General features: G+C 42.4%; 1 protein-coding gene across 1 annotated transcript; it reads left to right on the forward strand.

Moving 5' to 3' along the window:
- Positions 1–12,762: 12,762 nt before the first annotated feature.
- On the forward strand, positions 12,763–30,036 carry GDF6 (growth differentiation factor 6). Its single transcript, XM_090282790.1, has 2 exons — positions 12,763–13,183; positions 27,557–30,036. The coding sequence occupies exons 1-2, from the start codon at positions 12,763–12,765 to the stop codon at positions 28,498–28,500; spliced, it is 1,365 nt and encodes a 454-aa protein (XP_090138916.1). The 3' UTR covers positions 28,501–30,036.
- The last annotated feature ends 42,053 nt before the right edge of the window (positions 30,037–72,089 follow it).

Raw genomic sequence — 72,089 nt, forward strand, 5'->3', positions numbered from 1 at the left:
CGGAAGAGTATTTTTCCTTTTTCAGAGATTCTCTTGTTTCATTTCCATTTGAACTTTCTTTTGGGTGTGTTTATTTGTTAATTATGTTTTATATTTATACATTCTCCCCCATACGAACAATGATTTCCGTTTCTGAAGAGATATTTAGACCAACTCCCTGCCATAAGACCAGGTTTTTATCTGAGTCCACTTCTGCTCTGAGACAGAAGAATGGACTAAATAACTTTCTTTTTCTAAAACTAATGTCAGCAAGATGCTTCTGACAAAGACAGATTTCCATCAATGTCTCACACATAGCCCCTCACCTTTCATGCCTCACATTCATCTCAACTGCTTTGCATGATTAACAGTAAGCTTGCTTTTTAGGTCCCTGAAGCTGCACCTGGAGTTGGAGAGAGAAGAGCCAGACATAGGGCTAGACCCTCAAGAGGGAAGAGGAAGTGAACATTTTGCAGAAGAGCAGAGAAGAAACCAGCAAATGAAAAGGTGGGAAAATAGGGACATCCCTTCCATTCAAGGGCTTTGTGCCTTTGGCCTTCATCCATGAAGAACATAAGAGGGCTGGTTTCCTCAGGGGAAATCGGGGAAGCCTGACTGGGATCCCAGCTCTCTCTTGAGGCACAGGATCTGAGGCTACTTACTTAACCTCTCTAGCTTTTCCTTATCTGTAAAATAAGAACAATAATGTGTTATGAGTGTTTATAAGGATTCATGGGATAAAATCCTTCTGTTTCTCAGACATGCAAAGTTTCTTCTCACCTCGGGGCCTTTGTATATGCTGTCCCTTCTGCCTAACGAGCTCTTCCACCAGACTTGTGTGGCTAGTTTCTTTTCAACATTTAGGCCTCAGCAAATACCCCATTGTCAAAGAGGTCTTTTTATACTACCCCATCAAAAAAGTTCACCCCTGACACTTTTACTGTACTACCTAATTTTATTGTTTCTTAAATATATTTATATATATATATATGTTTTTAATTGTTCTATTACAGTTGTCCCAGTTTTCCCCCTGTTGCTCTCCACTGCCCCCCACTCCCACAGCCAGTCCCCACCCTGTTGTCCATGTCCAAGGGTCATTTATACTTGTCCCTTGATTAGACCCTTCCCCTTCTTACCTCTCTCCTCCTCCTCCCACCCCCTGGTCACTCTCAGTCTGTTCCCTGTTTCCGTGCCTCTGGTTCTATTTTGCTCATTTGTTTGTTTTGTTCATTAGGTTTTTGTATTAAGTCAGATCATATCATATTTGTCTTTCGCTGCCTAGTTTATTTCACTAAGCAAAATACTCTCCAGTTTCATCTATGTTGTCACAAAAGGTAGAAATTCCTTCTTTCTTTCTGCTGCGTAGTATTGCATTGTGTAAATGTACCACAGTTTTTGGTCTACTCATCCACTGATGGGCAACACTCAGCACTATTTGACATGATCCTCCTTTGTTTGTTTACTTGGTTATGGTTTACTTGGTTATTGTTTGATTAGTCGGTTATTGTCTGTCACCCCTGATTGGAGTGTAAGTTCCTCAAGGGCAGATTCTCTGTAGTACGCACCAAGCTTGGCACATTTGAAGACGGAATAATGTATTAAAAGCACCTATATATTCAGCACTTAAACTTCAATTCTATTATTATTATCATTATTTTCCCAGGAAAGAATGTCAGTTTTATTATTGTCTTGTATTATTTCTAACAATTCAGAATTCCCCAGGCTTTTATCATAGATAATAACGTCAAACAATGTCCTGTTAAACTCATAAAAACACAACTTGGTGAGAAATACCTAAAGAAGCATGTCATTCCCTCACTTTTCTAAATGTTTCAGAAAATGATAAATCTTGCCCCTAACAAAGAGTGGCTTAAGCTGAGTTAAACTATGTGCTGTGACTTGGGCTTTCACTGTAGAATTCTATGAGAAACCACCTTAAGATTCATTTGCTGTATGAATAATATAAAAGAGATGGTACATTATAATCCCAAGAGTCACTATGAGAAACTCCAGTATGAGAAATTCCTTTCAAAGTTCAACTCTTAGAAAAATTTTTACTTTCTTTGGGGCAGTTAATATGCATTTTTGTCTTCAAGAATTAAGTGACAATCCATGTTGCTCCTTTCACTTCAGCTTCCAGGAAGCTCAGGGCCAAATATTTAACTCATATATAGCATCTACAGAGGCTTGAATGGTCTGTGTATTTGCATTTTTCTTCTTCTTAAGTCTATACTTGATACGCTATATTTATCTTCACTATGACTAATCTCTAGGAAAATAAAAGTTTGGTTTAGGAAAGGGCAGGTCCATTGGAGGCTGGATAGTCAAAATCATAGCCTAATACTCTCACAGGGACAACGTGGAGAGGACTGTGCTGCCGCGGCCCGCACGCCAGCCTCTGTCCCTGCAGATACAGGTCTGAGCGGGAGCGTCCTTCTGGGCAGAGCTGTCACATGCACAGACCTGCACAGCCAGGGGAGCAGTACAAAGTGAGGGTTTGACCTTCTGGGCATATGTGGGAGAGGTCGCCCTGCCTCCCACCCGGGCTCAAATGGTAGGAAATTCCTCAAACATGGGAAAAGGGCTCAGATAATAGACAACACCCCTGCCTCCAAGTAACCATTCATTAGTTTAATTTTACTCGGGTAGTTTTTTCTTATATACCTCAAAGCCTTTGTGGAATGAAGTGGGAAATCAATAAATACATTTAGCAGATGTGAAGTGTTCCGTGCCACAAAGAGAAAAATAAAAACCTTTCATTTCCTCACTTTTCTAAATAAAAACCTGCTCTGGGCTCCATTCTCCTGTGTTCGAGAGACTTTCACTGTAAGTTAATTACTGCAGTTCCTTCCCCATTCCTTGGATCATCAACGCTCAGAAAAATCGGAGGGGGCAGGCTTCGTTCTCTGGTGAGCACGCCTCCGTGGTTGCCATGGAGACACCCGTTTTCTAGACACCTGGGTCCACCCTGTGGCGAGCAATTCCCCTGGGCAGCATTGCTGCTCCGCGGCCACTCTGAAGAGAAGGTCGAAGTGCTTTAGATACCTCTGGTAGGTCGAATCACTTCTGGGTGGGAGAAAGTCACGCTGTGCAGGTGCAGACCCGTGGAAGGAAAGCAGTGGGCCACATGCTCTGTGCGTTCTTCTCTGCGCAGTCCCCCACCCCCACCCCCTCCCCCGCCATCGCAGACCCAGTGTCGGCCCGTGTAACCACCTTGTACCCGGTGGAGTGGCACACAATACACACATTCCCTTCAGCTTCGTCTCAGTTGGAATATGAGCCAGACGCTGAGTGTGGGATCTTGGGACATTGTTCTCCCCAGTGGGTGGAGGACAACGATGTTCTATATTTTTAAACATAAAAGGAGGCTGGTTTGGCCAAACTCCTCACAGCCAGCATATCCTCAGGATAATTTTGGGCTACCAGGATGAGTTTCCAGGGCAGCACTGTTGGGCCTTCCTCACCCCAGACAAAAACAGGGCAAATCAAGTCACGTATGTAGACTACTCCGTCCTGGCGGCATTAGAAAGGCTCAGTTGCCATCTGAACACCAGAGGGCGCCATTAGCCTGTTTTCTGGACTCCTGCAGCTGCTCTTATCAAAAAGAGCCTCACAGAAGTGACACTGTGAAATAAAACCCAATTTTTTAGAACCATTTTAGAGCCAGTAGCTGGCTCTTGGCTGTACATTAAGTTCACCAACAGTAAAACAGGGCAGACTCTCCTTGATTTCTTTCTCCCCATTATCAAGATGAGTAAGTATGCGTAAGTGGTTTAACTGGTTTCTAAGGAACTGATAATTCCAGGCCCAAGGACAAATAACAGTGATTATGAGCATGAGAAGCACATAACCTTCTATGGAGAATGAGGAAGTCCCTTAAATAATTTCAGTGAGAAGCTTATCTGGGCTCTGCCACTTCTCTCATCTCAAAATCAAGTGGCAAATCCTCTTCCTTGCTCTGTAAGAGCCACAGTTCCTATCAGGCCACCTCCATCTAGTAGTGTTTCCAGAGTGTCCTTTTACAAGTAGCCCACCATAGGGACTGATAGCAGCCAGCAGGGTCCTTCCATTGAGAATTTATCATCTTTTTGAATCTGGCCTGATCCAGGACAGGTTTATAGAGGAAACACTGGTTTAAGCAAATGAAAACTGCAAAGGTTTCTGGGGTGTCATCAAAGCTTTTTGGCCCATGAATTTTTGTTGCTGTTGTGAATAAATAGAGCAACCTTATAAGTGAGTCTCACAAGGCCACAAAAGCTGGTCTCAGCATGACATTTACTTGGAAACACTGGTAGCGGTTATGTTTTTGAAAATAACAAAAACACACTTAAAAATCCATAATTCAGACTCTGTTCATTCATTCACTGTCCAATTAATAACTTATTAAACAATGGCTTTGCCACTGTGTCCCATAGGTGCCCCATAGGGACATGAACCATACCTGGCCCTTTGTCTTGGGGCTGTTCACTATCTTGTGGGAGATAAATACATGTGAAAAGGAATCACTGTACAGAGGGTAAGGACCAGAATGTAAACAGCACTCCTGAAACATAGGAAGAGAACAACTCAATATGGATGGTTAAAGGTGAGGTCCTCCTTCAATAATGCTATATACATAATCGTGCACTCACTTGTTCTGCACATATTTACTGCATGGCCTCTGCTATCAGGCAGGGAGCCGCCTCTAAGAGCCCTAGGCAAGTGCAGAGGAATCTGTTATGAAGTCAGAATAGCTTGGAGCAATCAGGGCTTGAGAAACTCTCAAAACTAACTAGCAAAGGTTCGCTTGTAGAACAAGTCCCCCTGAGGAGAAACCTCTGGGAGACTCTTCCTGCCCCACGGAGCAGATACTCCCTTTCTTCTTTTTTCTCTCCTTTACCACATTCATGAAACCAAATGTGCTGTATGTCTCCAGAGGAGGAGCAGAAAAATATTTTCTTCCTAAAGATCGCTGAGAAATTGAGGAAAAGAGGAAATGAATCTAGAAAAATCAAATGCAAGTTTCAGAAATCCGGTTTAAATAACCTTAAACTGAAATTGGGATTTATTGGAATGATACTTGACATGGCTTGCAGAATTGAAAGAGCATCGGGTCACACTAGCTTTAGGATTAGATCTGGGGACATCAGTGACTGTCCCTCCTGGCTTTTATAATGTTTGACTGCTCTTTCTGGTGGCCAGCTGCCCCCAGCCACTGCGTTGCTGCCACCAATGCCACTGCCACTGCCACAGCCCCCACACCACATCCTCTCCACCCTGGTTCCACCCCTCCTACCTGTCTGGATGAGTATTGCTTCTTTATATCTTTGTTTGTTGGACTACCATGAAGTTTGACTTTCTGGTAGTTCTGAATGTTTTTTGTTTTGTGGTAGTTGTATTCCTTCTTATGGTTGTGGAAGGAGGCAAAGCATATGTACCTATGCCTCCATCTTGACTGGAAGTCACATTCACCGCTATTGGTGGATAGTTAATTGTTCTTTGTGTTTTCTTTTACAAGTATTGGGTTGAACAAAATGTTTGTTTAGTTTTCTCTGTATGATGGCTGTAGTAGTGCTTTGTGTTTAACTTCATTTGAAACAATTTTCTTAGATTGTATTGTGACAGCTCTTATACCAGTGCGCATTTACAAAAACTTATCAAAATTGGTGTATTTTTGTGCAGCCATTTTAATATTGAAGATGCAAGATGCACAACATTTTTGGCATATTATGCTTTATTATTTCAAGAAAGGTAAAAACGCAACTGAACTGCCAAAAAAAAAGAAAAAATTGGGCAGTGTATGGAGGAGGTGTTATCACTGATCAAATGTGTCAAACGTGGTTTGCGAAGTTTCTTGGTACAATTGACATTTTAGTCAAGTAATTCTCTGCTGTGGGGCTGTCTTACGCACCTCTGGCTTCTACCCACTAGAAGCCAATAGCAGGAGACAGCTGACATACTCAAAATATCCAAATCAATAAAGTTATTGGTGAAAATAAAAACAATCTGTTTTTTATTTCACAGAAAAAAACTAAACTAACTTTTTGGCCAACCCAATAAAACCTGGCATATTACCAAATAGAGAAGAGAGCAATAAACAGATATTACAATCACTTAGTTAATACTATCTGGAGTTCTGAAACAAAAAGATATTATGATAAATTGATAGTAAATGTGACATTCTCAGTACATGTAAATAAACCGTAAATTTGAGAACCTCTGTTTTCCCAGAGCCCTAGTAAATACAATTTTAACAGCGATCTCATGTAAAGTAGCCATATGCTTATAATTATCCAAATATTGTAGATCCCCTGTGTGAAATTTCACATCTTTATTGCTTCTATTTTAATGTTTACAAAGTTGGTGTAATTTTTAAAACCAAATCTGATCCTAAACAGGAAAGATAATTTCCTATGTAATTGTAATTCTCTATGCAAGATTTGGCAAGGATCAAATCATTCCTAGAACTTAATCATCTTTACTCTCATAAGCATCCTACATGCTCATTTGAGAAGGCACTTTGCTCAATTTAAGTATCGCAATACCTATTAGTGAACGGCAATCTGTTTTTAATCTAGAATGTTTGGACAAGCATAACACATGTCAAATCATTACAGAAGAAAAGTGTTGCCACAAATTCATGGTGAAATACAGTGAAAGCTCATTATGACAAACAAATTTAGTCTTTTTAGAGAAATTACTTAACAAAAACAAGTTCTTTAGATGATATGAAAGTTAGTTAAATTGAACTTCTACAATATAAGTCTAGAGTAAAAGTGTAAAGATTGAGAACTACTAAAATTAACAGAGAATTATTTGATATTTTGAAAGTCCACATAGTTGAGTAACTAATAATCACCATGCTTGCAATTATCTGTAATAAGAATTTACATATGCTGATGTATATAATCAGCATTAAAAAAACCTAGAGGGACATATTTTCACCACCATCTAAGGTGACAAAACGGAAGTTAGAAGGTTTTGAGTTTGTATAGCTAGGGCATGACAGAGCGGGGATCCTAACCGTCAGCTCCAAGGCCCTCCTCTTTCCTTTACATCCATAGTTTATAAGAAGATGTCTACAATCAGCTTCATTCCGATGCAGTTTCTGTCTCCCTTTCAGGTTCTAAACAGGCCCAACTTTACTGATTTTTAGAAATCTGGCCAGATTAGCCACATTTAACCTGGTGTGACTGTAAGCAATTAAATTCAGCTGGTTTGCATAAGGAATGACAATTATTTGCTCATTAGAAATGAAAATTAACTTGATAATAAAGTTACATACTATGTATTTCCTTTATATCTTTATCTTAAACTCAAAGCATTTCTTAACGTTCTTAGCAGGTAAGTTGTCCCTATATAATGTTGTGGACCAATGGCTGGAAAACCTTAGCATGCATCTGAACCACATTCCTCCTCCCCCAGCTTATTAAAGTAGAGATAACTGGGCCCAGGCCCAGAGTCCTGGGAAGGACCTAAGAATGTGCATTTCTAACAAGTTTCCAGGTGATGTTGATGCTGCTAGTCCTGGGGCCATCCTTTGAGAACCACTAATGGTGGTGGCAAATGACAACATGATTAGACATCTATGTGCCTTGTGTGGAACCAAACAAAGGAGAGTAGTGATTGGATGGATTTGATACCCCCAGTGGGTCTTCACGCTTCTTTCAATATCCAGAACTTGATCCAATTACCTTCCCATCTCAGGGCTCTCATATTGGTTGCAGGCACTGGACTGGCTTCATCTCTGGGTCATGCCAAATTCAGCTGATAGAGTGGGGGAACTGAGGCCCAGAGAGGTTATGACTATTGTATCATTGGGCACAACTCTTCATTCTGTTTCACTTAACTTGCCTGTAAATCATCCTGTTCAAAGGAATGGGAGGATCCAAACAAGAGAAATAAAAAAATAAGTCTCAAAATAAATTGGGGAAGTAAAAGGAATTGCAGGGCTGGTAGCTCCCAGTATATGTTGTGAAGGAGACGTTTTATCTTATGTGTATCTTTCCCTAAGAAACTTAATTTTTCCCCCCCTGCCTTTCCAAAGCAAACAGAGTCCTCACCTTGCTGTCTGAAGCTTGAGACTCTGTACATTTTTCACTCTTGACCCCCTTCTTTGAGGGACGTAGCTCAGGACTCTAAGCCAATGGCTTTCATTTATTCTTTGTTACGGGACCTTTTCTGAAAACAAAATTTTATGGAAATGCTGAAAACATGAAAGTAGGGCTGCTCAAGTTGGAGCAAATGTGGGCAACGTGAGCCCCTCCTGGTTAGTGCCCTCATTCCTCTTGCTGAAAGCTCTAGAAGTGTAAGGAACCAGATTTTAAACCCACTGCCCCAATCATTTTTGTCATTTCCCTCTTTTTAAATAAAAAATCCACAAGTCTTAAGCCAGCTATCTAATCCTATCAAATTATCAGTTTATCATTGTATTCAAAACAGTATAATAGTGATAGTAAAATATAAATGGGGATCCTACTGATCTTTGTATTTTAACTGGGATCTTATAAAGATATGACCTCAAACTAAAAAAAATGACCTTATTGGTTCAAATTTCAGGTGCTAGAATATCTTCCTAGAATATATTTCCAGAGCTTTTAAAAAAATGCTTACTTCAACTGTGAATAGAGACAGTACTAAAAGTAAAATCTTCTTAGTCACTTTTATAAAAGTTGCTTTTCAAGTGACACTTAAATAAGAATTACATAATAGAAGAATTAAAGTTATTTATTTAGTTAAGAGAATCTTCTCTTCTTGGGTTAATATAAAATAATAATTTAAAGATCAAAGAGCAGGGATTTCAGATAGTAACAGGGAAATTCTATTTGCTTTTGGTTCTATGTTTCTGGGCAGGCGGATCTTCCATTTATAGATGTTTTGTTGCCAAATGCTGCACACACTTCTGTATGACTCTAATTTCTTAAAATCATGTTAATAGATGTCACTATTTCTTGCCCCTCTTGCAACCTCCTATAAATAAACGTTCCCATGTCCGGCATGACTTTGGTTTTCTATGAGTAATCCCATCAGTTTCCACAAGGGGGCAGGACATACCCGACTGTACAGTTGTCTGTATTTCCTTCTATTTTGGGGAAAAAAAATCTAACCAGGAAAAGAATACCCTGGTTAAGGTGCTCACTTCAGCTCAAGAATCTCTTGCCTTCTTTCATGTTCTTCATAAATGAACTTGCTGAAGAAATTATGAAAGAAATTAAGACTGGACTGAAAACTTAAATTCTATAGTATTATTTCAAATATCCAAATGTGAGATCTAAAGGCAGATTTTGACTTGTAGTGTGCTCTTTATATCTTTATTTTTACAACACACACACACACACATACACACACACAGAGCAAAGGCCTTGGCATGGTCTGTTAACAATGAGGTGAATTCCCATTTGAAAAGGAGGAAGAGAAAAGGCTTTATGTGGTACTGTGGGTCATTATTACAACAATTAGAAATGAAATATTTTTTTATATAGGAGAAGAGTTGAATTAGGAGTCAGAAAGACTTGCATCCTAGTTCTGGCTAGATTTCTGCCAGCTTGTGACCTTGAGCCCCTCTACTACGTGTGTCTGTCTTTCTCTTTGCTCACCTGTGAAATCAATGCTGCAGCCCTTCCTGAAAAGGGTAGCCACCACGTGCCTTGCATAGACCAGAAGCTGGTAGCAATGAAGGAGGGTATCTGCTCCAGGGGAATCCTGAAGCGCAGAAGACAGACCACCATGACCTTTATGGTCACTGTCTTAGTATTTACTCTTAAATGTGACTCCATTGAATGTGCTGAGAGATCCTAAGCCAGAGCAAACTGGCCTATCACCCTATTTCCTGTTTACAGATAACTTGAAACAGGTAATAGCTGCTGCGGGCAAAACGAAAGAGAATGCACAGTGCTGCAGTTTGGGGCGGGAAACATTTTATTGAATAGAGGGTCTGAAACTATGAATCATCATTAACCAGCCTCATCCTGAGAGAAACTGAAATCTGATCATACAAATCACAAGTGCTCATTGCCCTGAGGGAAGAGTTACAGGGAAGGGTTAGGGGTAGAGAGAGACCACAAGGAAAAGGCTTCTCTGGGATGACACTCAGGCCTGATGGACATAACAAGACCCAGAGCAGGCTAGGCAAGACACATGCAGGCATCCCAGGGCTGACAAGTAGGTGAAAGGGGAAATGCTGCATCTGCAAGCGAGAAATGAGAGGTGGTGTGGGCAGGCCATAGCAGGGTGATAAAGGCCTGCGGAGAGAGGCAGAGGGCACAGAGGAGAGCTGTTGAAGGAAATGGGCTTGGCAGTAATACAAAACTACACCACTCTTCCCCTTATGCCCCTCCCCCCCAAAAAAAAATCAAGAAGAAGAGAAGACCAGCAGACATGCTTGGGCCATAATGTCATTGGCCATAATGTTAAGTTTTAAAGGAAGAATACAACATTGCCTCTATTCTTGGGTTACAATAATATGAAAATAATGTGTGCATAAAAAATTAAGGAGGAATGGAAGGGAACCCTTTAAAGCAAAAACATTTGATTTGTTGTAGTAGCAAAATTCTTGGAAGCAATTTTTTCATTCAGTTCCAATTCCTCTTATACTGCTAATTTAGTAAATAATAAACTACTTAAAAGCACAAAGAAAGGAAGGAAGAAAAGGTTATGGTGAAGTGTCATGGAGTCTTAAATTTAGAAGTAAAAACTCATGAAACCAAAACCAGGACTGGGCCACAGGGAGCATCCACAGAGGAGATCAAGAGGAGAGCTCAAGAGCCCAGTGCTCAAGGGCCCAGACATTGGTACAGTGTCAGCTTGGACCTCAGTTTCCTTATCTGTAAAATAGAAGTAATACCTCAAAAGATTGTTTTGAAGATTAAGTGAAATAATATAGATGTAAAGGGCTTACAACCCTGCCCAAGTTACACATTCTCTTTTTTGCTGTTCCCTGCAGGAAGGCAGTGGCCAGTGCTAAGGATGGAGTGCACAGCAGACCTGAAGGAAGGCAAGCAGGGAAGGGAGCAAAGAAACAAAGCTCCCTCCCTCAGCAGTCAGGTGAATGGTCCCTGCAGGGACAGTAAAAGAAATAAAAAAGCAAAAGAAAGGAAAAAGAAGAAAGTGAGACAGAGTAGGGGAGAGAGGATGGGAACACACATGCACACAGCAATGTGGGAAGAAATTGTCTGAGATCAAATAAAACCATGAGGAGGGGGGCGGCAGGGGGGGGGCAAGAATGAAATGACACTGAGCAAGTGATGGATTCTTCTATACTGGAATGGGAAGAACATTGGGTTTGGGGTCTGAGCCCTGAGTTCTGTCCCTGGCTGCACGTTCTCTTGGCTAAGTGCCCTTGGAAAAGTCATTTAGCCTCTCTTAATCCTGTTTTTTAAATCTATGAAAGTGAAAATAGGCGAACCTCACAGAGCTGTTGTGACATTAATGGAGAGCAGTTTCTGGTTGGGGGCTGAGCACCCAATCAATGCACAGGGAAACTCCCGTGCTTAGCGTTCCACGGCACAGAGCGCTCACTGTGGGAGGGAAGCAATCCTGCGACCCGACTTTCGGTATCAGGCCCAGGGAGGGGTTGGGTAGTGGGCGAGAAGACAGGCCCAGAGAATCTGGGGACAGATAAAGGAAACTCGTGATGGGGAGAGGCTGGGCTGAAGAGAAACAGATTGAGGGAGGGCTGCAAAGGGAAGGTCCGCTGACGGGGGTGGGAGAGAGTGGAAAGGCGGAGAGCGATGTGAGGGCAGAGTGAGAATAGAAGCAGGCTGGGGAAAGAGGGGTTGGAGTGCAGAAAGCACTCGGGAAAGGAGAAATATTGAAGGCAGAGAAAAAGAAGACAGGAAAAATAGGGATTCAGTGGAGACGGGGGACAGGCTGTGAAAGGGAAGAGGGTCCCGGGAGCAGGAAGAGAAAAGAAGCATCTAAAGCCAGCGTCAGAAGAGGTTGAGGACTTCGAGAAGAGGGCCTGCAGCCTGGAGGAGAGCGCAGCAGCTTTTAGCATCCATCCAGACTCTGAAGAGTGGCCTTTGCCTGACTTTGAGGGTCGGAACCAGAAGCCCTGTCTTTGTGGAGAGCTGTACCCCACTGAGAGAATGCTGCTGTTCTGGCCTGGGCCCTGTGCCTGGTGCCCCGAGAGGCTTCTCTGGCCGTGGGCAGGGCTCTAATGGGAGCGCACGGTCGGCCTGCAGGTTGGGACAGAGGAAGGAAGGTACCACGGACTGTAGCCAGAACGCGGTGAACTGCAGGGGTGCCCGCACCAGGCTGTCTCTTAGGGGCACCTCCGCTGCTTCCCTCCTACTGGGCCGCACGCCCCCAGGAAAGTGGAGGAGGCTGGAGAGAGCCCAGACCTCACGCGGCTGTGGAGGAAACTAGCTTCGAATTTGCTCGAGGGACCGTGGCGCTGCGGATGCCCCTGGATGCCTCACTGTGGGGCGGCCGCGCCCGCCTTCCCCTGCCCAGTGCGCTGGGCCGGCTCTGCGCGCACTGCCCCGGCAACCCCGAGCGCGTCCCGCGGGGGGCGCTGCATCTCACTCCCACAGCTGCACACCGTGGACCCTCTCCCCCACACCTCCTGCCCGCACCACCCGGTCTCTCCTCCTACCCTCCGCCCCCCTCCCGTCCCTCCCTTCTTCTCCCCTCCCGGCTAGGGGCGGGAGGGGGCGTGGCAGGGCCGAGATTTCTGTGGCTGGGACCGGGCTCCGCGTACTCCAAGTCTGCCCCAGGAGCCCGGCCCAGGCCGCTGTCCAGCCGCTCTGTGCCCATTGCGCGCTGTGCCGCGGTCTCTTGGGGAGACGCGGCCGCTTGCTCGCCATGAGTGCTTCCAGGGTCCTGCTCTTGGCCGTCTTCCTCATCAGTTTCCTGTGGGATTTGCCCCGTTTCCAGCAGGCTTCCATCTCATCCTCCTCGTCCTCCACGGAGCTGGGCTCCGCCAAGGGAATGAGAAGCGGAAAGGAAGGGAAGATCCTGCAAGCGCTGCAAGAGAGTGACACAGAACGGGCGCCCCCGGAGCTCCAGGAGCTACAGTTGCGGGCGCAGGATGAGCCCCAGAGCCCGCCCCAGCAGCCCCAGGCATGGGAGCCTCCGGCCCAGAGCCCGCGCGTCGTTCCCCACGAATACATGCTGTCGATCTACAGGACTTACTCCATCGCGGAGAAACTGGGCATCAATGCCAGCTTCTTCCAGTCCTCCAAGTCGGCTAATACGATCACTAGCTTTGTTGACAAAGGACTAGGTAAGTGGCAAAAAAGACGCCCGACTCCTTTCCCTGGGAGCTCCGCAACCAGGGCGCTACTCCGGCTCAGGCAGAAGGCTGCATTTGTGAATTCTCTACCGCACCCCTTTCTTTTCTTAAATTGTTTTCTCAAAAGTCCGAGTAAGTTTCTTGATGCGACTGCAGATTTCATTCCAGTTTTCGATCTTCCTTTCCTCCTTGCGTCCTCTCTCCCTTCCTACCTTCTTCCTCTCGTCTTTTCAAAAAGCAGCTTAGTGGCCGCTCCTCTTGTGGCTGGTAAAGGAAGCGTGAAGGGCGGGAGATGGCGGGCAAATGACCTGGGCGGGAGAGGGGTCGCAGCAGGTCCCGACGGAACCGTGACACGGGGTGCAGGGTTTTGTGAGGTGCGTGGTCCGAGGTCTGAGATGCCGTCAGGACCGAGCGGGTCCTGGGGCAATGCCAGGAGTTCCCGTCAGCTCCGGGGGGAAAAACCGGCAAAAGTGAGTCCTGCGGTCGCAGGAGCCAGTCAGCGAACCAGGTCTGGTCGTGTCCTCTCCCCGGCTGCACCGGTTCTGGGTTCGTCCCCGTACAGGGGGTGGGGATCGTCAGCCGAGCGGGAGCCCCGCGCCTTCGGGCTTATTTACTACCGCAAGGCTCTTTCCTCGGCTCAGAGGCCGCAACCGAGTGGTTTCAGCAGAGACAGCAGTTGGCGGGGAGAGTCTGGGACAGGGGCAGGACAGCTAAGTTTAGGGTTTGTTGGTACAGGACTTAGTCCACATGCGTGCATGGATGTGCTTATCCATCTTTCTCAGCCAGCCAACGGCCAACGCTCCTCTCTCCGCGTTGCTAAGGCCGCAGTCACTGGTCCCCTTTTCGGGCGTCTGCCTGGGTTTCTTCGGGAATCCCTGCCGCCTCCCTACTTGCTGAGGTTATTGAACAGCAGGGTGAGGGTTGCCTTCGAGAGAACCTCCAGGTTCCCCTGGTCCCAGAAATTGGAGAGGGATCTACAGGCGCCAGAACTCAGCTCCTAAAGAGGAGAGACATTAACGTGGATGGAAACTGGAAAGGAAGGGAGAAGAGGGAAAGAAAGGGGAAAGGGGGAGAAAGAGGATGAGAAGAAAGGAAGGAGGACATAAAAAAAGTTATACGCTCTGCCATCCTGCCCAGATTGAGCTCCACGTTGACCCCCGCCTCCGACTGCTGGTCAGTAAGAGTAGGATCGTCCAGGAACCTACGAACACCGCGGGGTTTGGGCTGAGAGGGCTACCTGGGTACCCGCATGTCCTCGAAACCCTTCAGAGCCGCCTGATGGGCCCGGGGCTTTCTGGGCTCCAGACACCATACTCCTCCTCCCTCGCAGCTGGCTTCATTTCGGGCAAGGGTCCTGCCGATCGATGCTAGATTCACCGCTGCAGCCAGAGGTCAGAGAGGTTCATGAGCTGCTGAAAAGCTCTATGCAGCAAATTAATGCTAGGTATTATATGGTGATTTTAGGACCACTAAACTCACCTTGAAAATACACGCGGTTTCTTTGTAGCGCTGGAACTCGGTCCCTGGTCACTATGCTTCCAGCGCAGCTAGCCAACTTCTTCCTCTACCCGCACCTATGCTTCTGTCTCCCTCCCTCCTAATCTTCTGTTTATTGTCCGTTTTTCCTACCACCCTAGTCGAAGGAGAGACTAAGGAAGCTCAGAGAAAATTGCTCAAGAGGCCTTTACCCAGGGGAAGAAATCCTGGAGGCCCAAGCTGGGCAGGCTGTTGGGCGCGCATTTTCTTTTCCTTAAGGGAAGTTCCAAGAATCTCTGCCCCTCCCCCAGGCAGGCACCCCTCGCTCCTTCGCTGAGTCCTAAAAGTCTGGCAAGAGACCAAGGGACTCTGCAGGCGGTTTGGAGGTGTCTACCGAAGTCTGTGGCGTTCAGGCAAGTGTAGGGGGTCTTTGGGGGCTTCAGGTCGAAGTCAGACATGGGCTCGCTTCACCCTTGCTTACGCTGCAGCCTCTCCCTAGGCACCGCGCTGGACGCCCCTGGGCTCCGGAGATAGGGAAGGGTCTGGCTGCGCGCCCAGGCTGGGGGTGGGGCACTCTCTGTTTCCGAGCCAAGGTCTCCAGGCTAGCCGGACCGAGATCCAGACGTCCCGCTTCAGCTCCGGAATGCCATAGAGAGCTTAAGCTGTGCGCAATCCCCAGCCGGAGCGGCGTGACCACCTGGACCACAGCTTCAAATGCTCGGTCTCCGCCACGCCCTCGGGTTCCCAGAAAACGCGAAGAAAGGCAGTTAGTTGACTGGGAAGGCTACGCAGCTAGTCGCACCCCAAGCGGAGTCAAAGGAGTGAAGGAGTGCGGAGCCGAGGGCTGGAGGGGACGCGCAGAGGAGGGGTACCTTGTAGGCTACAGCCCCACTTGATAAAGGGAAGGCCTCACTTTCCTTCTCACTGATTTTGATTTGATGTGTCACCGGCGGTGACCTCAGGCTGGACCTTCCGGGGCTTGCTTAGCATTGGGCCCCCTGATTGGAGTGTTTCAATTCAGTGATCTAATTGAGGGTTCATGTCATAACACATCAAACGGTGTCTAGTCTCCCGTGATGGAAGGGACCCGCCAGCCACGCATCCCCAGCCCCCGGCGAGGACTTCCGCCCCTCTCACGTGGGGACTCTCAGCCGCGCCAAACCTTTCAACATCCCCTCCCCCAACCCGTGGACCGTGAGGCTAGAAGGAAAGAACTGCGGCCAGCCAAGAGCTGGGCCAGCCACGCTGACTTGGCGCCGTGCCCCGAGGATGTTTAAATCGCCATCGAATGTGGCAGGCTTGGCTTCCAGGAGCAGGGGTCCCTCAGGAGGGGAGGAGCAAAGAAAATGGCAGGCATCCCAAAGCCGGCTCACAAGGCATGAACTACATATTCTTGTGCAGTATTGGTAAAAAGCTTTCCTCGCCTGAAAGTCCGGAACCCCAAAAGTTTCACCTGAAGCTTTCAATTACGAGTGGAAGTACAGGGATAAACTCTTCCCAGAGAGAATGAAGAGCATTTTAGGTCTATTAAGACAGCACGTTCCCCGGCACCCCTATCCTCCCCCCATCCCATAATACGTCTCTCCTTTTGATTTGATTTGTTATCCAAACGTCTAGGGCTAATAACAGTGACAAAGACATACCGAATATTTACTGTGTACCAAGTACTATGCTAAAATCTGTTATATGTTTAATTTTAACAACAACCTTCAGGAAAGTGCTACAATGACTTTTTATAGATGAATTAAGAAAGACAGAGAGGTTGAACAAGTTGCTCCAAGTTGCACAGCTAGTGAGAGGTGAAGCTCATATCTGCTTCCCTCTGGCACTATATAGGTACGGAGTGGGTGACAGGTTTCTAAAGGATTGTGGCAAGAAGTAAAAACAATGGACAGCTTTCCTACCCCATCTAACAGTCCTCTGTAGTCTCTTAAGACTCCGTTAGTAGTTGGAGGGGAACTTTAGATTTAAGGGTCTGCCTTGCTTCCTCTTTATACAGCTTGTAAAGGGCACAAACTATGCTATTCCTGATCTTTTAAACATGCCTACATATTGTTCTTTTAAATGATTTTGGATCCATAGAGATGAGAAAGTGTGTGCATGCGTGTGTTAGTACTGTCATAGGACCAGAATGGATTGGGCTGGATATAGAGAACTTACAGTTAGTACAAGATATAACTCATTAAAAGACTGGACCCTGGGGCCTGGGGAAGTCAGACAATTAGAACATCTATGAATTCAACATGGCTGAGAGATAGAAGGGGAGGGAGAGAGAAAAACAAAACCAGGAATTTCAGTTTATGTAGTGAGAAGGGCCACAAAATTCCAACAAGGGGGACAAAAAAACCTCCCAAGGATGAGGGAACCAAAATGAGTCTAAGAATATTGCTGTGACTTAAGTTTCCAGATGATTTTGAAATAAGAATACTCTTTTAAAAAGTATTTTTTGGTTGTTTTCACAATAGCGCTCTCAGAAAGGAGGCAGGAGGGAACAGATAAAAACCAAAACGAGATCGGAACATCCTTGAAGAACTTGACACCCTAGAAATGCATGTCCGGAGAGTTTGTGGCTGATTGTTTGTTGGCTTCTTGGTTTACCTTCTGGGTCGCGATTATCAGGGGGCAGGGCAGGACAGTTGTGGGGGTAGCGGGGCTGCTAAGAGGGCATTCTAAGAGCAGCAGAGTTCCCTCACGATTGAAGTTAGTCTGGTATAGCATGTTTAAGCAAAACAGCGAATTTCTGGATGGACCTGGGCTGCAGTGCGCTTTTGTAATCAACGCAGAAGCACTTTTGCCCGGACCCTGTTGTCGTTGGCAAACGGAAAATGAAATATAAGCGGGGAAGTATTTTAATGGGGACGGAGGGAATTCACAACTGTTAATTATTTGGTGACCTTGTATTCGATTTGTTTGAGTCCCTTATAAAAACACTAATGCAGACCAGACGGCCAAGCAAGGAAGCCGGCAGAAGGTTCCAATCTAGGCTTTATTTCCCCGGAAAGAGGGAACAGCCTTGGAAAAGGATGGCTGAGCCTCCAAGTGTGAGTGTGTGCCCGCGCTCCCCCATGAGCGCTGGTGCTGGGTTTGCATTGCCCAGCAGGTTCTGGATCCTCCTCCAGCCAGGTGAACTGAAAGGTCCTGGAAAAACCCCTAGGCTAAGGGAAGGATGCCTTAAACCACAAGTTTGTTCTGCACTTTTGGTAGGAATGATTAAAATACCAAGGCCACAAATCAGCCCCTTAGCCATTGGCTTGTTAAATATCAGTTATTGTCATACTGCCTTACAGGACCCTTACAAGGGCCGCCTTAGCAAGAAGCTGAAAACATCTAGAGTCATCTGTAGCAAGAATGCAGGTTGGCGCCGGAATTCTGGGCGAGATTCCTGGGCAGGAGAGGCTAATCTGAGGACACCGAGCGTTTTCCCCACCGCGGGAGGCTCTCTGGCTCTGGGAGGTTGCGCCTCGGAGTTGCTGGTGGGGGAAGGGATCGAAAAACGTGCTCAAACATCTTGTCATTTGTGCTCATTAAAAAAAACAACTTTTTTTTTTTTTTTTTTTTTACCTAAGCCACAGCCCACCACAGGCCTTGTGAATCCTTTTCTCAGAAAACCGAACCAAGACACGGAAGCTCCCCTTTCCCACCAGAGAGGATGAGTGTTGTCAAGCCTCGTAGGGCACGTGGGGCGTTGCATGGGCAGAGGCCCTAGCGCACCTTGTTTTTCTTCAGCTGGAGTTCTCAGGGTTCTGGCAGTGGCACACTTCCTTGAAATTGGTGAGGTCATTCATGCTGGAGCGGCTTGGGGAGAGGGAGGAGGGAACCTGACGGACAGATAGAGGAAACCTAGTGTGGTAGCAATAGGGCAGAATAAGAACTTTTGTTTCCCTCCAGGACTGCTGCGTGCATCAAAGGATGAGCAAATCAACAATAATCCTGGGGCTTTAAGGAAAGTGAAGGGCATTAGTTCAATAACCCCTCGCGTGCCGAATAACCCTGCTCAAACGATCCTCTGTTACACGGAGAAGGGATCTGAGCCGAGGCCATGAGGTGTGGAAAGACGGAGTGTGGATCCACCAGGCCATTTCGTTGCTTGGCGTCCACTGCCTCTCTCCCCTCCTTATAAAAAGCCCTGGTTGTTTATTTTTTAAATTCAATGTTGGTTCAATGGTATCTCCTGTTTACAGGAATTAAATAGGTTCTCTTCAGCCTAATGGGTTCCAGGGTCGCAGTTTCCTGCCTTCCAGGACAGTCCATTAGCGCTGCTGGGGGCGGAGGGTTGGGTGCGCTTGGGGTGAGGGGCTGTAGGAGCTGGAGTACGCAGACCGCATGGGGCACTGTGCGCTTCCCGGAGAGGTGAAGGCTGCGCAGCTAACTAGTGGCCTGGGTACATGGGGGGTGGGGCATGGTTTAGGAATCCGATAGTGGGCGTGCCTCTGGCCCTAACTGGCTGGGTTTAGCTTCAAGAGCCCGGCAGAAAGCGGGAGCCCGAGCAGCGCAGAGTGCTGGCTTTGGGGTAGTGGTGGTGGTGGTGATGGTTTACACACCCCTCCCTAAAGTAGAAACCAAAGAGAATTGGTGCGTCTGTTTTGCAAATCTGGCTTCAAGGCAGGTCCACTTCCCAGTAGACTGCCACTCCTACACACCGGAGGGGACTATATTGAACGATGCTAGGCTCTGGCCCATCTCATTTTGCCAAGACTTGTTTCGGAAGTCCTCCCAGGTGGAGCATAGTTGGGCGATTTCTTCTTCACAAGCTGCTCCAGGCCTAACACTTTGAAGGACACATAAGTGAGGTTTCTCCTGCGCAGAGCCTTTGGCAGCTGAGGGTCAAGTACATATCTATAACCAGAAGCCAATTGAACCCCTGCCCCAATGTGTAACCCCAGAACGCGTTGGAGAGGGGAAACCACCTGAGGTGGGAAACTTTCCTTTTACTTTGACCTTGAAGTCAAAAGGCCCGATCCTGCTCCTCCACAGGCCCTGGTTTCACATCCTCGATCCCCTACCCCTGTGTCCCACCCCAAGGCCCCCACCACTCCTGCCACCCCCTACCACCACTGGCCCTCGGAGCTTGTGCTCTCCAGGGTTCCTGGGAGGCACTAGTGGTCGATGGTGCAGGGAGAGCGGCCCCTGGCAAATCAACCCCATGCAGGAGCTGCAGGCGGGGCCCCAGGGACAGAGCAGCAACTTCTAGGGGACACCCGAGCAGAGGCACCTCGAGGCGCAGGCTGCTTTTGAGAAGTGGAAAGGTGGGGAGAGTGAGTAGCGTGCTGGAACTGTACCGAGCTTTTATATGGGATTCATCTAAAGTGATGTCAAATTAAGATTTGAGCTGCTATGATCTGGAGGCTGAGGTGGGACCGCAGTGAAGAGAGTTGCCTTGTGAAGTGTCCTGGATCTTGCATTGCGTCTGTGGCCCTTTGGCCCCTCTCAGAATGTGCCACCAGGGGTTTGCACCAAGTTCATGGAAACTATAAGTGAATCCAATTCATTCTAGGGGCAAAAAGGAGTCCCCCTGAAGTGCCTTCGGACTTCTGCTGGGCATGCTTAGTGCCCAGTGCTCAGGAGAGAGGGCTGGCCTGCCTCTCCCTCCAGACACCGGCTTTACTGCAGGTGGAGGCTGGGGCTCCAAGGGCTTGCGAAGCTCTGTTGTGCAGTCAGGTGGAAGTCAGGGTTCCCCTCCCCTCCTTCTTCCAACCTCACTCCTTCACCTCATGCTGAGACAGCTTAGTCTGCTAACACTGATTTCTCTGTAGCATTCAGGCAGGCCACCAGACTAGCTTAATCCTGTGGGGTTTACAAAGCCCAGGATCCTCCTGGAAGAAGGTTGGTGAGGTCGAAGAGGCTTGGAGAGTGGGTGGGTTAACCTCTCCAAGACTCTGTGGAAAACTTCCTTGGGCCCCACTGGTCTTTGAAAGAAGAAGCTGAGAAATGCAGGACAGTTCATTGGGGGAAATACTGGGGAAGCTGAGTGACCCAGAGAGGAGCTGGGCTGATTGACTGTGTGGTAGGTTAGGGGGCACAATGGGAACTTCGAGGGTGACTCTCAACCACTGGCTGGGTGACACTGCAGCCCAAGGGCTATACCCCACTTCCTTCCAACACATGCCTGGCTTTTTGCCCAGTGGAGAAGATAGGGACCCCTCCCCCTCACTGGTTCTATGGACAGACCATGTCTTACAAAAGGGCACTAAAAGGGGAAGAAGAGGGTAGGGCAAGGAGATTAACCCCCAGGTCTTTCAGGACTGCCCCTGCCCAGCCATGAAGCCAAAGGAGTAGAATTTTGGCTAGCACTGGCCCTGATGTCACAGAGGAGGGAACTTGTAAGGAGGGCCCTCTCCTTAATGAGGTTCAGACCAGAGGTCCTCTATTCACCTGGCATTGTGGGATCCTAAAAAGGATCAAGGTGATGGGATCTAAGTTCCTTCTCTGGAACTTAGATGAGCAGGAACTGGAGGCCTCTGCTTCTCTCTTTGTCCCTCCTGCCCAGCACCTCTTCTCCACTCACTTCTGGAAATCCTGTTAAGATAACCCGACTGCACCTCCTCAAACAAGGCCAAGAGGAGACCAGGTGCACTCATCTTACTGTACCTGGGTGCAGGTAGTTGTAGTAATACTGGCTGCATTCATTGGGTACTCTCTGTGTCATGCACTGCCTTGGGGACCTTGGCTCTGACCTTTACAATGACTGCAGAGTAAGGGTGGTTCTCCCATTTTACAGATAAGGCATATGTAAGTGGGAGAGAGTACGTGATTCAGTCCACCCAATGTCACCCAACCAATCAGGCACAGGTCAGGATTCAAATCTATGTCTCCTATACTCTAGATTCCTGTGCTCATTCCATGATGTCATTAGTAACTAACATTTGCACGTATCACCAGATATCTTTCCCATTCCTTATCTCATTTTCCACCCCTTCCTCAGTGACTCTGAGCTGGTGTTATTATTCTCATTCTCTAGATGAGAAAATTAAGTTACCTTATAAGTTCTTTTTTAAAAAATCCAGTTGTTGGCATCCCTTCAGTTCTGCTAATTTGAAAGTGAGTGACTCCTGGAGACCAGGGATTGATCCCTCCCTCCAGGCAAGGGCAGCAAAAAAGAACTGGAGTCTTTTCAGGGATTCTACCAGGCACAGAGATCAAGTCTGCGCTGTCCAGGTTGGTGGCGCAGATACTGGAGCCAGGCCTCTTACTATCTTGGGCAAGTTACTTTTAAGCTCTGTTTTATTTTTCTGATTCATAGCATGGACATAATGGTGATATATTTTTTCCATAAGTGATTTTAAGGCTTAAATGAATTATTGTAAATTAAGAATTTAGATTATGCCCAGCACAGGGTAACTGCTACCACAGTGTTTGCTGTTATGATTATTATGCTACGTGGTCAAGCAAGAGCACCCTAGAGAGCCTGAGTTGTGTGGATCATCCCCTAAATCTGAGCCTCTGTGTGGATGCTTAGTTAAGCTCAGCAGTTTGCAAGGTTCAGATCTCAACAGAGGCCTGACTCAGGACAGGAGTACACAGGGGTGCCCTGAAGATCACTATGTCCCAGGACAACATAATTGTTCGAGCACTCGGAGGCCTCCTTTACACAGAACTTAATGGGAAAGGAAGCTTGTGGAAGGGAGAGAGCTAGTGGTTCATTTTTTTTCTCACCCAGTACATCTGACTCTATTTCCAACTGTGGCATCATGGGGCAGTGCTAAAGCTGAGGGATCTAGGGAAGATGCTGACTTCCTGGGGGAAGCCAGTCCCTGGTATTGATGATATTGATGAGGAATATGTGTTCCAGTTCCTCCTTTTCTTTCTGTCCTGGGGTCCTATCAGAACCCCGGTAGAGGGGAGCGGCCACAGGTCTAAAGGCGGGAGTTGGAATTAAGACCTCCAGATCCTGTCCCTCACTAGCTGTGAGATAGTGGACAAGTTAAGACACCTCCTGCAGCCCCAGTTTTCTCATCTATAAATGAGTATAGCTGTAGGATGGACCTCTGACCCTCAAGGTGAGGATTCGGGGACAGAGTCCATCAAAGCCCTGAGCACATGCCTGGCACACAGGCGATGCCCCATAAACGTCATTGTTTCATGAGGGTTGAGGGAGAGACTTTGTTGCAAAGACTTCTGGAGTTTCTTTCATAAAGATGGTGATTATCCCTGCGCTACTCCACCGAGGGGAGTCAGAGTTGGAAAGCAGGTTCTGTGCATTAGAGGACGCAGCGGGGCGTGATGTGTGGCAGGAGGGCTAGAGGAGGCCGGTGGGGGCAGATCAGGCACCGGGACAGTAGCAGTCCAGGTCACCGAGAGCTGGACTAGAGCCAAGGAGCGTTGGGGGAGCCCAGAGTCTCTGGCGCCAAGGGTCCGGGAGTCGGGAGAGTTCAAGCCTCGGGCTCACCTTCGGGCAGCGAGTGACAGTAAATCCAACCAAGACTCTCAACAGGGACCTCAAGCGATGTACTTATCTCAAAGATGTCTTGGAAAAAATGCAGTGCGGGCCCTTTCCGCCCCAGACCAACCCGAATGGCAGGTTTTCGGAAACCCTCTACAAGGTGGTCCAAGGGAGCAGGCAGCAGGAGGAGCGCGGGTGGGCCAAAGGGAGCATTTCCGCCACTGCGCGACGTCCCTCCCTTAGGCCACCCTCTAGGGGTTCAGGTTCCCAGGGGGTCTGGTCAATGGCCCCTTGGGTATCCTTTCCTTTCCTATCTAGTGGTTGTTTGCTTCTCTAGTTTCTTCCAGTCATGTACTGTGATCCTGCACAGATACCTTTACCTTTCTTAGCGAGTTTATTGACTTAAAATGGGCTTATTAAATCCCTGCCTTGCAAATGATTAGCTCCTTTCCCCCGTTTACTTTCTTTCTTTTTAAATTTTCTACCAATTCCACACCAGATGTTCATGTTTGGTGTCCTATGCCTTTTACCAATTTGCTCTTAACTCGGAAAAGGCTGACCTATTTATGAAGAATTTTCTTCAGATATGCAGGTGGTCTGCTCCTTCTTCCTCTCTCCTCCCCCATCTCTTCTACCACCCACGGGGCAAGTTGATAAGTACAGATGCAGGGGCTGTAACTTGAAAGGTCTACATGTCTAACAGTCAGCAAGCACCGAGTTAACCGGGGTCCAAGCCAAACTGTAACAAACTAGATTGATGGAAATTAAAAGCAAAAATAAAAAACAACAACAATAACAACAACAACAAAAATTCCATGAGGTATCACTGACCAATTTACTTAAAGGTCTAAGACAAAATGATTCACTTCCAGGATGTAAGGAAGTGTCACAAACAGATTTTGGAATGAAAAGCACAACGGTTCTCATCCAGGGGATGGGAGAGAGGGCCATTAAATAACACCCACCCTCATTTATACAGGAATAAATGGAAGAGGAGGCTTGTGAAAAGGGCCAGCTTCCTACATAGGTGGCCATGGTAGTAGAGCCAGGCCTTGTGATGCCTGGTGAGTAGGCAAAGTGTCTGCAGGGCCACAGCAGAAGGACAGTGGTGTGTGCACTCCCCAGGTCAGATGTCTCCTCTGGGCTATTTCTGTGATGCATGCATGGCTCCAGAGCAGGTCCAGACAGGTGGGGAATGTGACCTGGGGTGGGGGGAGCTGCACAGAGCAGCCACCTTCTTGGACTTTCTGTTTAGGAGATCCAGCGAGAGACCATGTGGCTGAAAGAGTAAAAAAATTATATATATATTTGGATGTGGTGGCGGGAGGCAGGAAGTGGCTGGTGCAAGAAGGTGACTTGATTCTGCAGTACCATCTTCAACCCTGCCTTGGGCCCTGTGCTTTGGAGAGCCCTATTTTGTCCATTTCCAATGGTGCCCTCCCTCAAACGGTGGGGAACCTAAAGAGCCAAGGAAGTACTCATCTAGAGTAGTTGTTCTTAAAGTGGGATCCCTGACCAGACAGCAGAATCAGCATCACTTACTAAAAATGCAAGTTCTGGGCCCAACCACAAACCTCTGGGACCCAAGAGAATTTACATTTTTAACAAGTCCCATGTGATACTGAGGATGGAGACGGAGGAGCACAAGCAGATTTAGTGGTTTTGAGAGCTACAATTCTAGTGTGGTACCCAAGCCACAGGGTTCTTGCCCAAATAACCCTGAGTCCACTTCAAGGGTCTAAAGAGCTTCTTCATCAGACCTGTCCTCCTAAGAGCATATCACAGCACTAATGTGTGCACCTGTAGCCTGGGAGTTTGGACCAGTGAGGGTGTCCATATGCATACAGGTGAGGCCCATCAAACCATGGAATGAAGCTGGTATGGGAGAAGGAGCAGGATACAATCTGAAGCCCCCATCTGCCCTCTTTCCCAAGCCCTGGAAAGAGTTATTATGCCCAAGGCTGCAGAATCAAAGAGCCCTCTCTCTACAGATACTTTCTGCTGTTCTGACCACTCCTGAGGACCAGAGAAATGTGATTTAGCTGTACAGATAGCCATTGATTAATTCACATTAAAAAAAGAAGAATGCAAACAAAAGCAGACTGATTTCTCCATGTTGCACCAGAGAAATAAATCATCCTTTGCACCTGCCTAATGTTCTCCAGCCAGTGACAAACTCTCTCAAGAATTATGTAAGGAGACATGAAGTTTATTGTGGCAAGCCTTGCAAATGCAGTTTGGACTGTGTCACATCCTTACACCCTGGCAACTACTGGTTGCTTTTAGATTCTTGTACCTGGAATGTAATAGGGAGGTATTGAGGCAATGGGATTTATGGGCTAAATGTTTCCACTGTGGAATTAAATAGACCTAGGTTTGGATTTCAACCTCACCACTTACTAGCTCTCAGACTTTGGTAATTAACTTAGTTTTTCAAGTCTTGAGGTTCCCATCCGTAAGATGGAGCAAAAGGGGTGGGTACTTACTTTACAGAAAGTAAAGAACTCTTCTGTACTTGTGGATAAAGTAAGGATGGAAAAATATGTCAGCCCTCACAACAATTAGCTGGTGCAGTAAGAGCCTTAGGTTTGTCCCTCTAACCACCTCCTTGGTGTGGGGAGAAATATTGAGAAGCAAGAAAGTGAAGCCTAAGGCCATCAGTCCAGGAGTCTGGGTGGTAGCCCTGCATTGTCAGACACAGGTTTCTTTAAGGGAGGAGAAGAAAGTGTACTGAATTCTCACTGATTTTAACATGACCCTGGTAAGTTTGAAGGTCTTGGCTTCCATAAATCAACTGCCTCCAGCAGCTTTTCCCTTTTCACCTCTCTAACCCTTCCTGCAGCTCCCTCTCAGGTCGGGGCTTGTGTGTTAGAGTGATGCAGCCAGCCCTTTGGTCAGCCCAGATTGGGGACTGGGTGTGGCAGAGGCTCCAGATCTAGTGCCCTGGGGCTACATCTGGACTGGCAGGGAGGGTCTAACCCTGGACCCAGTGAAACTTTTACTATTGAAATTGACCCAAGCTTTACTAGCTTCTGGGGAAAGCTGGGGGCTTTGGGGATTTTTGTATTTGCTGGGTTGTAAATATTTTATGAGCAGGCAGCCCAGAAAAATCTGGTTAGCTTTCTGCCTTGCACATTGAAGTGGAGTTGGCTTTATAGACACATGTGTCAAAAAAAAAAAAAAAAGTTCCAGTTTCGTCTTCATCCCAAAGAATTCACCTTGGATTTTAAAGGTTTGTTACTCGCCTGCCCCCTCCACATGGCCTAAATTTCTATTTCTCACCTGTAACCAAAAGATTTTTCTTCAGGATTAGTTGAAAAACAAGATTTCAGGTTGTGTGGGTGGAGAAGGGGAGAATGTCACTGTGTGTGTGTGTGTGTGTGTGTCTGTGGCTGAGGTTTTCTCCGTCCAGAAGTGTCTATTTCCCATTGACTGCAGGATCTTCTTAACGGAGAGATTCCTGGTGCCTGTGTTCCTTCATGTGACCCCCTGCAAATGAAGAAACACTCCTGAAAACCTCATTGCTCTTTTGTTTGTTTTTAAATGGTGAATTTAAAAGAGAAAGAAAGAAATCACATAGCTCTTTATTCTGTCTACTTTGTGTTGGGTCAAATGCTTCAGCAAAACTGCCTTATGGACAGCAACTTCTCCCCTAGACCACCAGAGGATCTAAACTAGAACTGCACCTTTAAATAATCTTAGAGTTTAACAAAAAGCTAACAACAGCAACAACAAACCAATAAAATCCCAATACCCAGGCCCTGTTTGCAGATATTGATTCAGTTGTCTGAAGCAAGCCCAGGCAGCTGGTAATTTTTAGGTTCTCTAGATGATTACCACTTCCTGGCAGCCAGATTGAGAATGGCTGTTCTAGAAGTTTCTCACTTATTGACCCGCATGTATACTAGGTCCAGCAAGGCTCTAAGTGCTGTAATGAACTAGATGGACTTGACGTGCTCCTAGCTCCCAAGGGCTGGTGGATGGGGGGAGGGGTGTTGCTGGGTAAAACAGACCACTAAAGAGAAATATGAATGAGGTTCATTGTAGATAGTGTTAAGTGCCAGGAAGATAATACAGCAGGGTCCTGTGATAGTGACCGAGGGAGGTTACTTTAGATGAAGGTGGTCGAGGATGGCCTCTCGGAGGAGGTGACGTTTAAACTGAGACATGAATGATGAGAACGAACCCGATGGGAGGAGGTCTGGGGAAAGTGTGGCCCAGGTTCGCAACCACAAAGGGCACATTAGTGGTTACTTGCAAGCTCCTGGGGGAAAACCCGGGGGACCACCTCTCCAGCTGCTGTGGACTTCGCTCTGGGATGGGATGGGATGAAGGGGCCTGGCCTGGTGCACCTCCCCTATCCCGGGTGGTCGGCCCCTGGCCGGCCCAACTGGACTCTGGGTCGGCCTGCCCTGCTCCCCGCCCTTTACCTCCCGGGGGCAGCCTCAGAGCACCGGGCTGATCTCCCCCTTAAGTGAAACTGACTGTAATTATTTTTTATCTCGCAGACGATCTCTCGCACACTGCTCTCTGGAGACAGGAGTATTTGTTTGATGTGTCCACGCTCTCAGACAAAGAAGAGCTGGTGGGCGCAGAGCTGCGTCTCTTTCGCCAGACACCCGAAGCGCTTTGGGGGCCGGCCCCAGGGCCGCTCCACGTGCAGCTGTTCCTCTGCCAGTCGCCGCTGCTGCTGGACGCCCGGACCCTGGACCTGCAGGGGGCGCCCCTGGCCGGCTGGGAAGTCTTCGACGTGTGGAAGGGCCTTCGCCACCAGCATGGGAAGCAGCTGTGCTTGGAGCTGCAGGCCGCGTGGGGAGATCAGGACGCTGGGGAGGCTGAGGCGCGTGCGCGTGGGCCCCAGCAGCTGCTGCCCCCGGACCTGCGGACTCTGGGCTTCGGCCGGAGGCTGCAGTCCCCTCAGGAGCGCGCCCTGCTTGTCGTGTTCACGAGATCCCAGAGCAAGAACCTGTTTGCTGAGATGCGCGAGCAGCTGGACTCGGGAGCCGACGCCGAAGGGTCTTGGCCCCTGCCGTCGGGCGCCCCAGATGCCGAGCCTTGGCTGCCCTCGTCCGGCCGCCGGCGGCGGCGCACTGCCTTCTCCAGCCGCCACGGCAAGCGGCACGGCAAGAAGTCGAGGCTGCGCTGCAGCAAGAAGCCCCTGCACGTGAACTTCAAAGAGCTTGGCTGGGACGACTGGATTATCGCGCCCCTGGAGTACGAGGCCTACCACTGCGAAGGCGTGTGCGACTTCCCGCTGCGCTCGCACCTGGAGCCCACCAATCACGCCATCATCCAGACGCTGATGAACTCCATGGACCCTGGCTCCACCCCGCCCAGCTGCTGCGTGCCCACCAAATTGACTCCCATCAGCATCCTGTACATAGATGCGGGCAATAACGTGGTCTACAAGCAGTACGAAGACATGGTGGTGGAGTCCTGCGGCTGCAGGTAGCGGAGCCTTTCCTGCCACCTTGGCCCACGACCGCAGGAGGCCTGACAGCGAGAGGCAGAAGAGGAGCTGGCCTTGGAAGCAGAGGGTGGGGGAACAGCGTGGACATGCAACCGGTTGGGAGAGGAGGGAGCTCGGCCTTTCCAGAACTTTTCACCTGCCAGCCCAGAGGGAGATAACGTATTTTCACACCCAGCGTGGCTTCCCTGGGAAAACAAGCCAAGGAGGATTTCTTTAGTTTTTATCTTTACTATTGCAGCTTTGGGTTTCCTTGTGTGTTCCACAGGTGTTGATGGGGATGGGTTGGTGGTGGGAAGACACATACCAGTTCTCAACTGCTTCATGGATTGAAAAAAATAGTAGCTTAAGAACAGAAACAGTTTGGGAGGAAGAATCACCTTTGACCACATCTTGGTTTGATTGTTTTCTACCTGTGTAAAAAAGATGGGTCTTTCTGGCCATGTTATAGCCCATACCTTGGGACCTCCCAAGCAGAGAGTGTTAAAATAGAGGAATTGGCACCAGGAATAGGAAAGCCAAGAAAAGCCTTGCCTTTAGAAGAGCACTGAGAGAGGTGGGCCCAAGTGGGCCTTTCCCAGTAGTATGATAGGCTCTGCCCTGGCCTTTCCCAGCATTACACTCCGGGGGGCTCAGGCCACACTGCCTTTACAGGTGCTTTTTCTGGTGGGGAAAAGGGGAGCTGGTATGGATGGAATGACAGGAATGAGTCCAAATGGAACCCCCTGCAGGATAATGAGAAACCACAAGACCTGCCTCTGATGCCTGACACTGAGGTACATTAGCCCTGGCTGGAGGTAACCTAGGAAAAGCCCTTCATGATGTCAGTTTCTAATTGATTACTTTGAACAGAATTTGCCAAAATCCAGACCTCCCATTTTAAGGGGAAGGGAATTTCCCAGTTAAACAAAAAATGAGTCTGGATGGGGAACAATATTGCTACGGTAAGAGGGGCAGAGGGAAAATGATCCCCAAAGGAGAAGGGTGAAGTCAGGGAGGGGAGATGGTGGACCCCACAGGAGGATGGGGGGAAGGGGCAGATCAGCAGCGGAGAAGAGAAGGATGAAAGAGGCCACAAGTCCCTGTCTCCCAAGTCTCTTTAAAATCTGTTTCCTCTCCTCTCTCTGACATTCCTGTAAGATTACCAGCCAGCAATAGCCCAGGGCTCCCCGAAAAGAATTGTTTCAGATTGTAATTACCAGTTAGGCAATGTTTTTAAAACTTAGTAATGAGAAACTGTGAAAAGAGCAAAGTGTTACATTGAGTTTGGGGTGTGAGATGGAGACCTGGCAGTGAGGCAAGGGTGGAATTCATCTCCAGGAAAGAAGCTGGAGCGAGCACAGAGCAATCGAAATACCCGCTCCCAGATTGTCAAAAACAAGAACTTTTCCCCAGTCTGCACCGGTATTATTCTCAAACATTGCCCATAACTAGGCCCTTTGAAAAGTTCATTTCTCATCTTTGCCCATGAAATGGTTTACACAAGGGAACTTGTACAACCATTAAAAAAGTTTTGTTTTTCCAAAGTGGTTTTGCTCTCTTTTGATTTAGTTCAGAGAACTAACCATATGTCAAAGAAAAGGTTAGAATTATAATAAATTTAATATAAAATGCTGAGAGAAAAAAAAAGTTGGCCAGGAGAAATAATTTAAAATGCACATTTGTTTGGATGCACTGTTATTCTGTTAAAGGCTGTATATATTTGTTTATTTAAGGTGACTGGAAGTGCAAAGAGGAAATGGACAGCATGCAATCCATCTTACTGTACAAAATGTTATATGCACTCAAATTTTATAATTTCTAATATTTTTAAAGTTTATATTCGAGTTGTACAAAGTTAATCATTAATCAGATATTTCATTCTTTCTTAATGTTATCATTTTCTTAAATATTATTACAAAATTTTAAGTCTGTCTAATGGAGAGTTTTTTTTTAACTGTCTACCTCACTATAATACAAGTATTTACAACATTAAATTTACTAGAGCTCAATTAATATTCAAGACATTTTTTACAGTATACTTTTCCTGGATGATACTCAATCTAATACTGTATTATTAAACTCATTCCCCCACCTTAATAACTCAGCCTGGTTTATATGGATCTACTTAGAAAAATTATTTTCTCAAGGAACTGTTGTCAGTGGTATTTTCTTCCAGCATGGTTTTGAATGTCTGAAAAGACACTGGTTATTTTAAAAACCATCATTTAGAGAATTACACTTTTTCTTCATAACTCTTCCATAACTCTCTTTGCACAAAATGTTCATTCAGCAAATCCCTCTTAGCTATTAGAACAGTGTTTATAGACCTGTGCCCCATCCCATTTCGGCATCTCAAGAGCCCAGATAGGAATTGGATTATTTCTTGGTTTCTTTAATGTTGAAGAAAGAAAGCTGTAAATTACCTAGGCCAACCAAAATGTTGGTAATCACGATTTACACTTATGGCCAATTGGAAGTGGAAGATATGGAATGTTTTCCTATTTGTTCACTTTCTGTAAAACAGGGAACCCATGTACAAGTGTAATTCTGAGCGCTTAGAAATACATGTTAGAAATAATGTTGTGCATACATTATCTCATTTAAAGCCCTCAGAAACGCCATGAGGTAGGTTTTATAATAACTCCCATTCTACAGATGAGGAAACAGGTGCAGAGTTTAAGTAACTGGCCATGGTCATTCAGCCAGCGAGTAATAATTAAGATTTAAAACTAGTTCTTTCACATTCTAGAGCCCCAGGAGTTAACCTTTATATAATTGTGCCCCCAGATCATGTAGCTGCTCTCTAATTGGCCCCTAAATGTCAGTGTGGGAAATTTGCTATTAGCCACAATGATTGGGGGCAGTCAGCCGGTGGAGGAGAAGCTGCCACAGCATTGCCTGTGGTTTTGGAATGAATATATGAATTGTGGCTGCTGGGATACCTGGGTATAGATTACAAAACTCAGTGAAATCTTAGCTTCAGGATTGCCTGAACCCATAGTTTATGTCATTGATGGGCTTCTGTAGATTCTCTTGTCTACAGTTTTCTGAAACTGTCTTGGGTGTGGTTTTTGTGTTTTGATTATCAAAGTAATGGTTAATTTACAAATAGGTCATGTTTCAATAGACTAGTTGTAAGTTGGTTGTTTATAACTGAGAAACGTTTTCCTATGGAAACAACATTCATTTGTGTTTCCAGGTCATTTTTCAAAACCTTCATTTACCCAAATGGAAGTTTTTTAAAAAGCAATTTTGACTTCTGGATTTGGGAAACAGGTAATCACTCTGGAAAACAAAACAGAGGTCTTTCTGTTTCCTGAGTGAAGGCTGTTTTTGAAATAGTTGAGAATACTTTGCATTTTCCACCACTCTTTGTATACCACTCATATAGTTCCCCCAACCCCTCAACCACCCAACTGCCCTGAAGACTCCCAGCCCTGCTCCTTAATGTGTCCCCATTCTAGAGATTTCCCTTTTCTGCACAAATATTTCCATTTCCAAAGTTATTTCCCTCCCTTCCCTCCATCAGAAATTTATTCCTTAGGAGAAACACAATTTAATGGAATTGCAAAGAGATGCAAATATCTCTTAGATCCTCAACCTTCCAGACACTTGCATTTTAAGAAGAAAGTCTTGGTTAACTCAGGTTACTTGTGAGTGATGTGAAAAAAATTTAGACAATATAGGAGAAAACAACACTCAAACTACACACACTTTTGAAAGTTGTATGTGAGCTAAGCATTGACGATACAAGGATGAGTGGAGACACTTATCAATGTGATTTTTTTGGGTGTCCTTATGGGACATTTTATGCTAACTTGTTTTAACATTAATATCCAATATATTAGAGTCAGACTTAATAACTTAGTTTTTTTTTCTCTAAAACTCTTAAGTTTAATGAATGTAGTTCCCATAAATATATTTTTGTCCCTGTTCATTGCTATATTCAGAACATCTTCTGCACAATAGTGCCCAACACATAGGAGACACTCAATTAATATGTTGAATAGATAAATTTAGAAATATCATTTTATATAAATACAGTAATTTTAATAAGCACTTCCAAAGGAGCCTTTGATTTATGTCTCTTCAACTCAAGTTGACTGGACTGACTTCCCTTAATCAGTTCTGGTTACAAACCTAGTTAATAAACTTTCTTTAAATATTGTACATTGCTTTTATCAATTTAATGTATTCGGTTTTCTTTTTAAAGCCATTTAAATTTCTCTGGAAGAAAAAGCTTTCCATATACTTCAATTACGCCAAGCAGAGCTTATAAATTAAACTTCTAAATGTGATGATGCTTAAGTTCTACTAAGCAGTCTAAAACTGTTTATACTTTTGACTTAAAATCAAGTATCTAAACTTAATTACTCAATTATTCATTTAAATTGATGTCAGAAGGCTAATCTGTTAGATACCTTAATAAACTACATTTTCTTAAAACTTGCAAACATCTTAAGTACCAAATATATAGATTGTCTCAATGATTTCAGGAAAACTATATTTGAACTTAATACAAAAGTGTTAATTGTTTAGATTTGATATGCTTAATCTTTGTAATCTATTCTACAATTTCTTGGGGTTAAAAACAGTAATCCAATACTGAAAAATTATAGTGTCACCAGCAAGTTGGAAGAAGACTTCAGCAGAATGTGGCTGCAAATATACCAGAGGTTTGGCTTAGAAAGGAGATGGACTTTCTCTAAGACATCGACCAACATGCCAACTACCTTCAATAGTCATTTTAAGGACAGGAACCCTAAATCCATGTCCCTAATGAGTTGGTCTCTCTTGGGTTCAAGATAGGCCATTAATGATTTTTCCTTCTGATTTGAGTAAATTGAACTCTACACTCTCATTAATATTGTAGCTAATCTTCCTCACTGATTAACTGGATTTCACATTTGCTTAACAATCTTAGGACTTTCTTTGCTTTCAACTTTGGCTTTAAAATTGCTTTACTGCCACTTTATTGAATTATTATGCTCTTACATTATTTTTTCACAACCTCTTCTAGCTTTATCATTGAACTCTGGTAATCAGAATTCTGTATACTTTTCTATATTCTTTTTGTCTCAAAGAGTTATAACTCTTACAGATATTTAAAAGACAACTAACGTAAATTCCATATACCTTGTTCCATGTCCAGTTCTATGGTCACAATAGTAAAATTGTGTTAATAAAAATACAGTTCCTATGCTTCATGAGTTCACAGAATATAATTATTATTAATACTACTCTGTTATTAGGTAATCATTACAAAAACTTTAATTATTATTACTCTTCTTCACAGACATGAAAACTGAGGCTTAGAGAGGTTCAGCAGCCCTGGCTGGTTTAGCTCAGTGGATTGAGCGTCGGCCTGCGAGCTAAGTGTCGCTGGTTCGATCTTCCAGTCAGGGCACATCAGAGAAGGAAAACTCTGACTCCAAAAAACCTCCGCTGCCTTGCGGCATACCTCTTCAGGGGAAAGGCTAAGGGAGTAAGCCCCGACAGAAAATCCGGAGTCGGAGTCCCTAAGGCGGTTTGACGTTGTAGTCAACACCGGCAACTCCTGCGGCGCACCTGAACCCAAGCTGTATTGACTCCGTCTTTCCCTTGGACCCTTCAGCTGCGAAGAGAGGGGGGGTCTGCTGCATGGGCAACAGCAGACCCTCCATATTACCCTGCCCAGGCTCTGTAGCTTCAGCGTCATCACAAGATGTCGATTCAACACGGGAGGAGACAGATACCATGTCACTCCCGAGTCGGACTGCACAGCCATTCTCGGCGGTGCAGATAGACTCTTAAGAAGCTACACCATCGTCTCTCGAGACGGACGGCTGCCGACGACGACGACGAGAGAGGTTCAGTCACTTGTTGGGGAGGAGCAAGTGCACATTCTTATCTGCTCAGTCATTAACAGTCAGTTATTTAGGAAATCCACATAGTCTGACAGGCACTGTATGAGGTGCTGGGAAACTTTCCAAATAGAAGTAGAGATAAAGAAATTTCCAAAATTGAGCTGAACCTCTAAGAGTTTGCAGACTTCTAAAGGAAGGCTACTTACTCTATCTAAATTCCGCTTTCTGTGACTTATTCCTTTCCTTTCCATCTCACAAAATCTCTGAAAGCTTAATCCCCACTCCTTTGTAACTATGTGAGGAAGCAAGGAGAATAGGATTAGGATTGAAGATTGGAAAAAGGGCAACATTTGCAGCCATGGTTCTCTGTACCATTCGATGTTCAACATTACTAAGGGTGTTACACTAACCCTTCCTAGAAGCCCAAACTTATTAGGAATAAATTGTATTTGATATAAAAAGGGAGAATTTAATAAATACTTATTCTATATTAGTGTCCTCTCTGACTGGAGGCAGGATTCATCAGATATTACTGAGAATGATCTCATGAGTAGAAATTAGAACTTTTGATGCAACTTTGTTTTTGAAAATTTGTATTTATATATTCTTTTACCCTTCTTGAGAGCTCTTAAGCCTGATAGTGTTCAACAGCAAGAATGTAAAATTAGTTAATATACCCTTTTCCCTCAAAACAGCTAGAAAAAGAACAGTATGTGTGCAGCAAATTTTAAAACAAGATTATTTACTCAATCTAGGACAATGACTGAATGTGAACTATCCATGATACAGAGATTTGGCTATCCCCAGTTCCACATGTGATTGGCTTTTTTTGGAACAGAGCAAATCTTGTGTCTCTATCCAAAACACCTGATGATTTGCTTGGGAAAACCAAATGACTTAAACCAGCCAGTTGTGCCCTAATTTTTTTAAAATTTTTTTTATTCTTGAGTCTATCCTTACTTTTTCTTTTATAAGTACTGGGAAATTATGGTTTCAATTTGTTGGAAGAAAGGAACACATGGACTGCCAAATGTCTTTACCCCTTCCCTTTGAAACTAATATAGTCATCTGTACAGGGAAATACTTACTTGTTCATGTTGAGATAGTCTTAAAAGTCTCAGAGGTTCAATTCCAACTTGGAAACTTTCCTTATATTCTGTTTTATACCTATAGTATCTGGTAAGTCAGAGCAAACCATGAAGATCATTAGCTTCTGAGATATAGTATTATTTTTGTTCTTACTAAGGGTTAATGTCTACTGGACACTGATGGCATTCAAATCATAGTAGAAGATTTAAAGTTATTCAAGGCTGTTGGTTCATAGTTTATCCACATCAGAAAGAAATTTTAATGTTGCTCACTTTAAAATTGCTGGCCAGAGAAAATGAACCATGTTTATCTTATAAGAATGTTGGATTTCAGATTAAACAAAACTGTACATGTTCATTCCAGAGTTCATCTTTTACTAAAACCTGACTACTGATATTTGTTTGGGATGAGTTGCCATTGAGCAAGAACCTCTGACATTGCAGTGAACAAATGGTTTTCCCCAAAAAGAAGATAACAATATCATTAAAAAACAATTTTTTTTATTTGCTAAAGTTTATTGGTATTAGTTGGAAAATGACTTCTTAGCCAGCACATTGGTAGTTATTGTTGATAGGTTGGCAATGATAGTGGCCCAGATTAAATAGTGGACCAGCATAGTGGATAAAGAAGACCCTTCTGAGGCATGATTGGAATAGCTATTATATCTTAGAATTTCTTCATATTATCCCAAATCTTTGAATTTGTGCCATCTGTCTAGTGCTGCAGTGCAGGTACAGGCAGATCTAACTCCTTCACATTACATTAGTGTCTCTCAGTTTTTTGGTGTGACCCAGGCTGTGGGTGGTTATCCTATGATCATGTTTACTGTGTCCGTGTAAGTCCACCCTTGCTAGGGTTTTGCATCTTCCCAGCAAGTTCAGACTTCGAAGGAGAGGTCATTAGGATAGGCACTTGCTCAGTCTTAATGGGATGTTGGTGGATTTTGTAGTTGATGGGGAGATTTAATTCTCCGTTATATAAGGTTATAGATGATGATAATGGTAATGGTGGTTATAATGTCAGTCATTTTAACCATTAGAAATTAGACATAAAGTTTTGACAGGAATAGATGGTTATATCACTTAGGTCATTGTTCAGATTCATTTAACAAAACCCTCAGGTGAGGAGTAGTTGAAATAAGAAAAGTTCAGTAAGCCCTGGACTCCCTATCAATGATAGGGAGTCCAGGGCTTAATTATGGTTTCACAATGTCTTCAGAGCCTGAGATTTCTTCTGTCTTTCTGCTCCACCATTCTAATGCATTCTAAGTTACCTCATAGCCCACGTTGGGTGCTGAAGTTCATACATCATATCCCAGATGGCAGCCAGAAGAAAGAAAACCAGAAGGGCATAAAGGTGCTCTTCCCAGCAGGATCAGCTTCCTTTAAACAGCCTTTCTGGTACATACTCACACCTGGCTTGAAGGGAAATCAGGAAATGTAGTCTGACTTCATTTAGCACATGACTATTCTTCATTAGGTAACAAGTAGACACTTAGTACTGTGGTTTTCAAGCATGGACCCAACCTTACCACTTATACCTCCTCATCTCTGGGGGTTTCCAACCCAGACAGCTCCTCACGCAGTGTACAAGTAGCTTATAAGGGAAATCAGAGTCTCTAAAGTGATGGTGGAGAAATGCAGTCTCTTCAGTAAAAGCCTGGCTGGAACACCAAGCTGAAGCTTGAAAGACAAAGGCCTTTGCTTCTCCAAAATTGAAAATGCCTGGATCTACAGGGTGCATCAACCAAACTTAGCTACTTAATTGCAGGAATAAAGAAGGTTAAACTGAAAGAATAGAGCAAGTCCATGTTAAGACAAATGATTGATTTCTCCTGTGGGAAGGAGCTAATAAGGGAAAGGGCATAAGGTATAAGATCCAATCCTAACTTTAACTTTCCTATTGTAGGTGTTCTTACTAGGCTGTATGTGTATCTAGACAGAGATGCTTATAGATGTATAAATAATCGTGTTATTTTATACACACAGATATACTACATATCTTTATATGTTCCATGTGCTATATAGTGTATAATGTAATACATAATCTCATAACTCTGAGCTCTGTAACTAATGGGCTCTGAAAAGATTACAGGTGTGTTGAGATATCGAGGCTGAAGTAGCCAACACCTGTAACAGAGCATTTTTATCCAAAAGCCAACTCTTCTGTTTATCCCCATGTGTTCCACAAACAGTATCACTTATTTGTGTGCTCTTGCCCCCAGTGCTGGGCAGTGCTGCTATAAATTAGTTTATTTTACTTTAAATTAATTTATTTTAGGCAATCTCATAATATGTGCCATGAGAATATTGCTTTTATTGTCATTTTCTAATGCTAGACAATAAGTGAAAACTCAAGTGAGTTATAGGTGTTAATTTGAGTTATAGGTGTTAATCCATACTTATTGTGATTGAAAGGTACTGCTGAACTGGGCTTTTGATCAGTAGTCAATGTCTAGAGGTAAGAACTAGTCAGACTAACCATAGTTGAGAACTGAGAACTCCTTAGCTTTCAAACAAAAGATCTTCAATAAGATAGATGAAAAGACCAGGTTACTTCAAGCAGTTATAGTGTTGGTGGTACTTGTGACATTGTCTATGATAAAAAATAAAACACAACCCAAAGCAACATTTCACAGCTTGGATGGTTCCAGTAGGGTTATGGGAAGTTCTGTAAATAATGTGTATACATTCAAATGCTGTCTTTTGCTCCATATCTAAAACATTGTACATTGTTCATTATTTAACACTTTGATCTTTATTGTACAGATGGTAAAAATGGTAAACTTATATAAATATTAACATTTGAGTTCCTTTCATGGGCCAAGAATTTGAGTGCCCCATAACATCCTATGTTATTTTGCTTCTGAAAGGGAGATTACAGAAAATATTTCTTCCAAAAAGTCTACTCAGTAAGACCTTTAGAAACCAGTTCAGGCTCTGTGGGTTTTGGGGTGGTGGGTGGAGAGGAGAAGCTTTTAGTGATCATGCCACCAAATTAGCTACTTATGAGAATACATGTGACCTGAAGCATGGACCAATGATATAGCAATAATATAGAAACACATACATATATATCCCTCTCACAGAGTTTTTTTAAAGTTCAACAACTGACCTAGTATGTAGAAAGAACTCAGTAATTATTAATTTATATTATAATTATTATATTAGTTTTGGACATATTTTTTGAAAGCTACATTAATTTTTGACTGGTGAATGATACAGATAGACATGAGTTCTAGTAAGGTACATCATTCATCAAAGAGTATGAATATTTTGGGGATATTCATCATTTGCCAGGTTCTGTGCGTGGCACTAAGAATACAGACTTAAATAGGAATACAGAAGGTTTGCTAAATCATTGCAGAACAATGTGGTTAGCATCATTAGACATTTGAATAACACACTAAAGAGGAGGAAGTAGATCTCCTTCATACAAAAGTGGTACTCCCTTGAGTTTTTGGTGAACCACCCACCCTGATTACTAATCTCTCACATTGGTGAGATGGGCTGCCAAGTTTAGTATGCAGCATGTGATCTCAAAAGTAGTTTTTGCCCCTTCTAAAATCAACAATGACTTTGGAGAATCAAAGTTAGGCACACATCTTATTAACCATGCTGAATGAACTGTTCTGGGACTATATTTTATTTTATATTTTAATTTTATTTTTAGTTACCACTTACATTCAACTTTATTTTGTATTAGTGTCAGGTGTATGGTACAGTGGTTAGACAATCATATACTTTACAAAGTGTCCCCGCCAATATTTCCAGTGCCTACCTGGCACTGTGTGTAGTTATTACACTATTATTGACTATATCCCCTGTGCTGTTTTTACATCCCTGTGACTATTTTGTAACTATCGATTTGTGTTTCTTAATCCCTTTACCTCCTTCACCTAGTCCCCCAACCCTTCTGGCAGCCATCAGTCTGTTCTCTGTGTCTATGTGAATTCTATATTTTAGTAAGCTCTCTTGAATGTTATGGGGTGGGCATTCTAATAAACGTTGCTGTTATCTTGGGTAAAATGACCTCTGGGAACAGATATTCAGATGAGTTATTGCAGAGAATTTTTCCTGGGCCCCCTCCCCCCAAAAGTATCAATTAGGATCAGATTCATCTGCTTAAAACAGGAAGCCCCAAATAACAGTGGCCTAAACCAGGTAGCTTATTTCTCTCGTTAAAAAAAACAACAACAACTCTGTGTTGATATGGTGATTTCTTATTGTCATCTAGGAACTTTTTTTCATTCTCTAATATGGTTTTCACCCTCAAGTTAGTCACATAGTCCAAGATAGCTGCTGAAACTCCAATAATCACATCCATGTTTTAGTAATCAAGAAAGAGAGAGAGAAAAAGGGAAAAAGGATGCACCCCATCCCAACAGTGTTAGCCACCTTTAAGGAGCCTTTCTGAAGCTCCATGTAACACTTTCACTTACATCTCATTGGCTAGAATTTAGTCATGAAGCTTCACCTGGCTACAAGGGTAGAAGATACAGTCTTTTACCTGGGCACTTTATTGCTGGAAATAAAACGGAAGTTCTGTAACCATGGAAGAAGGGAGAAAATTGATATTGAGAAGATACTTGTAGTCTCTGAGATAATAGTATAGATTACCAGGCTGCATACATCTTAAGAAGAGCATTAGTATAAATTCTCCCTAGTACTATGGGGTACATCATTGAAAATAGAAAAGGGAAGAAGAACTAGGAATATCAGGCGAGTTTTTTTTTTTAAACAATCCAGAAAAAAATTGCCAACATTTCCCAGTTATAAAGATTTATTTTTAATATTATTAAGTATTACTGTATGATGCACTTTTAACAGATTGCTTTCTTGAGTTACCTGGAAAATTGTGATCCTGCTAGGGGAGAAGGCTCATGTGATGGGAGATGCGGGTAGAGCCGTCACTTATGTGCCCCAAAGAGCAGAAGCAGGTGGTTTTCCTGTTCCCTGAACAGCAGTGGAAGGGTTAATAAGTTAGTGCTTCTGCACAGCTGGAGGATGAAAACCAGTAGGCTGGGTTATTATTTTTATTGTGTTGACACAGATGCATTTTTGTAAAGATGTATAAGAAACTTAATTTTTCAAAATACTCTGCCTCTTGCCTTTCAAATTCCATTTTGCGTATGTATGTGTAATTTATGCTACAGCCTAAGAGCGGGGGGCGGGGACAACGACAAAAATGATTTCTCATCTCTTTGAGATTTTACATTTACGTGAAATATTTTTAGTGAGTCAATAAACTGTTATTTACCAGTGGGGATTTCTCAAAGAAACGAATTTTCAGAAGATTTTCTGAAATGTGGGTAAAGCACTAATCATTCAGGAAGAGGAAACCAAAAAAATGAACCTACTGCTTTTCAGGAGAAGCACCACCAACAATATCACCACCAACAATAATAATGAAAAACAGCACCATTTATTGACTTCTTAAAATATGATAAGCGCGATGCTAAGTACTTTTCCTACATTCTGCCCCGCCCCCGCGGGCAGATAAGAAAACCTCCAATTTACAGATCCGAAAACCGAGGCTCAGAGAGGTTGAATAAAATGCCTGTGGATACAGCCAGAGAAAAGGCAAAGCTGGCACCCACACAAGGCAATATGATCCCCAAGCCCATGGCGATCTTAACCACTATGTAATACTGTCCCGTAAACATCCCGAGAATCTGCTCCATCTCGTAAGACCGACAAAGCCTTGGGTTTGCTGGTAGAGAAAAAAATGCTTGAACTCTAGCAGAGCTTTTCTGGTACCTGTTTTGACAGCCGAAATTCATTGTTCATTTTCTGAGCACTTTCTGACGTCTTTCTAAGGACCCTTGCCGCTTGGCAGGGCTCCAGGGTGCGGAGCTGGCCCGGAGCGCCGTGGGCCCGGGACCCCAGCGAGCGTGGCTGGCAGGGCTGCAGGCTCTCAGGAGAGGAAGAGCCCCTTCTCACCCTCTGCGGTTGCTGAGAGGGATGGTGGGCACTCTCTGACCCCGATGAGCCTGAAAGCCTCACAAAGCTGACTAAACCCAAAGTGATAACTGAGGGGAGCCTGTCTCACATCTTTGTGTTTGTCCTGCTAAAAAGGCAGAGTCTCATCTTTCTCTCGTTCCACCTCAGTGCGCTCCGAGGGAGGGGAGAGATGGTCCTTCCTCTTTGCTGTCCCTCGGTGTTGACCAGAAGAGGGAGCAGCCTCCGTGGGAAGGTAAGAAGCGGGCAGGCACGTGGCAGAATGGGCACCTACCTCCAAAAGTGCTCAGACTTTGGACTAAACACATTTGTTAAATTGAAAAATGCCGCTGAAAACAGGAAATTATCAATAGCTTTTGCTGGTGGCTCTGAGCCCCTTATGTACAACTCTGGGCAACTTTATTTAGGAAATATACAGAAACGGCCCCCAAATGTGCATTCATTACTTGAGAAAGCCTTCAACATCCTAGACATTGTTATTGTTAAATACACATGTGCTAGTGTTTGAATCACGCAGAAGCCATGAATCCTGTCTGCAAGGTACTTCTAGTTAAACTGTGAATGAGTCAATGTGGATAAACACAATAATTTCCAACCCTCCCCCTTTATTTTCTCTGGGTCTCTTTCCTGTAAATAGCGCAGAATGCAAATAAGTGGGAGAGTTAATGTTTGGCTTTGCATGGGAGTATTTTCTTGCCTGATTCTTCAAAATCATGGCAGAATTCCTGGTAAAGGTGAACTTTAGATTGAGTTTTAATTACGAGGAGAAAAGTAAATTGGAGCTATGAAGGGGAAGTTATTTCTATAGGTGAGGACATGATGGCAGAAGAGAGGGAAAAAAATAACAAAAGCCTCCAGCTTCTGCTTGATAGAATAAAGACTTTAGGTCCTGCAGACTTGTGGCAAAGTGCAGGAGAAAGAGGAATATGAATTTGATGCTAAAAGCAGGAGGGAGTCACTAAAAAGTATTGAGGTTGGAGTAAAGATTAAGGAGATGATGGTGGAAACCTCAGATAATGGTGGAAGTCTTTAAATTGTCGGATTCTAGCAGAGGAAAATTCAAGTAATCGGGCTATAGTTAGTTAAGTAGGCCAGATGTACTGATTGGCTAGGAAAGGTCCCAGCTTACACCTGCTGCTCAGGTGAAACTCTTAGTAACTGTCTTGTTCCCTGTCCAAGCATCTGGTTTGATTGGCAAATGACATAGTCACCCTCACTTTAGTTTACATACGGAGGGGGAGTGACAGATTTTGGAGAGATTGTTGTGAAAACAAACAAACAAAAAATTAGGATGATTGAAAAAGGGACCTAACCAGTGATTTCCTGTCACAGAAGAAGCACACGTGAATGATGCATGGCTCCATGTGGCAAGATTTCTAGGGACAGCTGATATTTATTCAATTAAAATATTGAGAGCTCTGGCCAGGTTGCACAGTTGGTTAGAGTGTTGTCCTGATATGTCAAGGTTGAGGGTTTGAGCCCCAGTCAGAGCACATGCAAGAATCAACCAAAGAATGCATAAATAAGTGAAACAAAAAATTGATATTGCTCTCCCTCTCTCTCTTCTTCTAAAATCAATCAATATGTTTTTTTTTAAAGAAGGCTTTTCTGATCCTGTGAAATAGCCACCCTTTTCTCTCTTTGGTTCCTCTCTGTGATATTACCCTGTTTAAAAAAAAAAAAAAAAAGAAGAAGAAAATGTTGATAAACAATACATACTTGTTAGATGAATGAAATTTTGTGCAGGTGGAAGCAGCAGAACCTGATGTGAGGAAGGGGAAAGATCAAAGCCTGAGTTGGAAGCAGCTTTGATTTTCCAGGTAAAATATGTCTAGGAAAAAGTGTGGAGGATTCTGTGGATTCTTGCTCCTAGTGGGTCAGATAAAGGGGGAAAAAAAGCAACTCTATGGGCTGTGGTTTTGGAAGTGGAAGAAATGTGAAGCAGATGAAGCTTTGGGAATAGAGGGAGGTACAGGTCTCACTTCTCGTCTATACCGGGCACTGTGCGAGGCGTAAGGGACAGGCGCAAGTGGTGTATGGGGGCAACTTTCACGGTGTTCATGGTCTGGTACTTTAAGACAATCACATGTACACAGTTATAAATCAGGTGATAACTCTTCGAGGTGCACAGTCAGGAAGGGCTTAATCTTGCTTCAAGGTGGGGAAAGGGGTCTAAAGCTAGTGTCAAAGGGTTGGAGATGGTTGATGGGGTCTCAAAGAAAGAATGAGTTCCTCGGCTGTATAATTGGCAGACAGGAGGGTGAGAACGTTATTCCAGGTGGAAGGATCAGTGTGAGCACTTGCCGAGAGTTGCAGCTGGAGTGCAGAGTAACTCCAGGATTATAACAGCAGAGGAGGGCATGGGATGAGTGGTCTTGAATTCTAAGCTAGAGCTTCTGAATTTTATTCCATGGCTCACCATGAAACGGTACAGAAGGGGAGTGTTTTACAAATTAACTCTGAGCATTGGATGGAAGGACGGAGCTATGGTGAGCTATGAGAGAATTCCTGATATGGCAGAAGGAATAGAGAAGAAGGCAAGGAGCTAAGGGACACTTGCAGGGTCTATTTGAAGGGTCTTGTGGGCAATTTGGATGTGGAAGGTGAGGGAGAAAAAGGACAAATATTTTGACTGTGAAGAAATCTTTGGGAGGGTGGTGAAAAGAGACAGCCCCAGAAACAGAACTTCAGGGATGTAAGAAATGAGTTTGGTGAAAGAAAGCAGAGACAGGCTTAAGCCTGGAGGGGTTGAGATGGGATGATAGTGTGATGGGGGAGGGGACAGAGAACAGGAAGGAGAAGGGTGGGGGCTGGCATGCTGCCAAGGCTGAATGAAAGTGGTTTTGTCTTGTTTCTTAAGATGGATGGGGAAGCCTGGGTATATTTGGTTTTGATGGGGTTATAGAAACAGAAGGAAAAAGCTGATAAAAAATGAGGGAGATTCTGTGGTCACTAGAGAAAGCAAACAGTTCCAGCAGATGTTATAGTTCTGGTACTAGGCTTACTTCCAGCAGGTATGCCAATTCTTGAAGATAATGGTGGTGACTTAAAACCCAGGCAAAAACTGTGAGAGAAGGCAGAAAAAGAGACATTGCTTAAGAGGTAGAGGGCATCAGGGACAAAAATGGAACTAATATGTGTTTGACATAGTGACCAAAGTATTAGTAGAGATACTAGGAAAAGAAAGAAAAAAGAAGGAATATGTGACTCATGTGGTGCCGATAGTACAAGAAACAACAAGAAAACTAGAAAGGAAGTTGAGGACACCTGACATTCATACCCACTTTCTGAGATGAGAATGTCCTGAGCATGTTTTGGAGAAACCATTCTTTGTCAATGCTTAGCTCAAGTGCTCAGCATTTAGTTGACTGCACTGAGCCCCAGCACTGGAATGTGACACCTAACAGTGTATGTCACCCCCTGGGCACAGTGGTTGGTATATGTGTATGCACAAAGCTCATCAGAGCTAGGGAGGCTCAATTCTGGGATTCATTATTCAATTATTGAAAGAGAGGGCATTTTCTTTTATGCTGGACTTGAACCTAGGAAGATATAAACTGGAGCTGCTACAGACACTTTGCAATCTCCAGCAGAGAGCCTCTCAGATAATACAGACAACAATATGGATGGAGAGAGAAACTGGGTCCTCATGATATAATCTGAGCTCCATGCCTGCAGCTAGCTCTAGCCTTAGGATCTTCAGTTACATGAGCAATTGACTGATTCTTTTGCAATTACGCCATTTGGATTGGGTTTTCTTACTTGCCACAGAAAGGGTTACGTGTGATAAAAGAATATGGGACAATGTTAGGGAAGCATGAGAAGGTGACTGAAGAAGAAGGAAGTTGAGTGTGGGAATGGAAGAGAGGCAGAAGCAAAGAGATTGTTGGAGTTTATAAAAATAAGGTTAATAGGGAGTAAAAGGCAAGGATTACCTAACAAGACTAGCCAGACATTTAACATCTGAAGAGCACCCTTGGAGTGGAGCATATTTCACTGGTGGACATGAGCCTAGGAATTAAAGCTGCCCTGGGGAGTCAGTTATTTTTCTCTCATGTACACAAGGAGAACAACTTGTAGTGATAATAATCATGCTCTGGAATACAATACAAGTCCATCCATCTATCCATTCATTTATTGTTCTTTTCATTTGCTTGGAAAAAAGTTATTAGCATCTGCAAAACACTGTGTTAAAAATCAGAAGGTGGAAAGACATGGTTTTCTCCCTAGAAATGCTCCATTAAAACAAGGCAGAAGTCAGATGTCCATGAGTTCAACCTCAAAGAGAGCCACAGAGAGGTATTTATGTGGCCAAAATAAGTTAATAGAGTCATGAAGTTAACAGATGCCCAAAACAACTTCTGGTTTTGGCATTGGCAATCTAGGTGAGCTTTGCTCTCTCTTGAAGTCTTGGTCCCACATTGGAAAGAGGAACCAGATGAATGTGGCTTTTTCTGTTTTCTTGTTCCATTTCTCTTAATGCAAATGGACACTTCCTTATTAACTGTGTTAACCTCTGGTTATTGTAGGATGCTGTTCATTTAAGCAGTCAGATGTGGATTTTGAAAGTCCGTGACTTTTACAAACCGGTTGCATTAAGTACAGTTCTTATTATACTGCCTCATATACCTGCGTTGAACCAGCTCACCCCATTCGCCTCCAGAGAACTGTGTCTAAGCGGCTGCAACACATATTTGTTGCAATGAAAAGCAAGTTTTGTCTTTAAAGTAAATACCAAATTTTCTCCTCCTGTAAGCCTGTCCAGATGATCAAAAGCCAGATAAGACCCTGAAACAAATTCCCTCTTACCATTTGCAATGTAAAAGATTCCTTGATTCCCACCAAACCCTCCCTTTTCATTAATAGAAGCACAACTCTTATCTTGATGTATGTGTAGCTGGTACTTCTTCAGTTCTGACAACAAGAAAAGTGAGCAACAGAAAATAATGGAGCCCTGAAAAATTGCTGTCCTGATACCACTGAAATTTCTCCCTCTTTCAAGCCAAATCTACTCATGTGTCACAACTGAGAAATGAAGAGCACGAGCAATATCTGTTAAGCTGACAGTCTGCAAAGTTCTTTTCATTTGAAACAGTCAGTGATTATTGAATCACCGAACCAGACTTGGATACTCTCTTGAATAACCAGTAACAGTTAATAGAGAAGACACTGTCTTTGCTCTTCAGACATGTCTAACCTAAAATAGGCAAAAACAATTGAAAAATAAACAAAGAACTAGAGCTGCAGCAATCTTAGAATTTCTGAAGTCAGATATAGTAACTGCAGCTTCCTGGGCCATGTGCCATTCTTAAAATGTGCAATAAGCAGAAAAAAATATGGTTCTCTTGTTCCCCACATACTTTGAGGTGAGTAAAAAAATAAAACTAAATTCTACCCCCGAGGGAAACCTTGTCTACCCAAGCTGGCTACTGTAGCGAACAGGTGAGTGCTGAGTTTGGTTGGTGTTCATTGATGAGCACAACATTGAGCCCACCAGGACTTATAATGGAAAAGGGATCTGTAGCCAGAACAGATCTCCAGGTGTTGTAATGAATCCACAGGCACTAGCTTATTCCTCATGTCATCTAGAATGATTATAAACCAAAGACTATGAAATATGTTTGCTCAAGTCCTTTTGGTAAGATCTTCAGGCCAGACAACTTGATCTTTAGTCAGTCTGGAGCAGGCAAGGGCCACAGAAAGGAAGGAGGAGTGGTTATAGACTTTATTGGAATAAGGTAACCATCAAGGCTCCATTATAGTAAGGATGCATTGCTGTTATAGGCTTCAGGGTTTCCTATGGACTCACTGGTTGGATAAAAGACATGGGATCTATATGGGTACTCTTCTCATTGGCAAGATCTCTGACCGGGACCCTGACCGCGTCATGGTAACCCTCAGCATGGTACACTTACCTGAAGACTCAGACACCATGGCCAAAGACCGCCTTCTCTGTCTACTAGTTGGTGAAGACCATTAATAATAGGGCGTTCTAATTTGCTCCTGAAACTTCAAGCTGATCACTCTGGTAGACAGTGACCCAAATGTTATGAACTGCAAGTGTGTGTTCCCCCTAAATCCATATGTTGAAGTCCTGATTCCATTGTGATGGTATTTGGAGATGGGGACTTTGTGAGGTATTTAGGTCATGAAGATGGAGTCCTCATAATGAGATTAGTGTTCTTATAAGAAAAGACATGTGAGGACACAGCAAGAAGGCATCCATCTGCAAACCATGACATGGACTTTCACCAGGAACTGAATTGGCTGGCACTTTGACCTTGGATTTCTCAGCCTCTAGAGTTGTTAGAACTAAACATTCATTGTCTAAGCCACCCAGTCTATATTTTTATTATAGCAGCTTGAACTAAGATGCTGAGGCACCTCATCTTGGTTTGCCTGTCTCCATTTCCTTGGCCAGTTAAATACTAACTTACCCAAACTGGTAGTCTGCCTAGTCCTTATTTATTATTTCACTTTTTTTTTCAGGTGTTGCCTCACCCACTAGCTTAGGCAATCGGTACTATTGGTCTTATTCATTTACCATCTCCAGATGTTTCCTGGGTTTTCATATATTCCCTCTCTTTATCCTTCAGGGATAGATATTGGTAATTTCATTCTCATTATTGAGTTCTCCTCTGAGTTCAGATCCTAACTCTCATTTTTCTCTGGAGGAGATGGTCCCATTCTGTTCAGGTGGTCCCCCTACTTTACCTCTTGGGCTATAGAGGAAAGGAAAGAGAGTTAACTTATTTGATCTCTCTAAGCTTCTAGGGAAGCCCTCCCTCCTCCTCTTCCCTTGCTCATTACAGCCCTAAAATAGGGAAAGGAATGCATTGTCTTCTAAAAAGAGAATAAAATTTTCCCCAGGTTTCATTGAACACCTACTATGTGCCAACTTTGTGCCAGGAAGGGACACACACACCACATGACCTGCAGCAGCTACTCTCACTTCCTCTTTGGTGGAGTTGAGCCAGGTGGGAGCTAAGGAATGGTGGTCACCCTTTGAAGGACAGGGAGGAAAGTGGGATGGAAGGACTTAGATTGGCCAACAAAGACTACAAGGATATGGAATGTGTTAGGATAACTTTTTGTGATCTTATAAATTTTCAAAGCCATTCTGGGAATATTGAAATTCCCAGGTTAAGGAAAATTCCTTTTGCTCAGCAGTGCACAGCCACTGGTATGCACCTTTATAGAATTTTTGCTGCTTATTATAAAGCAGAGGTTCTCAATCAGGAGGGAGGTTTGGCCTTTCTCTCCCACTCCTTTTTAGGGACATTTAGTAATGTCTGCAGGTGTTTTTGATTGTCATAATTGGGATATGGAGGTGGAGAAGGGATGAAAGGTGGAAGGAAGAATGTTACTGGCATATAGTAAGTAGAGATCAGGGATGTGGCCAAACATTCTTCTATACATAGACAGCCTTCCGCACCAAGAAAGATCATGTCCAAAATGTCAGTAGTGCTGAACTGAAAAAGCACATTCTAAAGGAGAAGACCCTTGGCCCTTCTTCACTAACTGTACAATGATAGTAACGACTAACATTTGTCCTGCACTTGTCATGTGTCAGATGCTGTTCTTAGGATTTTATATGTGGTATCTTGTTTACTTCTCATAACAGATAACAAGCTACGTTCTATAACATCACCATTTTTATTTTTTATTTTTTTTAGATTAGAAGAATAAATCCTGGAGAGATTAGGTGATTTGCTGAGAGTTCCAAGGTTACAAAAATAGTCAGGATCTGAATATCAAGATTTTAAAGCAATACATTTACACTTAAAAACTTGTTATAACCCTCCTCTGAAACGAAGCTTATGAAAGTCCGTTGTTCTCAGTTGGGAAGTATAATTTCTGTCACCGCTCCCCCCACCCACCCCCACTTGGGTCAACATAGAAACCTAGCAGAGAGAATAAGGGAGAAGGGACAAGCCAACAATTTGTCTTTGTAATGAAAATAATCAAGGACTCTTGTCTCTAAATGGCTGCACTGGGGTGGGTGGATACTGTTGAACATGAATGAGAAGGCACATCTGACCAGACAGGACCTGCGTTAATGACAGGACACACTGTCAGGCATGCCACTCCTGTTAAACCACACACACCCTGCTCTGTTGATACCCCTGCACTGGAAAGTCAGTCCGCAGCATCAGCCAGACCCAGAACCCTTTGAAATACCATGTTAGAAACTTGGCAAAGCTTGACAATGGAAACCAAAAGCAGATTCTAAATTACCATTATCATTAATCGGGGTTGACATTTAACAACCCCTTCCTAAATACTGTTCAATCATAGTCCCTTTTCATTCCTTTCTCCCAGATTCCCACAGGCCTCCTTAGAGTGAAGGGTACCTGAGCCCTGCCCCGGTGTGTGGTCCTCAGCGAAACAATGGAGGCAAAGTGATCCCTGACAGAGTGGGCTGGGACCTTCGACATAAAGCAGATATGGGGACACAGCCAGGGCCCTGCAATCTGAGAGAGGGCCATAGGGAGCAGCTCAGAAAGGAAAGTGGACTGCGAGAGAGGCCAGGCATTAAGGGGCAGGGAGAGGGGAGGAGAGCCAGTAACCCCGGTGAAGGAAATGGAGCAGGGAGAGCACAGTTTGTGTTCACACATATCCAGAGTTGTCACTTTAATGGGTTCCAAAGGAGGCAGACATTTCTCTTGGTAGCCTGGGAAATCAGTAGAAAAGATTGTTTTAAAGCCCTTAATTCAGGAAACCTATTTGTGAACTATTGTTTTAGAGCATTATTCTTTTAAATAACTATTAGTTATGCTTTGGAGTTCACTCACTTTTTCAATGCATGTGGGTCTTAGAAACTGCAAATAGCTTGGGCCACATCTCTGATCTGACTATTCACTCATCCATTTATTTGACGAATCTTTGTGGAGATCCCACTAAATTCCAGGTACTGTTTTGGTACAGCTGTGGATAAAATACACATGGCCTTGCCCTCATGGAGCTTACATGCTAGAGGGAGAGACAGACAACAAAATAGTTAGCTTAGTAAATGACTTCTGTGTATCAAAAAACACAATTAACAGAATAAAAAGGGCAACCTGTGGAATAAAAGAAAATTAAAAAAAATTATGCATCTGATAAGAAATTAATATCCAGAGTATGTAAAAGAAGACAAAAACAAAAACACCTCCTACAACTGAACAACAACAAACTAAATAACCAGGTTAAAAAGTGGTCAAAAATTTGAAGAGACACTTCTCCAAAGAAGATGTACAAATGACCAAAAAGCACATGAAAAGATGTTCAATACCACTAATGATTAGAAAAATGCAAATCAAAACCACAATGAAATACTGCCTCACACCCATTAAGATGGCTACTATTAAAAAAAAAAAACAGAAAATAATGAGTGTTAGTGAGAAATTGAAACAATATACACTGCTGGTGGGAATATAAAATGGCATAGCCACAAGAGAACACAGTATGGCAGTTTTTCAAAAGAATAAAAATAGAATTACCACATAATACAGCGATTTCATTTCTGAGTATATCATATTACTCCCCCCTAAAAAAAAATTAAAAGCAGGGTCTCAAAGAGACATTTATACATCCATGTTCATAATAACATTATTCACAATAGTCAGAAGGTGGAAGCAACCCAAGTGTTCGTCAGTGGATGAATGGATAAACAAAATGTGGTCTCTACATACGATGTAACATTATTCATCCTTAGAAAAGGAAAAGCATTCTGATATATGCTACAACATGGATGAAGCTGGAAAACATTATGCTAAATGACATAGGGAGTGACAGAAAGTCAAACATTATATAATTCTACTTATGTGAGACACTTAGGGTAGTCAAATTCATAGAAACAGTAAACAAAATGGTAGCTTCCAAGGGCTGAGGAGGAGGAGGAATGAGGAATTGTTGTGTTTAATGGGGATGGAGTTTGAGGTTTTGCAAGATGAAAAGAATTCTGGAGACTGACTGAACAACAGTGTGAAGGCAATTAACACTGCTGAACTGTACGCTTAAAAATGGTTAAGATGTTAAACTTTATGTGTATTTTACCACAATTAAAAATTAAAAAAAATAAGTCAACAATAGCAGTTCTGTTAGAAAGTGATTATGTTATGGAGATAAAATTAAGCAATGTGACAGGGTGTGCAGGATGGAAATGGTGTTGGAACGTAAAAACTGAGATCTTGCGGTAAGCCTCATTGAGAGAGTGACAGCTGAGTGAAGACCTGTAAATGGTGACAGAGTGAGCCATATGGTTCTCAGGGAAGAGCATTCTAGGTGGAAGGTGTAGCTAGGGCAAAGACCTTAGGTGGCTTGGCATGTCTGAGGACAAGGGCCCAGGGAATATTGAGCCAAGTGAGCAAGAGGGACGGAAGTAACAGATTGTACTGGGCCTTGGAAACTTGTAAGGATCTGGCTTTTATCCTGACTAAGGGCAAAGTCACTGGAGGTCTCTGAATTGAGAAGAGCAAGGAGCTGGCTGTGCTAATGGGATCACTCATCTGCTGCACTGAGAAAAGACTATAGGGGGCACAAAAGAAGGTCAGGAGACCAAATGAAAGAATTATGGTGGCTTGAACCCAGGTTGGAAGAGATGAAGAGATGAAGTATTAAGTGGCTAGATTCTAGATAAAATTTGAAGGTAAAGTCAATTTCCCTGATAAATTGGAAATGGCTTGTGAAAAAAAAAATCAAGGGTGACCCCAAGACTTTTGTCCTGAGCAACTGGAAGAATGGAGTTATTGTTAACTGAAATGGAGAGAGCAGCGGGGAATGCAGGTTTTGGAGGGAAGCACAAGTGTTTGATTTAGACATATTAAGTCAGAGATGATGATCAGGTATTCAACAAGAACATCTGGAGTTCAGGGGAGAGGTTCCAGCTGGAGAAGTCAGTTGAGGAATCATCCATGTATAAATGGTACAGAATGAAAGCCGTGGATCTGGAGGAGGTCATCTTCAGAGTGAATGTAGATGAAGAAAGGAGGAGGCCCTAAAATGCACCCAGGATGAACTACTGTTAATAGGTGCAAAGAAAAAGAGAGACCAGAGCAGGAGACTGAGAAGTAGTCAGCAGTCATTGTTCAGAGTCTGCAGTTACTGAAGAGAACTTTCAAAATGGAACATGGGAGTCTGCACTTTGAGATAAGGAAACAAGGAGTCCCAGGAGGGAGAAGTGACATATTCATCACATAGCTAGTCAATGACAAGATGAAAGGAAGTACTCCTCATAGAAACTTGCCTATTCAGAAGTCAGAAAGAGAACACCTAATTTTAATCGGGGTGGGACCAAATTTTCAATAGCATAGAAAAATTCTTTCTTTGAAGCTCATCTAGACCAGTATATAATTAGACAGACACTACAAAGGCTATAAAACTGACAATACAATAAGCAAAGCCAAAGGAAAGAAAAATTAGCTGTGTATCCTGGTGACTTCATGGGATCGAGCAGTGAATAGACTAGCAGCACTAGTACAGTTATACATTTCACTTTCAAATCTGCTTCTTCAGAGACATTTCCTGCTCAACCCTATTAAAAGTCTCTCATTCTCAAACTTAAATGAGCAGACCCATCAGAATACATGTAAGTGTTTTGGGCACTCATATTGAATAAATTCTCAAAGTCCACCAGGTAGAATAAACAGTTTTTTTGCAATCAGGTGTTATCTGTTAGGTGGAGCCTTAAGAGATGTAAATTGTATATTTTGAGACAGTCTGCAATATATATAATAGTGCTTAAAAAGTTTTTTTTTTACATTATTATTTCAATCCCATTCTTAATGCACTGCATGCAGCACCTTGGCCTAATCAATCTTCAAAAAGATTTAAAAATTGACATTGCGAATCTTTTCAATAACATCTCAATTATATTTTTTTCCACAGTATATGTACCTTTTGGGTGTCCTTTCCTCCTAATAGCTGTTCTATAAAATATCTCACCACTTATAGTCTCAGACTTTAAAAAAAACTTGGAAGAGGGAAGAAATTAAAAAGCAAAATCTCCCATAAGACCATTCTCTAGAATCAATAGTCACTACTAACATTATAGCCTGTTTACTTCTAGTGGGTTTTCCCCCTATGCTTAACTTCTTTTTTCTTATTAATGGTTATACGAGCCTCCTATTTTATGTTATTTATACTTCCCAACCATCTGGACTACTTTGGGCTCATTGATTCTGGAGAAATATGTGACTGAGCAGAGAGAAGAGAAAATAATCTCTTCTTGGCTTTGGGGTTTGAAAAGCCAACACACTTAAGCATGTAGAAATCATAGACCAGAGTTCTGAGAACAGGGTTGGAGGAGTGCAGGACCTTTCCCTTCCTCCCACCTCCCCAACACACACACACACACACACACACACACACACACACACACACACACACACACACACACTTCCCTGGGACAACAGAAAGGAAGCATAGGAAAAGTTCAGAGGATTCCAGAGAGAAGGGTTCTAGGCCCTGTTCTCCAGGTTTATCCTTAGGAAAATGGCAACAACTGAAGACTGATTGTTGGATCTGAAATCAGAGCTTGTTCCAATTTTCCAAGTGGGACCAGGGGAAGTGGTAAAATTATAGAGAAGAAATGGTGTGAGTGTGCCCAGGCAACAAAGCCTAACCTAGTCTTACAGAATGTCCTATACTTCACCATGGTTTGGAAGCAGCAAGATGACCCAAGACTGAAATTGGACTTTGGGTGGAAATAAGGACCATGGCCGGAGTGGGGTACGGACTTTTCCACAGGTGCCCAAGCACCCTGTTCATACTGAGAGTAGCTAGGAGAAAGAAAGAAACTCTGAAGAACATAACTCAAAAGGGAAATTGAATTGTCATAGAAAAAATATTTTTCACTCTTGGGTTTGTGGACTAAAATCCAAACCTGTTGTCTGGTTTATACTTTTATGTTATATTCCAATTTTTTCCATTATGTTCAAGATTTCTGTCTAAACATCATTTTTAATACTGGCTTAATATTTCACTGACTGGAAGTCATAATTTTCTTTAAGAGTTTTTCTTTTTTAAAACTTTTTAATTCATCTCTATTGTTAAACATTTGGGTTATTTCCAATTTTTTGTTATTATAGTTTATACTGTGTATATCATTGAGCACAATAATTTGGAATGAGTGGTTTAAAATAAATTCTAGAAGTGGAGTTATTGCTGAAAAGGTATAAATAATTTTAATACCCATAATACATATTGCAAAATTGCTTCCCAAGAGTTTTGTAGAAATTTATATTTTCATGAGTCATCTATAAGAGTTTATTGTTAGAATTAAACATTTAGATTAGCATCAAAGGACTTCACTGTTTTATAGTTGAAGAGATTTCACTGGTTTATAAGTAATATGTACATATTATTTTTCTTTGATTAAAAAACAAAATATGTACATGTTAGAAAATTTGGAAAATATATAAAAGTAAAAAAGAGAACTAAAAAAAAAATCACCTATAATCCCATTACTTGATGACAGCCATTGTTCACATGCTGATATAGAGCTCCTAGCCTTTCTTTCTATGATTAAGCATGTTACTCACACACAGTCACATGTACCTATAGTTTGCTTCTTACAAAATTGAAATCATTGCATATATCATTATGTAAAATTTTGATTTAACAACGCCATGAACATTTTCCAATATCATAAGACTGTTCTTCTAAAATGGCTATTTACATGATTATTGTCCTATACCAACAAAACCCTCAATAATAGCTTGCTGCAAAAGTAATGTCTGACTTTTTTAAAAGAAAGTTTTAAATAGTATTTATTAAATATGTGCCTCTTCTTATAATTTTTTAAAATTTATTTATTTGTTTGTTTCTTTATTTATTTTTAGAGAGAGGGGAAAGGAGAAAGAGAGGGAGAGAAACATCACTGTATGGTTGGCTCTCACTTGCGCCCCCAACTGGGGACCTGACATGCAACCTAGTCATGTGCCCTGACTGGGAATCGAACCAGCGACACTTGGCTCACAGGCCGACGCTCAACCCACTGAGCCACAGCAGCCAGGGCTCTTATAATTTTTTGATGTCACAGTGACTAATGTATACCTTATTTTTTCAGATTATCAAAGTATTGTTCATAATCATCTGCAATATTTGCACCCATGTTCATCCCATCTAAGGACCACATTAGAAATGTTTTACTCTATGAGTTTCATGAAAGTGCCAATGTAAGCACAGCAGCAAAGTCTATTCAGAGCGCTTATGGGGATGATGCAGTGACTGAAAGAAGTTGGAGGAGGTGGTTTTCCCGTTTCCAAAGTGGGGATTTCAGTTTGAAAAATGAGTGAAAAGAGGGTCATCCAAAGAAACTTGATTCCGAAGTGCTAGAAGCTGTTGTCACAGAAAACCCCACCATTAACTCTAGGGAACTTGCAGGACAATGTAACGTAGCCCATACAACCGTGCTACACCAAATGAAAAGGATTGGAAAGGTTTCAGTAGTTGGAAAATGGGTCACACACAAACTGTTTCCAAAGAATCTGCAACAGTGTGTTGCTTGTTGTGAATCATTGCTTTCACGACACCTTCAGGCACCATTTTTAGGTAGGCTTGTTGCAGGTGCTGAGAAGTGGATCCTTTACCATAACGTTACATGCTGCCGATCATGGATCAGTCGAGGTGGAAGAAGAGTTTAACAACCAAGAGGAGGACTTTATCCAAAGAAGGTCATGTTGAGTGTATGGTGGGATATGGAAGGAATTGTCCATTACGAACAGTTAGACAGCAATCAAACAATTATTGCTAATCTTTGCTGTGAACAACTTCATCATTTGAAAGCAGCTTTGAACCACAAGTGACCCTCCTTATTCAACAGAAAGGGTGTCATCCTCCATCACGATAAGGCTCGTCTTCACACAGCTTGACTCACCAAAAATTTATTGAAAGAGCTTGTTTGGGAAATATTGCTTCATCCTCCATATTCTCCTGACCTTGCTTCTTCTAATTATCACTTGTTTTGGGGACTACAGAACCATTTTGATGGCCTTAGGCTGACATCAAGAGAAGAGGTTGAAAGTGAGTTGGATTCATATTTTGCTTCAAAACCTAAAGAATTTTACAAGTGTGGCATTTATAAGCTAGTTGAATAAGGTTCTAGAAAGCAAAGGAGGTTAATGAATAAATATTTTCATAATCATGGGCTTTTTCATTTTTAAAATAGACCTCAAAATCAGACATTATTTTTGAGCCAACCTTATATTATATTATATACATATACTCATGAGAAAATACTCCTGTTTCACATAGACTCTGGCATGTGATTCTGGCCTTCAAAAATGCATGATTATTTGCAGTGTTGTTTAGTGGGTTGAACACTGACATTGAATTAGAAAATAAGGGCATTGAGTTTGATTCCACTATTTAGCAGTCATGAAACTCTGGGCATACTTAATGAGTGTCACTACCCTCATCTTTTGTGTTAGGAGTTCATTGGGAATGTGAGTAGAAAAATGTCATGTCTGACATCTTTCAGTCATATATTGTATTCTCCACTAAACTTTACATTTAAAGTCACACACAACCCGATGAATTGGCTGAGACCTGAAGCCCAAAAGCATCGTTTCTGGTTTGGCATCTCAGGGCTTTCTCTCTAACTAGCAATTGTAACAAAGTGCTTGTAAGATGGAGGACTACTACTATAGGATGACCGCTAGATTTTAAATACCAACCTTTTGGGCGTTTTTATCTTCTAGAACTGGACTAGAACAGAGTACTTAAAAAAAAATCTTATCAGGTTATCTCCTGCTTAGTGATAGGTTGACTGCCTATTGGTTTTCTTCAATTGGTTCTACTTACAGGTGATTGCTAAATACTCAGTTCTTGGAAGTAATTGTCTCTTCCTCTCACTTTTGTAAGGGGCTGGCCTGTTTAAAAAGCTGTCCCATTAAGTGGAGCAGCTTCTAAATAGGCCGCTTTACATTCAGGGAAGCAATTACGACGCAATCGGGCCAGGGTTTGCCTTGCCATGTGTGGCTGCTTTCAGTGGTGAGGCTTGTACAGTATAATGTGAGCTGTCTGACCCAACTTGACACAACTTGCAGGCTGCACTTACTCCCCTTGTTCAAAGAGACTCTCTTTTAAGACACTGGCTACTGAAAAATATGTGAGTGACCTGAGGGGAAGAGACCCAGGGTTCCATCCTCATTCAGACATATCTCAGGTTTAACCCATCATCTTTATTGGCAGTATTTTCACAGCAAGATGTTGGTTTTACTACAAGATGTTGGTTTTACTACAGGTAATTATTAGGATTTATTATTATGCTACCCAGGAAGTACTTGATTCCTGTGGATGTGTAACAGCAAATTGAATTATTATTTAGCAAATACATTTTTGAAGTTATTTAGAAAATATTATTATTTTACTTCCCCATTTCTGTAGATACGTGTTGAAAAGATTCTGAAGCCAATTCCATCAGTACCCTTGAGAAAAATCAATGTAGCCTGCTTCCCTTTAGTTTCCTGAGTGCAGAAACCAATGCTTGGGCCTGTACAATTTCCTGAAAGCTTTAGAGAAAAGGGGCCTTTGAGAAAATTCAGAGGAGGAGGGGGAAGGATCGAGGAGGAGAGAGTGGTAAGTTAGTTAGCTCTCTGAGGCATGAGATGTGTCCTCCAAAGAAATTTCTTCTCTCCTTTGTTGTTGAAATATGTTAGGTCACTAGGGGAATTGTGATTTCTTTACCTGATTAGCAGAATTTTACTGTAGACATATCCCTACTTTTGTCATCTGCGTGTATGCATGCACAAGTTCACATGTGTGTACACACATGTGCACACACACCAGGATTCGAGGACTTTGGAGAACAGACATGGGGAGACTCTTCAGTGAACAATAGAACTAGCTTTTATTGGATGAACTGGGCACAGTTTATATCAACTCATTTTATACTCACCAAAAACTCTCCCCTCAGGTGATTATTAGTGCCCCCTTTTACAGATGAGAAAATTAAGTCTTAGAGAGATTACATTACTTGTTGGCACTCAAGCAGCTATTCTGTAACAGTGAGAGATCAAACCCAAGGTCTGACTCCAAAGTCAGATTCACATCAGAATGGCGGAAGCTGTGGGCTCTAAAAGCTTCTTAGAGATCTGACCTTGAAGCATGGCAGAATTACCTCAGGATTCTCAGTTTCTCAGCTGGTGTGAGGTCTGTGAGGGCAAGAAGTGGTAGACAAGGCCGTGGAAGTGTTCAATTGGGCTCATACCCCTGACACATATCATCTGCTCTCATTTCCTCTTGAGAACCTGTTATGGTTCATTATATGTGTGTTCTCAGCTGGGCTACAGGGCCCAGATGTTTGCTCAAGCATTATTATGGATGCTTCTGTGAGGATGCTCTTTGAATGACTTTCATTAACATTTAACTCTGTAGACTTTGAGTCTACAGATTGCTTGCCATAAAGTAGGTGGGCATTATTCAATCAGTTGAAGACCTTCAAAGAAGACAGACACTCCCACCCTCACCTTCCTCAGTAAGAAGGAATTCTGCCAGCTGACTGCTGGAATGACAGGGTAACTCCTCCCTGAGCCCCCAGCCTGCCCACCTATGGTAAGCATCTGAGATTTACTAAGCCTCCATAATCACACAAGTCCATTTTAAAATCTCACTCTCTTTCTACACACACGTACACAGACACACAAACCCTGTGGGCTCTGTTTCTCTGGAAAATCCTAACTAATATGGAACTTGTCCAATTTAGGATGGGATCTCTTTAAACACCATTACTGATCATTTAATTTTTCTTCTAGGGTCAACTGCAACTTGTTATTTCTTTCCTCCTGGAAAGCTTCGTACAAGTGCTACAGCTCATCCCAAAGACATTTCTCTCTTCTTATTTTTAAAAGTTGTGGCTGTCATCCCCACTTCCCTTTTCCTCATCCACTTGCTTTCTAAGCATGAACTGAACAGGGCCGGCAGTTTCTTGTCCACGATGCCTGCCACCCCTTATTGTCCACCCTCCCACCAGGCACACTGACCTTCTTGTTCCTTGACAAGGCCTTGTATTTGAGGCTTGTTGTGCTTGTAACCATATCTTCTAAGATGGTCACATCCCCTTGTTTTACTGTCTTCCTTTCAGGCATCAATTTGGGCCTCTCCTCTTTATTTCAGTGTTTATCGTTCCTCACTAGAATGTCAAATTTGTGAAAGTCTGTCTGTCCTTTCACTGCCAGTGCCTAGAACATTGCCTAGCTCAGAGTGGAGCTCAGTGAACACTCACTGAGTGAATGAATGAACGAACAAATACATTTCATCTACAGTGCTCAGCTGGGGAGGTAAAGGTGTGCAGGTGTGTGATATCCTACTGGTGAGAAGAGAGTGAATTGCTCATTTTGAAGGTGCATTAACTCTTTCAGGCCCCTAGGGTATCATTTAGTTCACTGGAACAGTAATTTACTAAACAGTACCTTAGGGGCCTGAAAAAGTTAATGCACCTCCAAAGTTTCTAATTTACACCAGGGAGCAGTTTATTTACCCAGCAGGGTTTGACCTAATAGGTCTTAACTCCATTTAAGAGAGTCATAAGGACTTTATCACTTTTCCACCTTTATGTTTCCTACCCTTAGCATTTGTCTGTTTGTAGGATACTGTTGCCAGTTGTTGGAGTACATGCATACACATACACTCACACAAAACTCACATTTATATTAATACCACGACCTAAGAAGGACATTGCTGTCTTCTGGCACTAGTATAAATCTTGCATGTATATTTTAGTTTCTATAATGAAAGAAACAAACCTGTATGTATTCTATATATCCATTCAAATAATGTTATTTCTGTGGCTTCTTGGTATGCATTATAAATAATTGCTTAATGAGTTCACATTTTATTTTTCAGACAGTAATTAGATCATCAGATAATACAGAATGTAAAAACTTCTTTTCATTTATGTTACCAAGCTTTAGCTATGACATGCAGCCAATTATTTTATTTCTCTTTGTTTCAAAGCTGCTTCCATTCCTATTCTTGAACACTTTTGTTCTGAGGTTTTCCAGATTGAGCCTAATCTTTCCTTTTTTACTAATCACTGTCGATTTTGTACTGTTGTAGCACGTCAAAAATTTTTCTTTTAGTCCTGAGTTTATTTTTTTAAATCATTCTTACCAATAAAAGCTATGGAAACACCTTTAAAATTTTTTTGTCACACCAATGTTACAGGACTTGGTAAAATGTTTTTCTCAACTTTGGGGTCATTCAGGTATGATTATTACCAGCAATAGGTAGCAGAATTTTTGATAAAACAGCTTGTGGGCAGAGATTTCCAAAGATTATAAAAACCCATTAATTAAGAGTTTCATAACTTGGTTGTGGTAATTCATCATGAACTGGGCTTATTTTTATTTTATTTTGTTTTAATTTAATTTTATTTTATTTTATTCATTTTTATCCTTCCTGAGGTCATTTTTTTTTCATTGCTTTTAGAGAGAGAGGAAGGGAGAAAGATAAACAACTATGTGAGAAGAAGCATCTGAATGGTTGCCTCCCCATCCCCCACCCTCGCCCCTGCATACACACCTGGACCTGGATCAAACTCAAAACCTAGTTATGTGCCCTGACCAGAATCGAACCTGCAACCTTTTAGTTGTGGGATGACTCTCCAACCAACTCAGCCACACTGGCCAGGACCACCCTGACTGGGTTTAAATATGCTATTGGCATGGAATAAGAGGTTTGCTAAACAAATAATAGTGTAAGTCAGATTGTAGAGAACAAACTGCTTTTGAGAACATTGGCATAGTATGGTAAAATTTTGATAAGGTCATTTAATTTTTTGCATCATAAACTTTTCTTTTTGTTGTTAAACACTGTAAAAATATTTCCCCCTTTTCTGTTTCAGATAATACGGTAACTGAATTCAATTTGTGAATATTATATATTCTGAGGGGTATTATTCTGAATAATAGTCATAAATCTACATAGGCCAATAGATGTTAATAATTAGGATATAGGTTTATTGGAAGTTTTAAAAGATATTTTCTGATGCAGATTTAAGGTTCTGTAATTTGATACCTTCTTCTAAAGGTAAGCTGCAGCAAAAATTCAACAGGATTTAAGAAAAATGGAAGTTTTGATTATGGTTCTTTAAATTTATAGAGATTCTCTAATTACAAACAGGTTATTTATTATAGCAAGCAGCTTATGCATTCGAAATAAAAAAGATTTTATTTTAAAATTCTACCATTTAGCCTTATACCAATTTAGATTTTATTCTTTCTATTAAAGTAGTTGCCTGAATTATTACTGTACTAGATTTCAAAACTGAGGTTTTCTGCAGTATTTTTTGTGTCTTGTTGAAAAAACATTAAACCTGGACATTATAATGGGAATACAGATAATGTTGGAGAAGGGCTAGCAGGGAGTACTGTTGCCATGGTGACCTTTGTTGGTGTCATCATGCAAAGACTTTCCTACTTCTGTGTTATGGACAGGTGGTAACAATATTTGAAAGATCAAGGGTCTAACTTTGCTAACTTGACCCTGGCATTCTAAAGAGCTACCCCTTAAATTCCTAGCTCCTTAATGAAGCTCGTACTTGGCTGTCACGTTGTAGCAGTCGCTGGTGCCCTGGCTCTGCTTCTATTTCGTATCTTCAGGTTTGAAGGCTGTACCTGAATTCACATGCACTACATGACCAACCTTTCATTTCATCTGACAGCTGAGGATAAAAACAATTTCCTGAGAATGATCTTGTCTTACAAATAGCAAAGTCTGAACTGATTCATCATTGACTGACAGTCTGAGTTTCTTTTAAGAATATAATTCAGGTCTTGTCATTAAAAAACAAAACATTTATTTTGGCTTACCAAGGATGAAAGATATCCAGAGGGTATAGCAATTACATAACAGATTCATGTCAGAAGATGAGAAGATTGTGTTAGGAGGAAATAGCAAACTGGGTATTCTTTCGTTAAATACGACTGTTTAATCAAAATGACTTATTTTGTTGTATGACACTTAATTTTGTATAACCCCCATAGAGCTCCTTAACTGATGAAATCTAATGCTGATTCAAGCACAATCATATTGAAAACTATTCTCAGTAGTCTACAAGAATGCAGATAAAGTTCACACGAAAACTCCTAAATGTTATGGGATGCATACAAAGTTTTAAGTGTTTTAGGAGTGGTGAGGCAGTATTCTGCTTTAATTTATTATCAGGCGCTCTATGCTCTCAGGGAATTTGTTATATATTTATTGGTGATCATTCACAAGATTTCATTAGACTGAAGGAAAATGTAAATATGTGTGAGAAAGCTGTAGTTAGCCTCAAGTAACAAATAGTAACTGTTATTCTAATCTCATATTTCAATTAGCCTTAATCTTCTGTTTGGATAGCCTTGAAAAGCTGTAAAAATCAGTCATTATAATTTAATTACTAACCATTATCCCGGGTGGCTAACTCCACTTCCTTCTAAACAAGTTTCTTCTTTCATTTCATTTTTTAAATGCCACCATTGGCAGTCTCTAGCAATAGTATTACACTTTATATAGCAGGCCTTGTAAGTTATACTGTAGAATATTTAAATTTTGTTGGTTCCTCCTGGTACCAGAGAGCTTCTTTTTCCTCCTTCTTTTTGAACTGGCCTGTTTGCTGTTCCACTTCAGGATAGAATCACACTTAAGTTTTTACATAATGACAGAAGTTGAATGTTTCCTGCTCTAGTGTTTATTTAGTAAAACATTTTACATTCCTGGATAGATACCAGTCTGTCATTAATGGATTCTTGGCTTTGGGCCAATAGCTAATAGTTTTATTGGTCCTCATAACATAGCTATGTGATTTTTTGTAACCACAAGGGGCTCTTTTCTGTGTTTTTCTTTTTTCTTTTCTCTTTTTCTTTTTTTTCTTCTTCTTAAGTAACCTAACAACCCAGAGGTACACCACATTTAAGAACAGAGCATTTCTCTTTAAATTACTATCTGCTCCTCTTCATTCATTATTTTTGCTTTTAGGAAATTCTCACATATCTCGGGTATTTTGCACAAGGGTTGTACTCAACTGCTTGGTTCTATTTCAGGCTTTCTCATTGCCTTAAGCAAGCCTGGCAAAACTCATTTCTCTGCTAGGTGGTGTCTATCTGCCTGTCTAAATAGGGGAGGGGCAGGAAGGTTTATTTATAGCACTGGGGCTTGTCAAGCTTTATTTGATTGCTCTAAGCATTGGAATAAGGGGAAGCAACATTTGGAAATCATGGAGTTAGGTTCTCCCCAAATAGAAAAGAAAGCCTTTACAATTGGGTGAGTGTGAGTGAGCCTGTGAATTTCATGTGTGTTTTCCTCTTAGACACAGGTAGTAGTTGCAAATTCAAATCCTGCTGTTTTGGTCCTAACCTCACACAGCCCATGCTGTGGCGTCCTCATGAGTTCCACACAATTTCCTCTTGGTGAAGTTTTTATTTCCCTCCCCCATCTATTTTTAAATGGAAGTTAAAGGACTCTGTGTCTCTAAATTCTCCCCCAATTCAACCTTCTCTCAAATGCCTAAGTTACTACACAATTCTGAGATTACAAAACCATCTTGAAAGAAATTAGACATTGGTCATGGTGATAACTGGGCTGTGTTCAAAGGATGGCAGATCCTGGTTTTTCATTTGCCTTAATATCTGCAAAACTGCAAAAACTAAACATGGAAGTAATATATGCAACTGTGGAAAATATAAAAAATGCAGAACAGGATAATCACTCTTAGCTCCCAGTCTCCATCCCCATCTTTGTCTCATCACAATGGTAGATACACATTTTAGTCTATTACTTTTAGTAGTTTTTTCCCTATACTTTTATACGTAGCAGAGACGATCTGTACTTTGCATTCTGATATTTTTTACGTGTTATATAATGCTCATTTCCACATGCCATCTAAACACAATTAACATAATTTTTAAAGATGCTTATAATAGTTCATTATAAGCATTAAACTATAATGTCACCCAATATTGAACATTTTATCTTCTCTTTTTTTGCAGTGATGAAGAATATTGTAGTGAATATATTTGTGCATATATCCTTGCCTATTTCTTAGGATTCTTGAAGACTTTACCTCATTTTTTAACTAACCCCACAGCATGTTAGGAGAGTCCAGTTCTATGGGTGGACATGCACTTCTGGCAGCTAAATCCAGGGAAGATACTTTGCCCAGGGAATAGGAAATAAGAATGCTCTACTTTTTGGTGCAAGGGCTTTGCCTACAAAAAGTGGTAAGATTCTGAGTTTGGTAGGTGAGGAGAAGGTCCTTATTAATTCTCAGAGGGAGGTTTACTCTTGTTCAGCTGGAGAAGTTCTGCTATGACATATGTGCAAATGCATTTCGGTGGCATGGCACAGCTGGAGAGGAAAGAGCGCTTTGGTGCCACAGGTCAAGTTTACTTAACACTGCGATGTTTTAACACAGGATGATGCCAGTTCAATTAAATGTCTCAGAACAACAATGTGTTTTTCAAGGCAATTCTTTGACAAAACAAAATAAATGTTTTTACTGTTGAAAACACTGCCCACAAATGAATCAGATACTACATACAACAAACCAGCCACTAAATAAAATGTATAAGAAAATCAAGAGAAAAGTTTCCTCATAGAAGCATCACTAATCACCAACATTAATCCATTTTCTGTAATTGCTTCTTTTAGTTTTTCTGTGAAATTATGTATTTTACTGTTATGTTAAAAATTATGTACAATTTATGGAACTTAAGTAAACAATAATAGCTAAAAATTAAAGCCCTTGTTTTTTCATGTGATAAAGTTATTGTCAGTATTTTGATTTGCTTAGCTCATGCCTTTAAGTAGAAGCATATTTCTGCTCTTGAGTGCAACCTCACTCTCTCTTCCTGTTCATATCAGAGCCAGGTATATTTGGAAGCTGAATGGAGGAAACGAGTTATTGCTCATGCTATTTCTGATTATTAAATTAAGACCGTCACTTATCAGATTTTAGGGGGAACATTTTCTTCTCTCTGGATAACATAGAGCTCCTTTGTGTAAGTTCTGTTTAGTCTGCCACACTTAGTTATGAATTTTGCTAACCAACTTGGTTGATGGTTGAGTAAAACCCCATCCAGCGGGCCAACAGGAGAAGAACAGCTTCTCTCCTGAATTACTTTTGTGTGAAAATCTGGGGTGACCGAATGGATTTCGCAGCCCAGTGAGATGACTTGATATTCACAGCCGTGTCTGGGTCTCTTGGAGGTCCCACACTGGTACTCTTAACTCTGGCTGGAAGAAGAGAGGGTGATGGCTTTGGCTGTGGCTGAGACTTTAGTTTGGCTCTTGCCCAAGAAATAGCTAGTAGAGAGGCATAGTTCCAAAAGCAGAGGATGTAGTTTGATTTCCCACACCAGGGAAAACTCAGATTTACCTGAACAGCTATCTGGAGCAACCTTTGGCCTAACCACACAGCCAAGAGAATAGAGAGCCTGGGTTCTTTGAAGAGAAGAATTACATGTTCTTCATCTTTATCTCTTCCTTGGCACTTAGTACCATGTTTTGTGTATGGTAGTTCGTCATTGAACATTTGTTGAATGAATCATCAAATAAATTAATTAGGATCAGGTATTAAAAGCTGAACTATATTAAATGAATTAAGTCTTAATAAGTCTGGGAGTCTGTATTTTTGCCCTGTGGTACATGAGGCCATAGGCCATGGAGACAAAGGAATCATAGGAGTTCTCTGTGTATCCTGATTCCAGACCTTCCAAACAGCAGTCAGAGAGGGTGACTAGTTCTGAAGTAGACTCTGAGGACGGGACTGAGCAGAAGGTGGCCACCTGGTCTGCAATGAATTCTCACCAAGCAAGGCTGACTATAAACAGGAGCATTTTAAAATAGCAGGATGATAACATGAGGGATTCCACAAATGAGCATTTCTCTCTCGAGTTTCCTCTTCTTAAATGGGTTATGAAGTAATGCTCTTGTCTATGCATTTTCCTTTCATTTTGAACTCCCCATCTCGGCCTGAGCAAGAATTTTGCAAGCTTTGAAATATGTCAACATAAAATAAGCTTTGAGACAGCTTGAAAAATGTAAGATTCATAATGGACTCCACTAAAAATATGGTTTGTTAAAAAAACAAACCAGGCTCGATCTTCCTCACTTGGAAAAACAATCAGATGGAACTTGAGCTATCACCATCCTTTTATAGATTCCTGCCCATGAGAAGTCAAGCATTTCCCAATTAAAGCAGGCATATTTGTGATATTCCTTTCAACCACTTGCCCAGTGACCTCTGTGACCTCTTCAAGTTCTACTTGACATTCTTCAAGGTTCTTACAGAGGCTACCTATTCCATGAAGTCTTCCAGACTGCTCCTCACATGACAACCTGTCCACTTGATTTTACTCTCAGCTGTGTATTGGATTGTATTATTCTTGGATGGATTCATTGGCATTTTCTCCACTCTTTAAGAGACAAGGTCCTCAGTGGTAGGAATGAAGTCTTTTACCTCATGCCTCAGTCTGGAAGTGACACACATTACATTTTTTTAAAATTGGCCTTTTATATGTCTTTATTTATTATTGACATTATTACAGATGTCCCCCATTTCCCCTACTTTGCCTCCCTCCACCCAACCCCTCAGCCCTTGCCTGTACCACAACATTACTTTTCAACTGTAAGGCAGCTGAGAAAGTGTAGCTGTCACATGGGCTCAAGGAGGAGAGGAAATAGTGTGTGGGTGATCTTGGGTAATGTGTACTATAGGCCTAAACTGACTCAAATTAGTTTCCCTGGTTCTAGCCTTACCCATCCCAATCTAGCCTCCATAATTAAGAAAAAGAAAGAAAGAAAGAAAGGAAATCATATCATCACACTTTCCAAATCATCCATTACCTGTAGGATAGTCCCAATTTTGTGAAAAGTCTCTGAGGCCCTCCAGAATCAGCCCCCCTGCCTCCCAGCCCCTCAGCTGTCCCTCAGTTGCTCACAAAGGCACCGCTTTGTCCTGCCTGGGTGCTTTCCCATGTGACTACCTGGGCCTGGAATGTTCTTCATCTCTGCCCAAGTGGAAAATTCCAGCTCAACCATTCCTTTAGAAGTCTCTTCTTCTTTGAAGGGCCACTCTTGGCAGAGTTAGGGCTTCTTTCTTGGAGCTCCTTTGGAACCCTCTATAATGGCTCTTCTCATGTAGCTGTCATTGGTGGTATGTGAATGTCACCCTCTCCCATTTAACCAAACCCTCGCTTAGGAAGATGCCTCATTATCCTCAGCTCTGAATCATCTGGTCTAACATTGTGCCCAGCACTTAATGGGCCCTCGGGATGTATTTGTGGGGTGACTGCATTTAAGTTGAATATACACATTGACTCTACCTACATCAAAAATAATGAGATGAATTTGGTCTAGTTTAAAACTGGTAAAGCTTTTTGGGGCTTGGGGCAGGTTTGATAAACTCATTTGTTGGCAGAGCCTTTGGAATCCATGTGGCGGTGGTCATGAGTAGTGGCTACTAATGGCCATTAATCCTTTTATTGCAATAAATCTCTCATCTCTTCCTTCTCTTTCTTTTCAACCTGGAACTGAGAAGAAACTTCAGGATTATCAACTTTTTGTTCAGTTAGGGTTTAGCAGAATTGCCTCAGGAATCTAGGCACTCCCTCCACCTAGAACCAGAGATGACTCACATTACTTATTTATTTTTAAAATTGAGGCTATGGTTAATATTTTGTTTGCTGTAGAGAGTATATATGATAGAGCAAGAATGGGACACTGATCTTGGCTGGGCCACTTAATAGCCATGTGACCTTAGTACCTCAGTTTTCTAGAACCTACCAGTTGCATCCTCATAATATTAACATCCTGTCCCAAACTGAATCATTTTGATAAGAATATATATGATAGCATGCTGAAAACAACTGTACGGTTTATCATATGAGATACCTTTACTAAAATTCAGAAACTTTCCTCCTCTTTACTAGGATGCAAATAGATAAAAGCCACTTAAAGCTGAGTATTTTGCAGGAGATAAGGGGTGGTGTCAAAATTAAAACTCAGCCTTAGGAGATTTGAAGTATCTTACTTATTCACTTAAAAGCATTAATTGAACACCTAGTATGTACCAGGAATTGTGCCAGCTCTGAGGCTTCTACAGCCAGCAAGACAGATGAGGTTCCTGGCCTCCAGCAACCTTTGAGGATAGACTCTGAAGACGACTTACAAAGGGGTCCTTGATGGTGGGTCTGCTGGGGTGACTGTGCCACTTGTCTATGGCAGCTTTGAAGAAAGCATTCATTTAAAGGCTTAAGATCTTGAAAGTGTTACTCTTTAGTCAGACTCCTATTGTGCCCTTTTTTCCTTTCTTTTCTGTATTAGTTTTAGATATGTGCCTGCAAACTGTAGGAGACAGGAGGACTGGGTTTATACTGTACCAAGTCCCAGAGAAAATCCCTCTGTGATAATGATGTCAGCATGCTTTCAGGGACTAACTTCCTAAAATGTGTTGTAATTGCCTTGAATTCAGACTTTTCCATGCTATGGAATCATCTCAGAAGGTGGATAAGCAAAATAACTTGACACTAGCAGCAGCTTTTCCTTTCATTGCAAAACCATGAACATATGTATGAAACAAATGTAAATGAGCTTGCATTTTTTGCCCCTTGCTATAGGCAACAACACCCAAGTTTCCATTTGGGATTATCCCTCCTGTCCTCTGTCCTGCAATTCTGTAGGGGTCTACTCATCACACCAAGAATGGACATGAGACACAGGCTGGCCAATCAGGAAACTAAATGCTTTGAGTCTCCATAGGCTCAGGGTGGTGAACTGAAACACCAGCTTCTCTTGGTCCCTGTGATTGGTGCAGAAGTGAGAATAGGGTTGCAATTTTATTTAATCAGCGTGAACTCCAGCCCTTTTGTGTAATATCGGGTTGGCCAAAAAGTTAGTTTGTTTTTTCCCATAAGATGGCTCTAGTAGCGCTTAGTTGTTTTTATGTTCATTAGAAACAATTTTGTTAGATTGTATTGTGACAGCTGTCATATCAGCGTGCATGAAAATAAACATAAAAATTGGTGAATTTTTGTGTAGCCATTATAATATTGAAGATGGAAGAAAATAAGCAATATTTTTGGCATATTATGCTTTAATAGTTCAAGAAAGGTAAAAACAGAGTTCAAATAAAAAAAAGATTTGTGCAGTGTATGGAGAAGGAGCTGCGACTGATTGAACATGGCAAAAGTGCTTTGCGAAGTTTCATGCTGGAGATTTCTAGCTGGATGATGCTCAACTGGTAGACCAGTTGAAGTTGATAGTGATCAAATCGAGACATTAAATGAGAACAACAAATGTTATACCACTGGGAGACAGCTGACATACTCAAAATATCCAAATCAATAAAGTTATTGGTGAAGATGAAAAATGTGTCTTTTATTGTATGGAAACAGCTATATGAACTTTTTGGCGAGTCCGATACTTACTTCTGCTGCGGCTGCGGAGAGCAGCATGTCTGTTTTGAGTACTGGTAGCCTGGGGCAGAGCAGGTCTGCAGATTGAGACATTCAAAGGGAAGCCACACTGAGAAATGGAGAGAAATCATGGCCTGATAACATCGCTAGCGTCACCTGACTCATCTGGACCTAAAATGAGACTAAACCTGAAATTTTCTAGTTATACTAGAGAATAAATCTGCACTATTTTTTTTTTTCATCAAAACCCAGTTTGAGTTTTTCTTTATAAATCACTGGATACTTCTGAGGCAGTCTGGACTGATACTACACCCTAAACACTCATTCAACAAATGAGAAAGCGGTTAAAGCACAACAGGATGATTAGGATCAAATGGGTATGTAAATGAAAATATGTTCACATAAAATTATGATTACAACCTATGTTGTATTTAGTTTTCATTTGCTTGGATTTTTAAAAGATCCTTTCTATACAAAGGTTTAACCAGGGAAGGCCTCCAATCTGTGCACAATTTGTTGGTCACAAAGTTTAGGCTGATTATATAGGGTTGCAGGGAGACATTTGGTTAAGGGCTACTTTATTTATTTATTTTTAATTTTTTAATTAAAAATTTATTGTATTTTTCCATTACCATCTAACCCCTTTATACCATCTTTCCCCCCTGCAATCCCCACGCTGCTGTCCATGTCCATGAGTCTTTTTTCCTTTTTGCTCGATTCCTCCAACCGCTAGCCTCCAAGTGCTGTTTTAAATACTTGAACATTGGTATTTGATTCTTGAGGTCTTGATTTTTAATAGCTCATATCATATGAAAGTTTCACATTATCATTTGGAGGAAATTCAGATATTCTGAGATGGAGTGATATCCAGAGATAGTCTCCATTTATGGGAATTTTGATTTCTATATCCCGTGTTGGATTGCAAGATATGTGCATTAAACTTTCTTCAGGGGAGACCTGCCATACTGCACAAAACTGGCTCCTAACCACTAATTTAAAAAAAAATTCAAAATGACAGGCAGAAAGTCCTGCTCACATGAGCATCACTCAAAGCTCGGGTTCATGGCTGGTTCATCGATTCTGCCCTGGAACCGATTTGCTTTCTGAGGACTCTCAGCTTGCTGAACTGGATTTATATTGAATATCTGTTGCTTAAATCACTTGCTAGTATCTCATCCAAAAATTATGTAATTCCTCCTGAAGTGTTTGTCCACTGGTGCTTCCTATTATGTTCTACAGGGATTTTTTTTAGTTATGTTTTGTCACATCTTGTTCCATTTTGCCATGTTAGCTGATATTTCATAAAAGGAGGAAGCAGGGTGAATGAAAAAAACACACACACACACATTAGCATTGGTTTACTTGGACATTCTAAAACAAATTCCATATCATTTGACAAAAAGGCTGCTTTTTAAACTTAACTACGATATCATCGTCACATGTACCACAATTAATAATGTTCCCTAAATATCATGAATATACAATTTATTTTAAAATTTCTTTATCTTTCTCTAAATGACATTTTACAGTTGATTTGTTCAAATAAGGATCCAAACAAGGCTCATACACTGCATTTAGTTATGTCCCTTGTCTTCTTTCATCTCTATAAGTCCCCCTCCCACCCCCATGATATTTATTTGTTGAAGGGACTGTGTAGTTTGATTTGTAGAATGTCTTACATTTTAGATTTGGCTTATTGCTCCCTTCTGGTTCCCTTTAACTCACTATTTTATTCCTTTTATTTTCCTATAAACTGGTTGTTAGGTTTGGTCTAGGATTAATTAGATTCATGTTCATTTTATTTAGGCAAGACTATTTATACTTCCTATTCTATTATGTCAGGAGTCACATAACATATACTTCTTCTTTTAGAGGTGCTAAGGTTGAGCAATGGGTTTCGGTGCTGTTAGCCTCACCATGTGTTATAAGGTTCGCTCTCATCCATTTAGTTAATTGCTTTACTACCCATTGACAATTGTTGCCTGCATTCATTCTTTCATTTGAGACTACAAATGGTGCTTTATTATTTCTGCTTTATTAGCTAGAGATTTCTCATAAAGAACTCCCCTCCTGTCATGGATGCTGTGACTATATACAGAGAAAGGGAAGTAGTCAAACATTTCAAGGTCTGATTGACTTTATACCTGGGGATTCAAAGTGTCATCGTGGCCTGCTGTTGGAGTAAGGACACACAGGATCTCAGTAATAAGTGGAGTTCTAGCCCAGATCTGGTTCACAGTGGGTCCCCTGGGAACATGAACACACCTGGAAACACTTAGTAGTTAGTTCCTTGGCTTCTGGAGCAAGAGCTCTTG

Source organism: Furipterus horrens, unplaced genomic scaffold (assembly GCF_987537825.1).
Source record: "Furipterus horrens unplaced genomic scaffold, mFurHor1.1.pri manual_scaffold_7, whole genome shotgun sequence".
Taxonomy (NCBI): Eukaryota; Metazoa; Chordata; class Mammalia; order Chiroptera; family Furipteridae; genus Furipterus; species Furipterus horrens.

Excerpts from the sequence above, each read along its gene's own strand:
- GDF6 (XM_090282790.1), top strand. The coding sequence starts at position 12,763 with ATGAGTGCTTCCAGGGTCCTGCTCTTGGCCGTCTTCCTCATCAGTTTC. Across the intron at positions 13,184-27,556 it reads CTTTGTTGACAAAGGACTAG|ACGATCTCTCGCACACTGCT; the intron begins GTAAGTGGCAAA and ends TTTATCTCGCAG.